The following is a 69,753-nucleotide window of genomic DNA, read 5'->3' as shown; positions in this document are numbered from 1 at the left end:
TTTTTTTTTTTTTTTTTTTTTTTTTTTTGAGATGGAGTCTCACTCTGTCACCCAGGCTGGAATACAGTCGGGCAATCCTGGCTCACTGCAACCTCTGCCTCCCGGGTTCAAGCAATCCTCCTGTCTCAGCCTCCCGAGCAGCTGGGATTACAGGTGCATGCCGCCACACTCAGCTAATTTTTTGTATTGTAGTCGAGACAGGGTTTCCACGTGTTGCTCAGGCTGGTCTTGAACTCCTGAGCTCAGACAATCCACCCACCTCAGCCTCCCAAAGTGCTAGGATTACAGGCGTGAGCCACCGCACCCAGCCTTTAGCAAATCTTTAGAGAGAACAAAAGGGAAGCTTTCCCTCTGCCCCTACATATGACAATTGAAAGCAAAAATTATATCATGAGACCTTAAAAGCACAGGCAACCAAAGCAAAAATGGACAAGTGGGATCACATCAAGCTAAAAAGTTTCTGCACAGCAAAGGAAACAGTGAAGAGAAAAGGAAACTAAGTGAAGAAACAACCCACAGAATGAGAGAAAATATTTGTGAACTACCCATCTGAAAAAGAATTAATAACCAGAATATATAAGGAGCTCAAACAACTCCACTGGAGAAAAACAATCCAATTTTAGAATGAGCTAAAGATATGAATAGACACTTCTCAAATGTATGACCAACCTCACTCTGTCACCCAGGCTGGAGTGCAGTGTTGCAATCTCAGCTCATTGCAACCTCCACCTCCCAGGTTCAAGAGATTCTCAGTCACCTGAGTAGCTGGGATTACAGGCACCCGCCACCACACCCGGCTAAGTTTTGTATTTTGAGTAGAGACAGGGTTTCCTCATGTTGGCCAGACTGGTCTCTAACTCCTGGCCTCAAGTGATCCACCTCCCTCAGACTCTCAAAATGCTGGGATTACAGACGGGAGCCGCTGCACCCAGCCTGACATGGTATTTCAAATAATGAACTTAAAATTATGTCGAATTAACAAAGATAAAATCTCGAAAATATAAGTTAAGAAAAAATGCTCAACATCACTAATCATCTGAGAAATGCAAATCAAAACTACAATGAGATATCATCTCACCCCAGTTAAAATGGCTTTTATCCAAAAGACAGGCAATAATGAATGCTGGCAAGGACATGGAGAAGGGGGAACCCTCCTACGCTGTTGGTAGAAATATAAACTAGTACAGCCAACCTGGAGAATAGCATGGAGGCTCCTCAAAAAACTGAAAGTAGAACTACCATATGATTCAGCAATCTTATTGCTGAGCAGCTATCCAAAAGACACGAAGTCAGTATATTGAAGAGATATCTGCATTCCCATGGTTATTACAGCACTACTCACAATAGCCAAGATATGGAAGCAAATTAAATGTCCACCAACAGATGAATAGATAAAGAAAATGTGGGCTGGGCATGGTGGCTCATGCCTGTAATCCCAGCACTTTGGGAGTTTAAGGAGGGAGGATCACTTGAGGTCAGGAGTTTGAGACCAGCCTGGCCAATATGGTGAAACCCCATCTCTACTAAAAATACAAAAATTAGCTGGGTGTGGTGGCATGTGCTTGTAATCCCAGCTACTTGGGAGGCTGAGGCAGGAGAATCTCTTGAACTTGGGAGGCGGAGGTTGCAGTAAACCAACATCGTGCCACGGCACTCCAACCTGGGCAACAGAGAAAATGTGGCACATATATACAATTGAATATTATTCAGCAATAAAAAATGAAATCTTAGGCCAGGCATGGTGGCCCACGCCTGTAATCCCAGCACTTTGGAAGGCCAAGATGGATGGATCACAAGGTCAGGAGTTCAAGACCAGCCTGGCCAAGAAGGTGAAACCCTGTCTCTACTAAAAATATAAAAATTAGCCGGGTGTGGTGTCAGGCACCTGTAATCCCAGCTACTTAGGAGGCTGAGGCAGGAGAATTGCTTGAACCCAGTGGGCGGAGGTTGCAGTGAGCTGAGATCATGCCACTGAGCCTGGGTGACAGAGTGAGACTCCGTCTCCAAAAAAAAACAAAGTCCATTCCCCAAGAAGACATAACAATTTTAGATGTGTATGCACCTAACAAAAGAGCTTCAAAATACACACAGCAAAAGCTGATAGAATTGAAAGAACTGGACAAGTCCACAATTATGGTTAGAGATTTCAACACTCCTTTCTTATTAACAGATAGGACAAGCCAAGATAAAATCAGCAAATATAAAGAGTTGAACTATTTCATCTACCAACTGGATTCAATTGACATTTACAGAACACTACGCCCACCCAACAAGAAGAGAATATACATTCTTCTGAAATGCACATGGTACATTCACTATGATAGATTATATCCAGGGTCATAAAACAAACCTTAATAAGTGCAATAGCCTTGAAATCATACAAAATATGTTCTCAGATCATAATAAAATTAAATTAGCAATCAATAACAAAAAGATAACTGAAAAATCCCAAACACTTGGAAACTAAACAAAATAGATTATTTTGACATAATAATCTATATGTCAAAAAGAAAGTTTCAAGGGGAATTAGAAAATACTTTGAAGTGAATGAAAAATGTAATATAAAATTTGTGGGATGCAGCTAAGGCAGTGCATAGAGGGAAATACATACTATTAAATGCTTATCTTAAAAGAAAACATCTTAAATCAATATTATAAGTTTCCACATTGAGAAGCTAGGAAAACAAAAACAATATAAACTCAAAACAATCAGAAGGAAAGAATAAAGATAAGAGTGAAACAAATAAAATTAAAAACAAAAACAATGAAGAACATCAATAAAACCAAAGCTACTTCTTTGAAAACATCCATAAAATTGATAATCCTCCAGCCAGATTAACCAAAAAAGTGGGGAAAGGGAAACATATTACCTGTATCTGGAACAAAAGAGAAGATATCACTACAGACACCACAGACATTTAAAGAATAATAAGAGAATACTACAAACACTCTACACAGATACAAATTTGATGACTTACATAAAATGAACCAATTTCTTGAAAGCTATAAAGCCAAAAAATTGAATTCATTTTAATGAATGGTTAAAATATTCTGATCATTTCTTGGGGTAATAGAATTGTTCTGCATCCTGCTTGCTACAGTGGTGACACGAATCTAGATGTGCTAAAACTCAGAACTAGGCTGGGTGCGGTGGTTCACACCTGTAATCCCAGCACTTTGGGAGGCTGAAGCAGGTGGACTGCCTGAAGTCAGGAGCTCAAGAGCAGCCTGGCCAACACGGTGAAACCTCGTCTCTACTAAAAATACAAAAATTAGCTGGACTTGGGGTCACGTGCCTGTAATCGCAGCTACTCAGGAGTCTGAGGCAGGAGGATTGCTTGAACCTGGCAAGCGGAGGTTGCAGTGAGCCGAGATCGTGCACTCCAGCCTTGGCGACAAGAGCGAAACTCCATCTCAAACAAAACAAAACTCAGAGCTATACATATCCCCTCCTTTAAAAAGTCAATTTTACTGTTAACTTTTAAAATTTATAAAATCAATTAAGAAAAGGCCAAATCAATCAAATGGACACAGGTAAACAGGATATTTTCAGAAGAAACAAACAAAAACTGTAGCAATATTCAACTGTCCTAGTAACCAGGAAATGCAATTCAAATAACAATAAGAAATTATTTCAGATGCAAACATTAACAACAGCAAGTCTTGGGAAGAGGTAGATTAACAGGACTTTCACATGCTGCTGGTAGAAGTACAACTGGTCAACCCCTTTGGAGTGGAATTTAATGAGATGAAGCTGAAAACGGGCCTGCCCTTCACCCCAGCAATGCCCCTTCTAAAACTTCTCTTAGGAGGCCAGGCATCATGGCTCATACTTGTCATCCCAGAGCTTTGGGAGGCCAAGGCAGGAGGATACGTTGAGACCAGCCTGGGCAACACAGTAAGACCCCATCTCTACAAAAAATATTAATAACAAAAATAGGCAGAAGTGGTGGTGTGTGCCTGTAGTCCCACCTACTTGGGAGCTTGAGGTAGGTGGATCGCTTGAGCCCAAAAGTTTGAGGCTGCAGTGAGCTACGATCACGACACTGCACTCAAGCCTGGGCAACAGAGCAAGACCCTGTCTCAAAAAAAAAAAAGAAATTCTCCTAGGAGCGCAAAAAAGGATGCGCTCAAGAAAGTTCACTGCAGCATTGTCTGTAATAGCAAAATATTTTTAAAAACTAGGAAATTCAAACATCGTATATTATTCATAGAATGGAATACTATATGGTAGTATTTTAAAGATATATAATATTTTATGATATGATATGATATTTTATTTTATTTATTTTTGAGACAACCTCACTCTGTCACCCAGGCTGGAGTGCAGTGTTGCAATCTCAGCTCATTGCAACCTCCACCTCCCAGGTTCAAGAGATTCTCAGCCACCTGAGTAGCTGGGATTACAGGCACCTGCCACCACACCCGGCTAAGTTTTGTATTTTGAGTAGAGACAGGGTTTCCTCATGTTGGCCAGGCTGGTCTCTAACTCCTGGCCTCAAGTGATCCACCTCCCTCAGACTCTCAAAATGCTGGGATTACAGACGGGAGCCGCTGCACCCAGCCTGACATGGTATTTCAAATAATGAACTTAAAATTATGTGGAATTAACAAAGATAAAATCTCGAAAATATAATGTTAAATGTAAAAGCTACCTGTAAAAATGACACTAGTTATACAAGTTTGAAAACATGCAAAACACTGTTACATATTGTTAGACATCTACAAATGCTTTAATAATATAAATACATGCCTGGAAAAGAGAAACCCGAATTCAATCGTTGTCTCAGGGTGCAGTACACAAGGGGATTTCCATCGTATCTGTAACTTCTTTTCTTTTTAAGAAAAATGAAGTGGCCGGGCGCGGTGGCTCACGCTTGTAATCCCAGCACTTTGGGAGGCCGAGGCGGGCGGATCACGAGGTAAGGAGATCGAGACCACGGTGAAACCCCGTCTCTACTAAAAAATACAAAAAAATTAGCCGGGCGTGGTGGCGGGCGCCTGTAGTCCCAGCTACTCGGAGAGGCTGAGGCAGGAGAATGGCGTGAACCCGGGAGGCGGAGCTTGCAGTGAGCCAAGATTGCGCCACTGCACTCCAGCCTGGGTGACAGAGCGAGACTCCGTCTCAAAAAAAAAAAAAAGAAAAAAGAAAAATGAAGTAAGCAAGGCAAAATACTGGAATTTAGTAGAGATGAATGGTGGATTCATGGACCTTCATGATGTTATTCTTTGCATTCTTCTTGGTATTTTTAACATTTCATAGTCAAAATAATTGCCTCTGTATACAAAAATATGTCATAGCGGTTAAGAGCACTAACCATGAGCTGTGGAGCTGGAAAGCCTGGGTTTTTCTCCCATTTCTACTGCTCATTATCTGTGGGCTTTAGCAAATTACCTAACTTCTCTGAGCCTGTTTGCTTTTCTGTAAAATAAGGATAGCAACAGGACTTTCCTTATATTTTTATGAAGATTATATGAGTTAAAATGCAAGATGCTTAGTATTATATAATGCTGGGCACATAGCAAATACAAGTTTCAGGAATTTTTCTTAATTAATTTTTTCTTTTCTTTTGTTTATTTATTTATTTATTTATTTATTGAGATATGGTCTCCCTCTGTCACCCAGGCTGGAGTGGAGTGACACAATCATAGCTCACTGCAGCCTGGACCTCCTGGGCTCAAGCAATCCTCCCACCTCAGCCTCTGAGTAGCTGGGACTACAGAAGCCTGCCACCACACCCAGCTAATTTTTTAATTTTTTTGCAGAAAGGAGTCTCACTGTGTTGCCCAGGCTGGTCTGGAACTTCTGGCCTCAAGCGATCCTCCCACCTCAGCCTCCCACAGTGCTGGGATTACAGGCATGAGCTACTTACTGCACCGAAACTCCACTGTCAACTCTGTGGTGGCTTCCCCAACACTGTCCCCATGTCTAATTGGGCATCCCATCCTGAGTTTTTACCTTGCTTAAGTGTGTAGCTTTCTTTCTTTTTTCTTTCTTTTCTTTTTTTTTTTTTTTGATATGGAGTCTCACTCTGTCGTCCAGGCTGGAGTGCAGTGGCGTGATCTTGGCTCACCACAACCTCCGTCCCCCGGGTTAAGCGTTTCTCCTACCTTAGCCTCCCGAGCAGCTGGGATTACAGGCACCCACCACGCCTAGCTAATTTTTTTGTATTTTTAGTAGAAACAGGGTTTCACCATGTTTGTCAGGCTGGTCTCAAACTCCTGACCTCAGGTAATCCACCCCCCCTCAGCCTCCCAAAGTGCTGGGACTACAGGTGTGAGCCGCTGCACCTGTTCCTTGACTATACTATTTTCTTATTTACCTTTGTATTCCAAATGTCTGGCAATGGTAGGAATATGACTCATTATTAACAAACAAACAAATGAACAGGTGAATATCCCTTCTTTCCCCCAACAAACCTACCTTGTGTTCTTTCTCCCCTTCCTCCCTCTTCCCAAGGGCCCAGTACTCTAATAGACTGGCTTAAGTACCTCTAGTCATGGAAGATATACTTAGCAACACTCTTCTTGTATAATAAAAGAAACACTTCTGTAGAAGTCTCTCTTGAAACAAAAGAAAGAGTCACTAAGGGTGAAATCTTAGATCCTAAGGCACACCCCCCACTCCGCAGCTATTATCTCTCTCTGCTTAGTGCAGGACCATCTCAACAAATGAGAAACACTGGAAGATAACGTGGGAACAGAGTTCTCAGGGAAAACGCCGCGAGTGTTCTCTTTCTCTTGAAAAATTGTATGTGAGACATTTTTAAAAACACAAATCATATTCTGAATGAGTAAAAGAATGTTTTTAATTTACTGGAGAAACTGGCTTGTTAAATGCTATTGTGAATTCTTTCTTAAAACCAAAGTAAGGAATTCTTTTGTTAAGTAAATATTCAAGCCCTTCCCTGCCAAAGAGCTTTTGAAATCTTTGCTGTAATGATGCTGATGTTTTCTGTGTTTATATGTCAAATGCCTGGAGCTTAATTGTTAATGGGTAAATAAGAGACGCCGCTAGGTCCTTGCCAAGAGAGGCCCAATAGCTGAGGTTGGGAGAACAATGGCTCCGCAGGACTCCCCCAGAGAGGGAAGAGGGGAGAGGACAGTTAGGGAAAGAGTGGCTCTATTCTCTTGTAGATGTGGCTCTTGGAGGAGCCAAGGAAGAGACCAACCTAGGGGTGAGAACGCAGGCGCATGTGCTGGAGTGGACCTGAGCCTGAACAAAGGTATCGGGCACAGCTCTGGCTTTGCATTTCTCCTTCTTGCCAGTAGATCAGGAAATCCTGCTGCTCTCCAGAAAACCATCAGAAGCATATGTTGCTGTTGGAATCACCACCCACCAGTGGGCAGAAGAAAGCTGGGGTCACAGGCTAATTTCCCCAGGCAGGTGGCCTGGGTTGAATTCCACGCCCGCCACTGTAGGCTAATCTGCCCCACTTTAGGCATGTTATTTAACCTCTGTCCTTGGAGTCCTATGCAGCAAAATGGGGATGAGAATGCCTACCCCATAAAGGGTTTTGTAAAAATTAATTAATATTGTAGAAAAATGCTTAGAACCATGTCTGATGCATAGTACATGCTATGTATGTTAAATATTTAACTGATAGTTAAGGCCAGGCACATGGCAAAGTAACCTTAAATCCAAAAACAGCAGACCAATTGTAAGGAAAGGGCTAACTGGAAATTTTTGTAAGTCTGTTTGCTGAAGAAGCCTTTTCCAGATTTTTTTTTTTTTTTTTTTTTTTTTTTTTTTTTGAGACAGTCTCACTCTGTCACCCAGGCTGGAGTGCAGTTGTGCGATCTTGGCTCACTGCACCTCTGCCTCCTGGGTTCAAGCGATTCTACTGCCTCAGCTTCCTGAGTAGCTGGGATTACAGGCACACACCACCACGCTGGGCTAATTTTTGTATTTTTAGTAGAAACGGGGGTTTCACCGTTGGTCAGGCTGGTCTCGAACTCCTGACCTCAGGTGATCCACCATCCTCAGCCTCCCAAAGTGCTGAGATTATAGGCGTGAGCCACCGCACCTGGCACCTTTTCCAGATTTGAAGTTGCGGGGAGAGCTGAGGATACTCACAGGGCAAGGACTTGAGGCAGAGAGACGAAGACTCGGGTCTGCTAAAGCAAGGTCATTCCCTCTGGATTCTAGTTCTTCAGGTGGATAGAATGAGGTCAAAGAGAAAGCTCTCACCCAAGTAGGAGGAAAAAAATGCTCTCAAGGATTGCCAGACTCTAAAAGTTTCACAGTTGAAAAGGGTATTTCAAGCTATAAGCAGCCAGCCAAAAGCTAGGTACAGGGTGTCTCAGTTCTTGGCATTGCTGGGCCAGCGTCTATACTTAGGGGAAATCCACATGGAAGGACCCCTTCTCCTCTCTCCAGGAAAACACTCAGCTCAGTGACAGCTGGGACCAGAGCAGGGGCCTAGCAAGCAAGTCCTTGTCTGGGTCTCTGGTGCCGGAGTCAAAGGAGGTCCTGAACCAGCCTTGGGATTCCAGCAGGGACTTTATCCCATGTTCAGGAGGGGAATCTACAGGTCTCCCTCAAAGACCCTCAGGACCCTCTGTGGGCAGCCCCTCCACCATCTCCTCGCTGCTGTTCAAATTCTCACTTTTATTTGTGTGCCACTTTTAATTTGTCAAAGCACTGTCACATCTACTAGCTCATCTGATCTGTGCCACCACATCTTCAGAGGATACAGAAAGGTGCTATTAGGACATCTGACAGCCAAGGAAGCAGAGACTCAAATGGTTAATGTCAAGCCCAGGACCACAGAGCTACTAGCAGAGACTACACCTATGCCTCTGACTTCACATCACACTCTGCCACACTCCCTCTCCTGTGTGAGGGCTCCCCCAGGACAAGAGGAAAGACAGGAGCTATTCTAGGCAAAGTAACCTTAAATCTGAAAGCAGAAGATGAATTGCAAGGAAGTGCAGCTCCAGGACGTGTTCTCCTATCTTCCCATCCTATCTTCCCATCAGACCTCAGCCAGCAGCCATGGACACAGGCCTGTCTTTCCTCTGCGCTGCTTCCCCACCCTGGTTCCCGTTCTAGGGTAGGTCCCTCCCGGACCATTATGGCTGGGACGTGCAGCATCCTTTTTCTCTGCTTCTCCAGTAACAGCTGGTTCCGCTCAACTCCCAAAGATGATTTTCAAGAACCCCAACACTTCTATCTGCCTGGGCTGCCAGAAAGAGAAAAGGCACCCTCAGAGACACTGAAGACCACCCTCCAGAAGCCGCCACCACTTTCTATCATGTGACTAGCTCTGGGTGCTCCTTGACTAGTGAAAGGGGCTGGCTCAAATGGCACAGACATTGAAGATCTTCCTGAAGAAGACAGGAAGAGATGCTCAGGTCAGGGAGGGAATGAGACCCCTGGGGAAGGGACTCCTCCCAGCTGAGGAGTTGATTAGAAGCAATCCTGGAGTCGGCAGGAGCCTTAGAGACGGCCTGAGCCAGCCTAGTCCAGGAAGCTGGCTGAGGCGCTTGGGAGCAAGAGACTAAAACCAGCCAAGTTTGGGACAGAAGGGAAGGCAAGGGTTGAGCAGTGAACAGAAAAACAAAGAACAGGCAGTTCCAAAGAGCCAAGAATGCAAATCATTTGCAGACGCCGCCGGTGAGAGCCTCCACCAAGGCTGCTGTGGGGGTGCCTGACGCCACGGGCACAGCCACTTCTACACGTCACAGTGAGCGTGAGCCCATGCATGTGAGCGTCCCTGCTGAGTCATCCCGTGTGTGTAATGATTGTGTCAGTTGTGAGTCACCAATTGTGTGTCAGTCGGGGTGGGGGGGTGTGTGTGTGCTCAGTGCACAAGCACGTGAGGGCTGCCAGTGCCCAGAGTGACAGTGGAATGTGAATGAGAGCCAGAGAACCCGAGGAGCTCAGAGCACTCCCAGGGGGAAGCTGTGTTTAAAGGGCACCACGCTTCATTCACACCGTACATCACACACCACATTTCTGAACACGTTCCAGAGAAAGCCATCTGTGCCCGCTTCCTGCTGAAACCCCCTATGGAGCAGCAGTGCTGAATTCTTCAGGCTCACGGGGTTGTTATCAGAGTCAGAGTCAGAGATGGCCACAATCTTAGAATCCTGCATTTCAAGCCCTTCGTTTTGCAGACGGAGGAACTGTGGCAGAGAAAGCTGACACAATGGTCCCAGAGTCACAGAGCTAGCTGGTAGAAAAACCAGGTGTGGACCCAGGTGTCTGTCCAGACTTCCCTGCCCAGGACTCGGTATGTCAGCACAGAGTGCGTCCTTTTTCCTTTTTTCAGCAGGGATGTGATGACATCACTTCTTTTAACTAAAATGCACCCAGATCTTCCCATGAAATGAAACCCTGATGTCGCGTCCTAAAGGCTGGATTTGATGAATTGCCCAAAAGGCAAAGTTGGGGCATCTCTGCCCAGACAGTTCTAGACTGAGAGTCATTTGACCTATTTTCTAAGAGCCTTGCCCCACCCAGGTCAGGAGGAGTCCACAGGGAGACCCATTCTTAGGTCTCTAGGTCCAAGATTGGCCAGGCACTTTGGCAGCCTTGATGCTGTGTGATTCAGAAGCTGCTTATGAGATGTTTGCGGATGTCTCACGCAGGACTCCTGACTCGTCATCCTGCCACCTTCCTGGTGGCCATTTCACAGCTCAATTCCTCCTGCCCCACAACAATGAAAAAATAAATGAAAGTAGGGGATTTATTTTAGCAGTTTTCAAATTGAGTATCTCAAAGGGTTTAATAGGTAAAGAGCCTAACCCTATTAACTAGTAAGTTGAGGTTTGGGGATTATCTATCAGTTTCAATTACCCATTCCATTCATTCTTCTCAGATGGCTCAGAGTTGACCTGAACTTCAAAGGGATCACTTCAACCACTGGATTTATTGTTCTTATTTCATATTAATTAAGTAGTTACTATATACACAGCACTGTTGAGGCCATTCAATAGGCACAGACACTGCCCTACATCCCTGGAGAGCAGAGATTTATTATCTCATTTATCAGAACTTCAAAGCCCTTTCGCTCCAATTACAGCTTGTCACTGACCATGGAGGTGGCCGAGGTGCTCAGGGCACATGAGGCAGGGAGAATGGGAGGGGCAGAGAAATCACTGCTCCAGGCTAGATCTGGAGTGAGGCTGGTCTTATATTTGGGCCCAGGTTCTACATTCATAAACTGGTGTTTTTCCCAACAGGGTACTGCTAAAAACATGCCCTGGAAAGGGAGGTAAAAGGATGCTTTCTCAGCCGAGCGCGGTGGCTCACACCTGTAATCCCAGCACTTTGGGAGGCTGAGGGGGGGTGGATGACCTGAGATCAGGAGTTCGAGACCAGCCTGACCAACATGGTGAAACCTCGTCTCTACTAAAAATACAAAAACTAGTCGGGTGTGGTGGCACGCACACCTGTAATCCCAGCTACTCAGGAGGCTGAAGGAGGAGAATCTCTTGAACCCAGGAGGCGGAAGTTGCAGTGAGCTGAGATCGCACCACTGCACTCTAGCCTGATTTTTTGAGACTCTGTCTCAAAAAAAAAAGGATGCTTTCTCGTGTGGCAGACTGACAGACAGATTAAGGGTTGATATAGTAAGTGTCTTTCATATGTGACACATGGGCCAAAAGAGTAGAATCACCAAATGTTTCCTTGAATATAAAAAAAATATATTTGCAAGGGTGGTTATGTCAGCATTATGTGTAATTGCAGAAAGCTATAAAGGACCTGAAAAATCCATTGACAGGACATCAGTTAAGTAAATCAATCATGGTACAACCATACACTGGAAGACAAGCAACTATGAAGAAGGAGTTAGATCTACCTACACTGACCCAAAAAGAGGCACGGGATTATTAGGTTTAAAAAAAGGACAAGAGACTGGGCACAGTGGCTCACTCCTATAATCCCTGCAGAGGCAGGAGGATCACTTGAGCCCAGGAGGTCGAGGCTGCAGTGAGCTATGATTGTGTCACTGCACTCCAGCCTAGCTGACAGAACCAGATGAAAGAAAGAGAGAGAAAGAAAAGAAAGAGAAAGAAAGAGAGAGAGAGGGAAAGAAGGAAGGAAGGAAGGAAGGAAGGAAGGAAGGAAGGAAGGAAAGAAGGAAGGAGAAGAGAAGGGAAAGGAAGGGAAGGGAAGGAAAGGGAAAGGAAGAAGGAAAGGAAGGAAGGAAGGAAGGAAGGAAGGAAGGAAGGAAGGAAGGAAGGAAGGAAGGAAGGAAGGAAGGAAGGAAGGAAGGAAGGAAGGAAGGAAAGAAAGAAGGAAGGAAGGAAGAAAGAAAGGAAGGAAAGAAAGGTTGGGCTCGGTGGCTCACGCCTGTAATCCCGGCACTTTGGGAGGCCGAGGCAGGCGGATCACCTGAGGTCAGGAGTCTGAGACCAGCCTGACCAACATGGAGAAACCCTGTCTCTACTAAAAATACAAAATTAGCCGAGTGTGGTGGTGCATGCCTGTAATCCCAGCTACTCGGGAGGCTGAGGCAGGAGAATCACTTGAACCTGGGAGGCGAAGGTTTTGCGGTGAGCCGAGATCATGCTACTGCACGCCAGCATGCCAGCCTGGGTGACAGAGTGGGACTCCGTCAAAAAAAAAAAAAAAAAAAGAAAGAAAGAAAAGAAAGAAAGAAAGAAAGAGAAAAGAAAGAGCAAGGAACAGAATATGATCTTATTTTGCATTTAAAAATTAAAAGAGGTATCCTATAAGTAAATATGTATGTTTATATATTTGCATATGTAAAAAAGAAAATAGGAAAATGTATACAAGTGGGAAAATGTGTAGTATATAAAAAATGTAGAGGGATACACATGAAGCTTGTTATAATGTTTACTTCAGAGGGTGGGGTTAAAATGGGTAAGAAAATTAATATTTTGTATACATGTTTTGCCTTATCCATATAAGTTACAAAAACTTATATGGATAAGTCAAAACATATTTAAGGTTTATACATACAAACTTTATACTTTATAAAGTTTATATTTATAAATATAAACTTATATTAAATATATTGATAAACTTATAAACATATCTATAACTTAAGAATAAAATGTATTACAAAAATAAAGAATAGACAAAATGGGCTTGTAGATGCTGCCTGGCCACACTCATCCTTGGCGCTTGCCCCCATGGAGGCCTCATCTACTGTGACATTTGGAGAGCTGGCAGCCATCACTCAAGAAATCAGGACACATTTGGCCTCTGCTGCAGCATCAGGGAACAAAACAAGGACTAAGGCTGTCAGTTCTCAAGAAAAATACTGATGTGCGTAAACATATGTGACATAAATTTATTCAGTGACTTTGAGATATCTTACTCTAAACAGATAAAATTAATTAAAACTGGTGCAAATTTCTGGCAACAGTATTCCAACTCCCCATTATTTATTGAAGGCATTGAAAATTGGAACACATCACAGATCCTTAAGTCATTCTCTGAATCAGGAGGAGAAAAGGGGAAGGCAGAGAGCACTCACTGTGTTTGCCAGGCACTGGGCTGGGTGTTGCACCTACATTATCCCACCTGCTGCTTGCAATAAACTTGCAAGGTAGGAGTAAAAGGAACACACACATACACAAACACACTGACACACACACTCACACACATGATCACACACATACACTCACACTCAAGCGTGCACTAGAAAATACAGAACAAAGCAAGCATTGGCAACTAATAGAAGTATAGTACTGGCTAAGCACAGTGGCTCACATCTACAATCCTGGAGCTTTAGGCTCGGAGTTCGAGACCAGCCTGGGCAACATAGCAAGATGCCATCTCTACAAAATATTTTTAAAATAAAAATCTTTTATTTTTCTTCAGATGGGGTCTTGCTCTGTCACCCAGGCTGGAGCCCAGTGGTGCGATCTCAGCTCACTGCAACCCCCACCTCCCAGGCTCAAGTGATTCTCATGCCTCAGCCTCCCAAGTAGCTGAGATTACAGGTGTGAGGCACCACGCCCAGCTAATTTTATATTTTTAGTAGAGACGGGGTTTTGCCACGTTGGCCAGGCTAGTCTCAAACTCCTGACCTCAAGTGATCTGCCCACCTTGGCCTCCCAAAGTGCTGGGATTACAGGCGTGAGCCACCACACCTAACCTAAATAAAAATCATTTTTAAAAAGAGGTATAGTGCCTCAGGGCTCAAGAAAGCAATACCCCTATTGCTGTATGGTATACAGCAGGCAAGGCTACTGATCAGACCAGGGTAGTAGTAATTCCAGGGTTCTTTGCACACTAGCCAGGAGACTGGCTAGCTCAGCACTGCCTGGGTTCGCTTTATCCTTTTTACCGCTCTAAAGCTCTGAGAGGCGGGACCTAAGCCTAAAAGGAAGTGAAATGAGGCAAGACTCTCTTCACTGCAAGTGACTGAAAACTAACTCAATCCAGCAAGGCAGCAAATTATTTGGCTCTCATGACTAAAAATGTCCATGAGTAGTTGGCTTCTGGCTCAGTGGGATCAGGGGTCAGCTAATATCAACCAAGACTCATTCTGTCCCTTGATTTCTTCTGCATTGGCTCCATTTTTCAAGCAGGCTGTTTTGAGAGAGCAGCAAAGATGGCCCCAGAAATTCCATGTTACTTGCTGCCTTGCAAGTAGCTATTCCAATGAAAAGAAAGCACCTCATTCCCAGCAGTTTCAGTAAAAGTGCAGGGATGACTGTCATGGGCCTAGCTTGGGTCACATGCCCATTTCTGAATTAACTACCATGCTGATCTGATTGCCCAGGGTGGGTCAGCCCTTCCTAAATCACATGGACTAGAAATGGGGTAGTGATCCTCCCATGAAAAAAAAAAATGGAAGGATAGTGGCAAGGGAATATAGGAGGGGATGCTGGACAAGCAGACCACAGATGACCATCACAATGTCACACAGAATCCTACCAATAAGAGGACAAGGATGGTGACTCACATCTTGAGTCTGTAATCCTCACGACTCAAGAGGCTAAGGAAAGAGAATTACTTGAGGCTAAGTGTTCGAGACCAGCCTGGGCAACATAGTGAGACTTCATCTCAATTAAAAATTAGCTGGGCATGGTGGTGGACTCCTGTAGTCCCAAGTACTTGGGAAGCTGGGGTTGGAGGGTCACTTGAGGCCAGGATGTCGAGGCTGCAGTGAGCTATGATTGCACCACTGCACTCCAGCCTGGGCAATAGGCCAAGACCAGAAAGAAAGAGAGAGAGAGAGAGAAAGAGAAAGAAGAGAGAGAAGAAGGAAAGAAGACAGAGGAAGGAAGGAAGGAAGGAAGGAAAGAAGGAAGGAAGGAAGGAAGGAAGGAAGGAAGGGAGGGAGGGAGGGAGGGAGGAAGGGAGGGAAACCCACCAACAAATTGTAAACTGTGAGAATGTGAGAAGCTGGTAGGCATTAGGGTTTTTTTTGTTTGTTTTTGTTTTTTGTTTTTTGTTTGAGACGGAGTCTCGCTCTGTCACCCAGGCTGGAGTGCATTGGCGCAATCTCAGCTCACTGCAACATTTGCCTCCCAGGTTCAAGCGATTCTCCAGCTTTGAGTAGCTGGGATTACAGGCGCATGCCACCACACCCAGCTAATTTTTGTATTTTTAGTAGAGACGGGGTTTCACCATGTTGGTCAGGCTGATCTCAAACTCCTGACCTCATGATCTGCCCGCCTTGGCCTCCCAAAGTGCTGGGATTACAGGCATGAGCCACCGCGCCCAGCCGGCATTAGTTTTTTATTTGTCATATCTTGGCCACCACAAGGCCCTTGGAAATTGTTCAACATGATAGAAGTTCAGAAGACCCTGAGAACCCTCTTTTCCCATTGCCAAGGTTAAGGATTTAGGAAGGATGCCCGAGAACCCTGTGAAAACTCTTGTCAATAAATACTAGAACCATCAGTTCCTGACACCCCACATAGGATATGGGGAGTTCCAGTTGCCTAAAGAACTGCAACAGTAGAAGCTTCTCGATGCTAAAGAGGCTGGAAATGTCGTCCCAGGAGCCAAGGACACAGGTTTCAGCTCAAGCTCTGCCTCTAACAAGCCACATGACCTTGAGAACATGCTTAAGTGTTGGGGGTGGTCAGAGCTTTCATATGTAAACTAAAGAGGCTGGACAAAGCAACATGAAATGTAAAGTTGTCTCCAGCTTCAAAACTCTGATTCTAAGTCAGAGTCACGAGTTGGAAAAAGTTTGTGGTTAAATAAACTTTTACCCATAGGTAAATGACGAAATAAATAAGTGAGAAAACAGTAGGCTAAAAACAAACAAAACAAAACAAAAACCCACACCACACCCACCAGCCAAATCTGTGACAATTTGAGCAATAAATAAATGATAATAGTAATGGATTATAACCCACTAATAAAATAACAGTCTACAAGTTCATACTGATATCCATCCATCCATTTATGCATACATGAGAAGGTCAAGGAAAAGCTCTTCTTACGGTAAAATGTTAACTAGTAAATTAACAAGGAATAATGATGTTAGAAAATCATCAGTGGATATTTAAACTGGTGGTTAAAAGTTTGATGAGGAACAGGATATTTACAAACTCTTAAGGCATCTCCCCATAAATTACTTACTAATTACAAAGAGGAAACATAATAACTTTACAGTGATGAAACCTGAAGGCTACTACCTTAACCAGTGATCAAAAGTTAATGTCCTCTGGCTGGGGGTGGTGGCTAACATCTGTAATCCCAACACTTTGGGAGGCCAAGGCTGGTGGATCACCTGAGGTCAGGAGCTCGAGACCAGCCTGGCCAACATGGCGAAACCCCGTCTCTACTAAAAATACAAAAAATTAGCCAGGCGTGGTGGCAGGAGCCTGTAATCCCAACTACTTGGGAGGCTGAGGAAGGAGAAACGCTTGAACACGGGAGATGGAGGTTGCAGTGAGCCAAGATTGCTCCATTGCACCCCAGCCTGGGCAATAAGAGTGAAACTCTATCTAAAAAAAAAAAAAAAAAAAAGTTAACGTCCCCAGTGTTGGAATAGGCCAACTTCATGTGTCTCTTTGATACAGTGTTCTGAGAAGGTCACAGCATCTCCCCAGTGTCCTGCCCAAAACCCATAACCTGAATTTAATAACAAGAAATGTTACTTAATAATTGACCTGTACTATTTTAAAATGTCAAGGTATAATTTGAACTTTTTTGCCACATGCACACAAAAAGTCAAGGTCATAAAACAGAAAGAAAGTTAAGGATTTGCCCAATTTAAAAGAAACTGAAGAGACAATAACAACTAAATGCAATGTGTGATCCTGGATTAAATCCTGAATTGAGGAAAAAAATAGTTGTCAAGGATATTACTGAGTGTAATTGATGAAACTGAATATGGATGATGACGTAAGCATGCATAGCAACCTGCCTGGAGCTACAGTGTGGGTAGTCCAGGGACACCAAGCCCCCAAGCTCCAGCTAAAGCGTTCATTCCCAAGCCTGGGGACTGTGGCATCCAGCCCTTTAAAGCTGCATGGTCCCAGGAATTCTTTCATCTTTTGCTTCCCTCTTCAAGCTTTCTGATTCGTTCACTGGCATAGTCTGCTGGGAGAGGCAGCAGGAATGTCTGGAAGATTCTCCAGAGCCCCAACAGTCTGCCACCTTCACCTCTCACATCTACTTCAGCTCCAGTTCCTTCCCTGTCCCCACAGGGAGAGTCCGTCCTAAACAAGGAGTTGGTGACCTGATGTCCCTGAGGAGCTCAGGAGGCCCTGATGCAGTGTGAGTTCAGGTCCCACTGGTATCCAGAGGGAACTTCCAACTGTGGAATCCCTTATACAGAAATACTTTCTGTAAACCACTCCTCCTTGCTTCCTCCCAGCCTGACTCAGTGCCCAACCCCAGCTCCAGCATATACCTCATCAGGAGGGAGCACTCACCCAGTTCAAAGCAGCACATCTGCCTGAGAGAAAAAAGCAAAGTCACCAACATGAGCCAAGTCACTGAGATGGAGGAAAAAATCTCTAGGCCACAGTCAGGATTCTAGTTCTCGTTTTTATTTATTTATTTTTATTTTTATTTTTATATTTTTTTGAGGCAGTTGCCCAGGCTGGAGTGCAATGGTGCAATCTTGGCTCACTGCAACCTCCGCCTCCCAGATTCAAGCAATTCTCCTGCCTCAGCCTCCTGAGTAGCTGGTACTACAGGCGTGTGCCACCACGCCCGGCTAATTTTTTGTATTTTTAGTAGAAACAAGGTTTCACCATGTTAGCCAGGCTGGTCTCGAACTCCTGACCTCAGGTGATCCGCCCGCCTTGGCCTCCCAAAGTGCTGAGATTATAGGCATGAGCCACCGCGCCCGGCCTATTTTTTATCTTTTTAAGAAATGGAAATCTGGCTACATTGCTCAGGCTTGACTTGAACTCCTGGCCTTATGTGGTCCTCCCCACTAAGCCTTCCAAGTAGCTGGGACAACAAGTGCATGCTACCACTCACAAACTAACTCATATAACAACTTACTGAGGATCAGCCCTGTTGTAGGCATCGTGCACTAAGTTTTACACACGTTTTCTTTCATCCTAATGATGCCCATGTTACAACAGAGGAACTCGAAGCCTCAGAGAGATTTAAATACTTCTCCATACCTCCCACAAGATTTTAAAATAAAATCCAAATGAATTCACAATCTAACTGTATTTTTTTTCAATGAAGAAATGTAGAATATTTGTATAACTGCAGGAACTGGAGACCTGCACAGGCCAGACTCTGTACTAGAAGATATTAAAAACACACATTTGGTTATATAAAATGTGAAATATGGTAAAAGACACCTTAAACAAAACTAAAAGACAAAAGACGGAAAGAAACATAAGAATTGTAGCCCATAACATAAGAATTGATAGCCCTAATATACAAAGATTGCCTACAAATTGATTAGAAAAAGACAATCAGAAAAAGAGGGGCCATGTACAGTGGCTCACACCTGTAATCCCAGTACTTTGGAGGCCAAGGCAGGAGGATCGCTTGAGTCTAGGAGTTCAAGACCAGCCTGGGCAACATAGTGAGACCCCCATTTCTACATAAATTGTTAAGGATTAGCCAAGTGTGGTGGCATGTACCTGTAGTTCCAGTCACTCAAGAGACTGAGGTGGGAGGATCACTTGAACCCAGGAGTTCAAGTCTGCAGTGAGTTATGATCACACCACTGCACCCCAGCCTGGGCAACAGAACAAGACCCTGTCTCTAAAAAAAAATAAATTAAGTTAAATGTAAATTTAAAATAAATTATGGTACAACTATACTATGGAATATCATGCAGTTATGAAAAATATTAACGAATGCATGCCAACATATTGACCTAGACTGTAGATTTCCACACTATATTCTTAAACTTTAAAAAAGTGCATAGGGCTGGATGCGGTGGCTCACGCCTGTAATCCCAGAACTTTGGGAGGCCAAGGCATGCAGATCACCTGAGGTCAGGAGTTCAAGACCAGCCTGAGCAACATGGTGAAACCTCATCTCTACTAAAAATACAAAAAAAAAAAAATTAACCAGGCATGGCCGGGCACGGTGTCTCACACCTGTAATCCAGCACTTTGGGAGGCTGAGGCAGGCAGATCAGAAGGTCAGGAGATTGAGATCATCCTGGCCAACATGGTGAAAACTCGTCTCTACTAAAAATACAAAAATTAGCTGGGCATGGTGGCGTGCACCTGTAGTCTCAGCTACTTGGGAGGCTGAGGCAGGAGAATCCCTTGAATTCAGTAGGCAGAGGTTGCAGTGAGCCAAGATTGCACCACAGCACTCCAGCCTGGGTGACAGAGTGAGACTCCATCTCCAAAAAATTAATTAATTAATTAATTAATTAAAATTTAAACATTTAAAAAATTAAAAAGTGCTGGGCGTGGTGGCTCATGCCTATAATCCCAGCACTCCGGGAGGCCGAGGTGGGTGGATCACGAGGTCAGGGGATTAAGACCATTCTGGCTAACGTTGCGAAACCCCGTCACTATTAAAAATACAAAAAAATTAGCTGGGCGTGGTGGTGGGCACCTGTAGTCCCAGCTACCTGGGAGGCTGAGGCAGGAGAATGGCGTGAACCCGGGAGGCAGATCTTGCAGTGAGCTGAGATCGCACCACTGCACTCCAACCTGGGCGACAGAGTGAGACTCCGTCTCAACAACAACAACAACAAAATTAAAAAGTGCATATATAGTATGATTCAATTTTGTTAAAACACGTTTAAAGAAACAAAAACCCGGCCGGGCACAATGGCTCACGCCTGTAATCCCAGCACTTTGGAGGCCGAGGTGGGCGGATCACGAGGTCAGGAGATCCAGACCATCCTGGCAAACACGGTGAAATCCCGTCTCTACTAAAAATACAAAAAAAAAAAAAAAAAATTAGCCGGGCATGGTGGCGGGCGCCTGTAGTCCCAGCTACTCAGGAGGCTGATGCAAAAGAATGGTGTGAACCCGTGGGGCGGAGCTTGCAGTGAGCCAAGATCCCGCTACTGCACTCCAGCCTGGGAGACAGCGAGACTCCATCTCAAAAAAAAAAAAAAAAAAAAAAAAAGAAAAAGAAAAAAAAGAAACAAAAACCCATATATGCATACGTATGTTTGCTTCTGTTTCCCTTATCACACATTGAGTAGTGGAAATATGCAAGCAAACTTAGTACTGGTTACTTAGTAGACATAAGAGAGGCAAAGAGTAGCAAGAATGATTGTTCAATTTATTTTTGTATCCCTATTTAATTTGTTAGAAGAGCAGGTAACTTTTGTAACTTTCACAATTTTAAAAAATCAAGGAACTTCCAGGCTGGGAGCAGTGACTCATGCCTGTAATCCCAGCACTTTGGGAGGACCAGGCGGGTGGGTCACTTGAGGTCAGGAGTTTGAGACCAGCCTGGGCAACATGACAAAACCTGGACTCTATTAAAAATACAAAAATTAACCAGATATGGTGAACTATAGTCCCAGCTACTCAGGAGGCTGAGGTGGGAGGATCACCTGAGCCCAGGAGGTAGAGGCTGCCGTGAGCCCTGATTGTACCACTGAACTCCAGCCTGGGCAACCAGAGTGAGACCCTGTCTCAAAAATAAACAAATATCTCACTGTTATACTGAAACTTACTTTATTTAACAAATAAATATAAGTAAATAAATAAATAATAAATTAACTAACTTCTTCAAATTCAAGGATCACTATATACAGTTGTTGAGGTTCAGCACCGTATAAACGATCCAGGGTGGAAGGTATGTGTAGCATTCACATCTTCACATCATACACATCAGGGAATGAAGGAATGTTGGAGACACCAGCCAAAGTTCTGAAGCTGAAGGGGAGAGTCCTCCCCTACTTAAAACCCACACCATACAATGGATCACACACGCACTCAGAAGAGCCTGCACGTACATTGCTGACACTCTCATATGCACCACTGTGCCTCTCCCAGCCACACTTCAGGTGACCCTGCACCCTTGGAGACCCAATTCCTTATCCTTCTCTGCTTTGAACCTGGTATAACCCCTTTACTTAATGGAGGAATTCGGGTTAAGGCAAAGGTACAAGCTGCCAGGGGCATATATAGCCTGGCATTGGAGGGCAGGGGTGGGCAGGGAGCATGAGCGATGAGAGTGTGGCACATGTGTGCCCTCAGCCAGGAAGACTGCAGTGCAGATGTTCCGGAAAGCTCTCTGCTGGGCACAGCCAGGATAAGGCTGCCACGCACAGTTGTTCAAGCTATGCAGTAATATACTAAATTTAACACAATTTTACCTGAGCAAGGGGCATTGTTTTCCAATTTGCACAGAGATGCCATATGGGCAGACAGAAGCCCCACTAGTAATTGACAGAGACAGAATCCAACCCCAGGCCCTGCTTCATTATCAGCTGTATGACTTTGGAGATAAAAATAGGATCATGGATGTTACAGCACTTTTTGAAAAGTCGTAAATATAAGGTATCGTTATAAACAATTCTCCAGTTCTCCAGCCAGCAGACTGGCTGGAGATGATCTAATCTGTTCCCAGTCTATAGGCGTATGAGAATACAGGCCACTGGGAGAGACTCACATCTGTGGTTTCTTCAAAAACACTGCAGCCCACCGTGATCTCTCATTCTTCCATTTCTATCACATTTAGGTCTGTACCAGGCATTTAGAAATCAGTGTGTGTTACAAGCTCAATAATCTTTCTTTGAGTGGGTAAGATTTATATGTGTGGGATGTGTGTGTGTACATATATGTGTCCTCAGTAATATCTGAAACTCCCAGAAGACAGACATTGTCCTTCTTTGCATTTCCTGTAGCCCTGTAGCACCTTACAGGTATTCATCAACTGTTTTCCCAGGTATCCTTTATGTATGTATGTATGTATGTATGTATGTATGTATTTTGAGACAGAGTCTCACTCTGTCACCCAGGCTGGAGCGCAGTGGTGCAATCTCAACTCACTGCAACCTCTAACTCCTGGGTTCAAGCAACCCTCCCACCACAGCCTCCTAAGTAGCTGGGACTACAAGCACATGCCACCACGCCCAGCTAATATTTCTATTTTTAGTAGAGATGGAGTTTCGCCATGTTGGCCAGACTGGTCTTGAACTCCTGACCTCAGGTGATCCACCTGCCTCGGCCTCCCAAAATGCTGGGATTACAGGTGTGAGCCACTGTGCCCAGCCTCCCAGGTATCTTAATTGTGTTAAGATATCACTGCCCGTTTAGTCTAGATTTAAACAAATGAAAGCTCTTCTACTAGAGATGAAATTAAATAACATATAGATGATGCCTAGACAGTACTTGGTCTATGATAGATGCTTATAAATATTTCTTTCCCTTTACTTATGATGCAGAGCAAATAACATTCATTCAACAACATTCATTCAAGGCCTTTTTTTTTTTTTTTTTTAGATGGAGCTTCGCAATTGTTGCCCAGGCTGGAGTGCAATGGCGCTATCTCGGCTCACCGCAACCTCTGCCTCCTGTGTTCAAGCGATTCTCCTGTCTCAGCTTCCCGAGTAGCTGGGATTACAGGCATGCGCCACCACGCTTGGCTAATTTTGTATTTTTAGTAGAGACGGGGTTTCTCCATGTTGGTCAGGCTGGTCTCAAACTCCTGACCTCAGGTAATTCGCCCGCCTCAGCCTCCCAAAGTGCTGGGATTACAGGCATGAGCCACCGTGCCCAGCCAAGGCCATTTGTTAAGTATCAAGCAATGTGCTGCGTATTGGGAATAAAATGGTACGTAAAAAAGTCTTTTCTCAAGTTCTGTCGGTCATCTGGCCAGAAAAAATGGCCTTGATGGTGAACTCCTATGTTATGTGAAGTTGCAAACAGGCACTTTTGGATGGAGCATAACAAAGGGATAATTGGATGTAGTCATGATTTTCTAGGGTTAGAAGGGGGTAGGAAATGGCAGTTTGGAAGGTGATGTTTGAACAGGGTCTTGAAGGATAACTAGGAGTTCACAGAGATGAAAAACAACAAGAGCATCATAACTAGAAGAAGCAGAATAAGAGAAGCCACTCTCAATTTTTAAAGTTAGTTTGAAAATAACCACCTTCTTGAACAGATCTATGACTCATGCAATGCCAGGGAAATGACCCCAAATCAAAATCAGCTGATTGGAAGAGAGACCAGCACTTCAGACTCAGGCCCTCCATCCACCATCCCACCCCTAGGTCTCTTCCAGGCCTGACACTAGCCTTTACCAACTTGTAGTTTAAAGGCGTTTGTGGCTGTTTAGTTTTGTTTTAACGGAGTCTTGCTGTCACCCAGGCTGGAGTACGGTGGTGCAATCTCAGCTCACTGCAACCTCTGCCTCCTGGGTTCAAGCGATTCTCCTGCCTCAGCCTCGCGGATAGCTGGGATTACAGGTACCTGCCACCATGCCAGGCTAATTTTTGTATTTTTAGCAGAGACGGGGTTTCACCATGTTGGGCAGGCTGATCTCGAACTCCTGACCTCAAGTGATCTACCCACCTTGGCCTCCCAAAGTGCTGGGATTACAGGCGTGAGCCACAGCACCCAGCCGTAAAGGGGTTTGTGGCTTTTTAAAGTTTGCAAGTTATTATTTTCCTTTATCTAGAAAAGAACTGTTTTTAAAGCCAAAGACTAAAAGTTACAAGCAGCCCCAGGTATTTATTTTAAAACTGAGAATTTCCCCGAGGCCTGAAATTTGGTGTCTGTGTTCCAGACCTGGGGGTAATTGTTGGGCTCCCCTCTCAGACCTGCCCTCCCACCCTGCACCATCTGTTCAGCAGGGCACAGCTTCCCAAAGGTCTGCCCAGTCCTCTCCTGGTAACCCTACCTGGGGAGAAAAGCCACTCCTATGACCCACCAGATCAAAGATAGAGCCCAAAGTGTTTACAGTATCAGCTTTCGCTCCCCAGAGGGAAGGGCTGTATCTTTCTTTATGACTACAAAACCAACGGTGGCTTTGTGAATGACCGGCCCTGTTGGCACCTCCAGACACGGGAGCCCAGCTGCTGCCCCAGCCCAGGGAGGGAGGGAGGCTGTGGACAGGGCACCCAGCCCGAGAACAAAGCTATCAGCCCCATCTCTGCAGGGTACCAGCCTCGCCCTCACACCTGCCAGGCAGGGGCCTTTTCTTTCTCAGTTAACTTCTTTGTCTGCCTGGTTCAGCACTAGGCACACTGGAGACTCTCCGGGTTTGTGGTTTATCGGCAGCCCAGTTTTGTGACAAGACCTTGAGATCTGGCCTCAGGAGATCTGGGTCATACTCTCTTCCTCCACCTATGACCAGGTGCCTGTCTGAGCCTCAGTTTCCCCATCTTTTTTTTTTTTAGACGGAGTCTCACTCTGTTGCCCAGGCTGGAGTGCAGTGGCACGATCTCGGCTCACTGCAAGCTCCGCCTCCTGGGTTCACGCCATTCTTCTGCCTCAGCCTCCTGAGTAGCTGGGACTACAGGCGCCCGCCACTATGCCCGGCTAATTTTTTGTATTTTTAGTAGAGATGGGGTTTCAACGTGTTAGCCAGGATGGTCTCCATCTCCTGACCTTGTGATCTGTCCACCTTGGCCTCCCAAAGTGCTGGGATTACAGGCGTGAGCCACCACACCCGGCCAGTTTCCCCATCTTTAAATGATGGTGATCATCATGTCTGACCTGGCTGCCTTTCAAGATTGGTCACTCATATAAAAGGGCAGCATCGTGGGGCAGCAGAGGCAGCACAGGGTGGAGGCTGAGAGCTCAGCTCGAGCTTACAATCCAGGGTGTTATTTCCTAGTTATGTGACCCCAGGCAAGTTATGTAACCTTTCTGATGCCTCAGTGTTCCTCATCTGTAAAATGGGATTATAAGAGTTCCTGCTTCACAGGGTCATTAGGAGGATTAAATGAGATCATGTTTATAAAGAGCTTAGGACAGCATCTGGCACATAATACAGCTTAGCCAGCATCTACTCTGTGGAAGGTGTGGAGGGGGGGTGGTTTACAGAGATCAAAGGCACCGAGCTCACAGCATGGTGACTGCGAAGAGAATCAAATGAAATAACAATTGCAAAGGCAAATCAGGTCATTAACCCCGCATACACACCCCACTTCAAACATCGTGTGTGTGTGTGTGTGTGTGTGTGTGTGTGTGTGTGTGTGTGTGTGTGTGTGTGTGTGTGTGTGTGTGTGTGTGTGTGTGTGTGTGTGTGTATGTCTGTGTCTCCACTGCATGTTGTGATACCTGCCTCCCTCTCCAGCCCCTCAGTCATTACCCTCCAGCCACACTGGACTCCTTTCTTGTCCTGGAACCTATCAAACTCTTTCCTGTCTCCAAGCCTCCGCAGTCCTCTCTGCTTGAACTGTGGCTCCTGCAGAGAAAGCATCAGAATCTCTGGGGAACTGATTGGAAATGCACATTCTCCAGCCCCGCCCAGAACTCCTGAATCAGAAACCCTGGGGTGGGCCAAGCAAGCCGTGCTTTCTGGGGCACAGGTGATTCTGATGTGTGCTGAAGTTTAAGAACCACTGGCCGAGAACATTCTTAGGTCTGCTCTTCGTTTGCCCGGCCCCTCCCTCGCGGAGGAATTCGTTCTTTATTCCTCTCTGAAGAGTGGCTGCTGCCAAAAAACGTTTGTGAGATGGCCTGGGTTTTCTTTGTTGATTTATCATTTAGTTTGGAAGAAATCAGAAGTCTCTTTAAGAAGCCAGTTTGAAACATCCACCCCATGGGAACAGTTCCGGATGAAGTCAGAAGATCTGGAGGCAGCGCAGTAACACACGTAGGTTTTCTGGCCATATGGACATTTCAGAGAAAACAACGCAGAGAGGCCTGGAGCAGGTGAACTGGCTTAAGTAGAGAGAAACTAAGTCATTTGGGGATATTTAGCACCTAATGTCAAGGCAGAAATGTCAAAGATGTAATTAACAGTTATATGCTAATCTCAATAGTAGCTAAGTGCAGACTTAAACATAAGCCTGTATATAACAAAATAACCTCAGGAGAACCAAAGAAAATCGAGAAAGTTGCTGCTAAAAACAGTTCTGTTAGTGATACCTAGGAAAGTTTTTTTTTTTCCTTTTAACATGTCATTGTGGTTTACAAATTAAAATTGAGGCCGGTCACAGTGGCTCACGCCTGTAATCCCAGCACTTTTGGAGGCCAAGGTGGGCGAATCACAAGGTCAGGAGTTCAAGACCAGTCTGACCAACATGGTGAAACCCCATCTCTACTAAAAACACAAAAAATTAGCTGGATGTGGTGGTGAGCGCCTGTAGTCTCAGCTACTAGGGAGGCTGAGGAAGGAGAATCGCTTGAACCTGGGAGGCAGAGGTTGCAGTGAGCCAAGATCATGCCACTGCACTCCAGCCTGGGCGACAGTGTGAGACTCCATCTCAAAACAAACAAACAAATGAAACAAATGAAAATTGAAACTTCACCCATTTACGGCTATTGGCTAAAGAATTTGTAAATGCATGGGTCATTGCAAGCATATTGCTGACATGTCTCAGTCTGCGTTACCCTGGTGGACATCACCACACTCACCTGACAGGCAGCAGCTTCCTTCCAGTAAAAGCAAAGAATCTGAAAGGAACGGAAAAGGCTCCACACAGTGCCATTTTATAGAGGGAAATGCAACAAGGTCACAGACCAGGAGGACAGCAGCCCAGGCCGGCTGGGCATGGAGGAAAGCCCAGGATGCTGCTGGGCATGAACAGACCTCCTCATACAGTGTGCCTCTGAAGAAATAATGCAATTGTGTGGGGCCAGAGGAGCCACAAATAGAACAAAGGGAGGAAAGGAAAAATCAATATGCAGTAAAGAGGAGGAAGGGAGCCCGGCGCGATATCTGAATCTTGCTGGCAAGAAAAGGAAACAGGTGGTCTAAGCAGGCAACCCTTCACCCCACATTGTAATGCCGGGGCACAGACATGTTCCATAGATCACTTGCTGAGAAGTCTTCACAAAAACACTGCAAGGCAGACACTACTATCCATCTTCCACACATTGGGGGATTGAGAGTCAGAAGGATTATACAGCTTGTTCAAATTATAAATAAAATCACTGAGATTTGAGCCCAGGGTCCCAAGCTCTTTCTAAGCCACCATAGCTGCCTGGTCTATAAGGCAACTCCCTGAATATGAGCTGCAGCGAACTTGGGGGCAGATAGGACCACTTTACCTGTGTTATGGAATTGGCTTCCCCAGGATGATCCACCTGGGAAACAGCCTCTGGGGAAACCTGACTCCTTCCCCCCGCTGCCCCCCCGCCCCGCTGCCCTGCACAAACTGATGTTATCTGTGCAAGCAGTCAGAGGGAGAGCCGCAAGTGGCCTTCACCGGGGCCTCGGGAAAGGGACACCTTTCTCAGCTCCCTGTTCCCAACTTTTCCTGGAGGATGTGTTATAGAGAAAAGGGATACTCAGAGAAGCAGGAAATGGCAACCTTGGAGCTCCCAGCACTGGAATCTGCATTCTTTCCTAGTCGGCCCCTTCAGGGGGGGAAAAGTGGGGACTCCCTTTTACTGCTCCACACCCTGAGCCCCTGGGACCCAGTAGTGCCCCCCTCCCTCCTTTCCACCCTGCAGCGTTTTTCACTGGAGAGTAAAACAGAACTCAATAAATCAAAGTGGTTTCCCCAGCAACTGTGGGAGAAGCAGGTTTACTTACGCCAGGTAAATAATGCATGAGCTCGGGCTGAGAAATACAGTGACCAAGTTCATGTTACTAACAGGTTCACTGAACCTCCAGGCTGGGCTTCTGAGCCGCAGTCTCAGGGGATAAGGTTGCAGTTCCCCGCCAGGCCCTCCTTGCCAAAGGAATCCTTTCTGTATTCAGGCTTTTTGTTTTTTGGGTATTTTTTTTCTTTTCCCTGGTCTCACTGTGCTATATCCTACTCCCTGAATCAGATTGCCTCAGCCTTCGACAGCCAAGAGACTAGGTACTCATTCTCTGAGAGGCTTCTCCTGCTTTAAAGACAGGGCATATATCGGGAGATGCTGGATTTTGCAAAGTCAGGCTGGCTCCCTTGTCTCCTTGGGTCTGCCAGAAGACAAGTTGGCTTCCAAATCCATTAGGCATACCTGACAGGTCAGCCAGTTCCCCACGTTCCCTGGCACAGATGGACTGCCAAGAAGAAATGTAAACTGAACCAAATTGTGAAAGAACAACTTGTGATAAAGACCGTGTGCTCCTCCCTCCCCACCCCCCGAGAATAACTGATACTCTCTCTCTCCCCTCTCAGATGTTTGACTCTGATTTGTACTCTGAAAGTAGTAAGTTCTTTTTTTAAAAAAAAATTTATAAATACTAAATTATAGTATAATGTAGAAAAATCTGTTTTCAAACTGCCCTCTCCCAATCTAAAACGTCCCCCACCATGTCCCCACACTAAAAAGAATCTCTCATTTTTAGATGATAGAAAAATTGGCTGGGTGTGGTGGCTCACACCTGTAATCCCAACACTTCGGGAGGCCGAGGCGGGTGAATCACCTGAGGTCAGGAGTTCGAGACCAGCCTGACCAACATGGTGAAACCCCGTCTCTACTGAAAATACAAAAATTAGCCGGGCGTGATGGTGCGTGCCTGTGGTCCCAGCTACTCAGGAGGCTGAGGCAGGAGAATTGCTTGAATCCAGGGGGTGGAGGTTGCAGTGAGCTGAGATCACATCACTGTACTCCAGCCTGGGTGACAGTTCAAGACTCTATCTAAAATATCTATAATATATATATAATATATATTTATAAATATTTATTTTATATATATATATATATAATTCCCATGGAGAAAAAAATTAAGAAGTTGCCTCAACACAGGCAATGAGATTTAGGCAACTATTGCCATTTATTCTCTCTATTCTAACATATTAATGGTATTATAAAATGGTCTGAAAGCCGACCTTGTATACAGTATCAAAGTGTTTTTTTTTTTTTAATTACAGTATCAAAGTGTTAATGAGTAACTATCTATGGAAATGCCCCGATTAAAAGCCTTCCTGTTCCTCAGGTGGAAAGGAAGTAATTCACATTGACAACAGATGCAGCCCCCTGATGCAAAATGAGGCAAGTCTTCAGGGAGTATCATAGCAACCTCATTGGTCTGTGAAAATTATAGCAGTTTCGCATTAAAACCTGAAAACTGAACAGCCAAATCTGTTGGAAAAACTACGGGGGGAAAAAAAGGCCCTGGAGCAAATGTAAATAAGACAACTAAAAAAAACCTTCAGGTACCTATTAAAGCAGCTTAGGTAAAATCATACGGATAAAGCAAGGTCTAGCTTGTGACTGAAATAAAGTACGATGTTTGGTCAGGACTACATAGTTGCTTAGGGGGTTCAGGATCATGCATTCACCACTAAACATTATGACAGGCACATAAGAAATGGCTGGGTGCGGTGGCTCACGCCTGTAATCCCAGCACTTTGGGAGGCTGAGGCAGGCGGATCACCTGAGGTCAGGAGTTTGAGGCCAGCCTGCACAACATGGAAAAACCCTGTCTCTACTAAAAATACAAAATATTAGCCGGGCATGGTGGCAGGCATCTGTAATCCCAGCTACTTGGGAGGCTGAGACAGGAGAATTGCTTGAACCTGGGAGGCGGAGTTTACAGTGAGCTGAGATCGCACCATTGCACTCCAGAAAGGGCAACAAGAGCGAAACTCCGTCTCAAAAAGAAAAAAGAGGGAAAGAAAAGAAAGAAAGGGGAGGGGAGGGCAGGGGAGAGGAAAAGAAGAAACGAAAGAAAGAAAGAAAGGGACGGTGGCTCACCTAACCAGATTTGGAAGGTAGGCGGTGGATCAAGGCAGGAGAATTACTTGAACCCAGGCAGCAGAGGTTGCAGTGAGCCAAGATCATACCACTGCACTCCAGCCTGGACAACAGAGTGAGACTCCATCTCGAAAAAAGAAGAAAAGAAAGAAAGAAAGAAAGAAAGAAAGAAAGAAAGAAAGAAAGAAAGAAAGAAAGAAAGAAAGGAAGGAAGGAAGGAAGGAAGGAAGAAAGAAAGAAAGAAAGAAAGAAAGAAAGAAAGAAAGAAAGAAAGAGGGGGAGGGGAGGGGAGGGGAGGGAAGGGAAGGGAAGGGAAAGGAAGGGAAAGGAAAAAGAAAAGAAAAGAAAAGAACATGCTCGGTAACAACCAACTGACAAAATGACTGGAGGTATAATTGGGGGACGTGCCACGCTGTCCCCACAGATCCCGCAAACAGGTATGTAATGATGACACAGCAGTAGTTAGCCCTCAAATGTGGGCTGATAAATGGATTCATGCAATATGGTAGCACAACCTGAAGAATGCTTCAGAAAATCACCACCACAAAATGTGCTGGGATTGAGTTGTAACAGTAGATCAACAAATCCTGTTCCACTGAGCAAACAGTCTGTCTGTTGGAGAATATGAATAATTACTCTGGAAGTTATCAACAGAAACACAAAAGTCTTGATAGAAAATCACAGAACTTATTATTATTTTTTTAAAATAAAACAATGCATGTCCCCAGCAGAACAGTCCTAGAGTAACTGTGGAAACTGAGAAACTCTTGTAGTAAAATCTGCTATTCCTTTGGGAGCTGGAGAGGTTTCCAGACACTCACTGCCCATCTTTCAGGTATCAGGACTTAGCACACTTTGGCATCCATTCAAAATGCAGTACAGTTAGACAATTGCCATATCAGCATGACATTCCTGTCCCAACAACAGATTATTTCCACATTGTTAGCTATTAATCCTGCAAGGACTGCTACAAGTTATACAAACACAATCACATTATACCTTAAAGTTTCACAGTATCGACAGTACTTTCAAAGCACTATTGCACTTTTATTAAACTTTTTTTTTCTGTTTCTTTTTTTTTCTTAGAGTCAGGGGTCTTGCTCTGTTGCCCAGATTGGAGTGCAGTGGCGTGATCATGTCTCGCTGCATATTTTTGTTTCTATGCTCTCATTTTACTACCCACGAGAAAATTGTGGGACTACTTGAGCTAGCATTTGACAAGAGAGAAAACTAAAGCACAGTCAGGTCTTCCAGTGCCTTAAACCCTCAGCAATTTCAGGCGTGTCTTTGTGGCCAGGGGTATCGCTGGAGCAACACTGGGACATTCATCCTCTAATGGACACATCCCTACAGGTCAAGGTATATTATCCAAATGATACCCTCCAACACATCACAGGCTTTCCCCTGTGTCACCCCAATAATTGAGAGGAAAAACTGGAAAGTATTTCGTGACCCTAAGTTGCTAGACAATTGCAAAGCTTCCATGTAAAGTGTGCCATCTTCATGCATCTGAGACCTGGGAGGCCCTCCCTGCTCCCTCCGCACCCTGCCCTGCTACGTCACCAGGGAAAGGTACATCTCGCCAGGAGGATTCTGCCCTGGCCCCTGACTCACCTGACCACAGCCCTGCACCTCTCCATGAACCATGGGAAATAATTTAAGAGTTTATTTCCCATGGTTCAAGAGTCTAGGGAGTGCCAGTCAATCAGTCCTTGGTGGGCTGCAGAACACGTGAGGTAGGGCCAGCAGCTGGCAGGGCAGAGGTCAGACAGGATTTAGGTGGGGCTCACAGACAGGCTCTGTTGCAGAGACCCCTGCCCCCACAAACACATCCCTGTCCCAGTTGAGAACCAGGAGGATACTACAAAGTCTAAGGTGGGAGGATTGCTTGCTTGAGGCCAGGAGTTTGAGACCAGCCTGGGCAACATAGCAAGACCCCATCTCTATGAAAATTAGAATATTAGCTGGGCATGGTGGCTCGCACCTCTACAGGTACTCTGCACCTCTTCCCAGCTACTCTGGGGGCCGAGGTGGGAAGATGGTTTGAGCCAAGGAGTTCGAGGCTGCAGTAAGCTATGACTGTGCTACTGCATTCCAGTTTAGGAGACAGAGCAAGACCCTGTCTCTAAAAAATTAAAAATAAAATAATAATTTAAAAAAAATAGGGAGACTTCTTTAAAGGCCAATGGGTGTGGCCTGTGGCCCAAGCCTCTAAAGCATTTTTAGGGGATCTGGGGAGGAATAGCAGCCATCCTTGATCACTGTCAGAGAGAATTGCCCACTCTGCTATACAGCCTCAGAGCTGGGCCCTTCCTCTACTGGGCAATCTTTGACCAGATTTCACGCCCTGCCAACCACCCGAGCCTGGCTCCTCTCCCAGTTTTTCCAGAATGCTCTTAAAATATCACAAGCTCCAGTTTAGCTGTACTGACCCCCTGCTCAGGCGCCTCCTCCCCAGACAGGCTCTGCCCCTGAAAGGAAAACCACACTACACTCTCAGACTAAGCCCCGACTTCCCAGAGCCCCACTGCCATGACCCTAACCCGCCCTGCAGCCTTCAGAGGAAGCCTGAAGCCTCTCCTAAGGCAGGAAGCAGAAGACAGAATGCTGGGCTCCAGGACCAGAAACTCTACTCCATCTTCCCCTTGCCCTTCCCACCCCAAACGTCAGTCTCACACCCAACCTCCACCTCCCACCCGATCCCATCTCAGGGTCTGCAGAGCACCCTCCAAAGCATCGCAGCACCGTAAAGTCTCAAGTGCACTTTCCCATACTCAGAAAAGCTCTGCAGGGCAGGTGACCATCCCTCTTTCACAGATAAGAAAACTGAGGCTCAGAGAGGTTGAGTGCAGAGGATAGAAAGGAGGTTAGTGCAGTGAGTGGCAGAGCAGGGAATGAGCCCAGGTTGCAGGTCCCCGGCTTGGCACTCTCCACTGCCCTACGGCTCCCAGTCCTTGCCAGGGGGGCCCTTCTCTTTGGCCCCCCCCATTTAGGTCTTTGGAAACCGAGGCACACATTATTCTGCTCCCTATACTTGACTTTTAGCACGGCAGTGACTATAAATGACAGCAGCCCCAGGAAGCTGGAGATTTCCTTTCATCCTGCTTGTGAATAGCCATGGCACTGGGACAGGTGCGGTGGCTCACTCCAGTAGACCCAGCACTTTGGGAGATGGAGGCGGGTGGATTGCATGAGTTCAGGAGTTCAAGACCAACCTGGGCAACATAGTGAGACCTCATTTCTACTAAAAAAAAAAAAAAAAAAAATTAGCTGGGTATTTATGATGCATGCCTGCAGTCCCAGCTACTCTGGAGGCTGAGGTGGGAGGACTGATGGAGCCCGGGAGTTTGAGGTTGCAGTGAGCCATGATCGCACCGCAGCACTCCAGCCTGGGCCACAGAGTGAGACCCTGACTCAAAAAAAAAAGCCAACAACAACAAAAAACAAGAGCTGTGGAGGCAGGGGACAGGACCAGAGCAGCCCAGAGTCAAGCCAGGTGCTCTTGAAACAGTACCAGGGGACAGTGCTGGGAGAACACAGCCCCACCCTTGACCGCACACACATCCTAGTCGGGCGCTGCGCCCGGCAGGTCGGCCTCTTATGGCACAGGCGCCTCCCTGCTCTGAGTCCTGAAGGAAGGCTTGGGCTGCGTGGCTGGGCCTCCCAGCCTTCAGAGGCCTAATGGGATGCAAATTGGAATTTGCTCCCCTAATGATGTATTATGCATGGACTTCCTATTATAGTTCGCTTGAAAACTCATCATCCATCACCCCAGCAGGGCCGAGACAGCCTTGGGCCTGTGTCAGCAGTTTCTTATCCTTTGGTGTCTAATGGCAAATTCATCTCCCTCGGCTATGGGGTCCAGGGGACTCCAGAGGTTTGGCACATGGCCTGGGTGGAGCGGGAAACCACTTTCCAGCAACTTTGAGGTTTCCTGCCCTTGCTGGAAGCGGGCAGGGCCAGAGTGGGAAGAAGGAGACTGGTCTGCACGGTGAGGACCATCTCCAGTGGGCGCTGGACGACTTGACCTCTTGCAAAGCTGCCCTGGAGCGTGCAGATTCGCTGGCGGTAGGAGGGAGAGGTGTGGGCTGGGAGGGAAGAGGGAGTGAACACTCACATCAGGGACGGTCCCAGGACCACACTGTCTTCCACCCATGGGAGTAGATACGGTCCTGAGTGTTCTCACAGAATCAGGCTGGGGCACGTTTCCTCCCTCCCACACACCCACTTGCACACACACACAAACATCCACATGCAACCCGTGTCTCTGTACTCCTGCACAAACTCACACCTCCCACACAGGTTCACATATGCCCTATCTAAACCCCCACTCACACACAGCAGACTCATCCAGAGTCACACACACCCTCACTCACATACCTACAGTGCAGACACATACCCTCCACACACACAACACACCACCCTCATGTACACTCACACACACCCATATACCCCCACACACAGCACACACAGGTTTATACACATACGTGCACACTCGCACCCACAGTCACATACATACCACACACATACACGCCCCTTCACATACTCTCACACACTCACACAGGACATACAGGCTTATACACATATATACCCACATACACACTCACACTCACACATACTGTGCACATAATACCCTCACTCACACACACTTACACTCACACTTACATATACACTCACATACACTCACTATCATTTTCACACACTCACACACATACACACACACGGTCACATACACTCACACACTATCACACACATACACACACTATCACACTCACATCCACACATATACACACTCTCACATATACTCACACACATACACAATCACACACTCACACTCACACGTATACATTGTCACATACACTCACACACAAATTCACACTAACATACACTATCACTCACACACTCTTACATACACTCACACTCACACACATGCATACTTCACACACTCACACACACTATCACTGACACATACACTCACACACTCACATACACACTATCACACACACTGTCATACACACATATTCACACTCACACTCATTCTCACACGCACATATACACTCACATGCACTCACAAAGACACGACTACACTCACACACTATCACACTCACACACACTTACACTCACACTTACATATACACTCACATACACTCACTATCATTTTCACACACTCACACACACAACACACACTATCACACACACTGTCATACACACATATTCACACTCACACTCATTCTCACACGCACATATACACTCACATGCACTCACAAAGACACGACTACACTCACACACTATCACACTCACACACACCCTCACACATACACTCACACACACAATCACATACACACACACCCACAATCTCACACGCACTCTCACACACACACATACAGTCACACACACTCACACACACTCATATAGTCACACTCACACACACTCTCACACACCAGTGTTGTCTCAGAGGCCGCCGCAGGTAGTCACACACACACACACTCTCACACACCAGTGTTGTCTCAGAGGCCGCCGCAGAGCAAGCTGCTCCTCATTCATGAGAGGCTGGGAGGAGCTCTCCAGAGTCGCTAGGATACAGACTGTGTGGGCGTTTTTGGAGCAATGATAAAGTTCCTTGTCGATGTGAAGGTGGGAGTCGTGTTCCCTTCCGCAGCATCTTCCCACCATGGAGAGGCGGCTGGGCATTCAGGACGAGCAGCCTGACAGGAAGGCTCTCGTAGGCTCTGCAGATAGGATAAACACAGGTCACAGGAGGCTTCAGCCCATGAAGACAGACTGTGGAGCGGGAATCCCATCAGCCACTGCTGACTGAGCACCTGCAGGGGCCAGGGCTGAGCCAGGGAGCCCAGGAGACCCAGACCCATTCCCAGGCGAGAACCCCAACCCAGGGTAGTTTATGACCTGCCACACAAGGGCTTGCAAACCCTAAGTGCTAGTCTGGGTGGTCAGAGGAGGACAATGTCACTGTGGGTTGGATTGATCAGGGAAGGAGGAGAAGGCAAGAGCATTCCAGGTGGAGAGATTGCCGTGAACTGAGACTTAAGGTAGGATTATGGAAGGTGTGGAGAGAAGAGCCAACCTTGAAGAATTGGGTATTAAGGGCCTAGTCCCTGGGTTGCACTGAGGTTGGGCCTGGTTTTGAACTCACTATTGTCTCATCTGAGGAAGAAGAAAGACCTCCGCCTATCCTTCAGCCATGCTTCCACGTTCACCTCTTCCAGGAAGCCACCCAAGATCTCCCCTCCTCAGAGCCCAGCACATCTATTGCCTCTAAGACTGTAATTTCTTGTGATCTCAGATTTAGACCTAGTCAACCCATAGTTAATGACTTTTTATGATAACTCCCTGATATAAATGGCAGAATCTCTGTCTACCAGGGCAAGTTATTGAAACTACTAGCAGCCTCAGGGAGGTACATGCCATATGTCAACACTGAGTATTAGAAGTGTTCAGAGGAGGAAGAGAAAACACCCAGGTAGGACCATGAGGAAAGGCCGCAGGGAGGAGGTGGTGTTCATGATGGGCTGGAAAGGACAGCCTGAATGTATCCTTCACCATTTATTGGCTTACAGCTGGTCTCCCACACTACATTTTATTGATTATGGCTTAGACCTGGTCATCCCTTATAATGTCTGGCACAGACATTACAGAAAAGTAGGAGCCCACATCCAGCCCACTCCCAGTTCTGTGAGTCTGTCATTTCCAAGGAAGGTTGGAATCCTACCCTGGGTAGCCCTGTGGCTGCTGCCTTTACTCTGTAGGTCGGAGTGAGTAACAGAGTGCAATGTAGAACCTAGGAACCAGAACTTCAGAGCTGTTGGTCTTTGTTTTGCTTTTACAGCCAGGAGCTAGAGATTATAAGTGGAAGCACAAAGTTCCAAAGATACTTCAATGAGATGAACGCAAATCACACATTTAAAAGTGTGCTTTCTAATGCCAGCACTTTGGGAAGCTGAGGCAGGTGGATCACCTGATCTCAGAAGTTCAAGGCCAGCCTGGGCAACATAGCAAGACCCCGTCTCTATTAAAAAAAATACAAAAATTAGCCAGGCACGGTGGTGTGCACCTGTAGTCCCAGCTACTTGCGGGGCTGAGGTGGGAGGACCACTTGATCCTGGGAGGTTGAGACTGCAGTGAGCCATGTTTGTGCCACTGGGTGACAGAGCAAGACCCTGTCTCAAAAAACAAAAAAGAAAATGTGCTTTGCAAAGAAATGGAATCAACTTAAGAGCTCATCAACAGATGAGTAGATAAAGAAAATGTGGTATATGTACACAATGGGATACTATTCAGCCATTAAAAAAAGAACAAAATCATGTCTTTTGCAACAACTTGGATGGAACTGAAGGCCATTATCCTAAGTGAAGTAACTCAGTAACAGATAACCAAAATACCTCATGCTCTCACTTATAAGTGGGATCTAAGCTAGGGATATGTGAAGGCATACACAGTGGTATCATGCATATTGGAGACTCAGAAGCAGGGAGGGGTCGAGGGATTGAAAAATCACCTATCGGCCGGGCGCGGTGGCTCACGCCTGTAATCCCAGCACTTTGGGAGGCCGAGGTGGGCAGATCACGAAGTCAGGAGATCGAGACCATCCTGGCTAACACGGCGAAACCCTATTTCTACTAAAAATACAAAAAATTAGCCAGGCGTGGTGGCGGGCATCTGTGGTCCCAGCTACTCGGGAGGCTGAGGCAGGAGAATGGCATGAACCCGGGAGACAGAGCTTGCAGTGAGCCAAGATCACGCCACTGCACTCCAGCCTGGGTGACAGAGCAAGACTCCATCTCAAAAAAAAAAGAAAAAGAAAAAAAAAAAAACAAAGAAAAATCACCTATCAGTCAGGTACACCGTACACTATTAAGGTGATGGGTGCACTCAAAGCTCAGACTTCACCGCTATACAATTTATCCATGTAACCTAAACCACTTATACCCCTGAAGCTAAAACAAAACAAAATTAGGCCAGGCGCGGTGGCTCATGCCTGTGATCCCAGCACTTTGGGAGGCTGAGGCAGGCTGATCAAGAGGTCAGGAGTTTGAGACCAGCCTGGCCAGGAGACCAGCCTGGCCAATATGGTGAAACCCTGTCTCTACTAAGAATACACAAATTAGCCGGGCGTGGTGGCATGCACCTGTAATCCCAGCTACTCGGGAGGCTGAGGCAGGAGAATTGCTTGAACCTGGGAGGCAGAGGTTGCAGTGAGCCGAGATCACTCCATTGCACTCCAGCCTGGGTGACAGAGTGAGACTCTGACTCAAAAAAAAAAAAAATTATGCTCTGAAATAACTTTACAGTGGAGAATCCTAACAATTACTATACCCCAGCCAGGTGACCCAGGTCCACATCAACAGTGACAAGTTATGTTGACAATATGTAGTCTTGGTATGATGGGCTGAAAATGGCCCTTGATACCTGCAGTCCTTCTCTCCAAACCCATAACTCCAGTCAAATCACGAGAAAAACATCAGACATACTCAACCAATATGCCTCAAAACTGTCAAATTCATCAAAAACAAGGAAAGCCAGAGAAACTGTCGCAGCCAAGAGGAGCCTGAGGGGACATGACAACTAAATGTAATATGGCATCCTGCACTCAGAAAGAAAGGACTAAGTAAAAACTAAGGATAGCTGAATAAAATATGGGCTTTAGTTAATAACAGTATATCCACATTTGTTCACTAATTGTAACAAATGTATCTATTCATGTAAGATGTTGATAATAGCGGAAATGGTGCAAGTAGATGGGAACTCTCCACTGTTTTTGCAATTTTTCTGTAAATCTAAATGGTTCTAAAAGAACATTTTTATTCAAAATAATTGTGCTTCTTTTTTTTTTTTTAGACGGAGTCTCACTCTGTCACCCAGGCCAGAGTGCAGTGGCACAATCTGGGCTCACTACAGCCTCTGCTTGCCAGGTTCAAGTGATTCTCCTGCCTCAGCCTCCTGAATAGCTGAGATTACAGGTGCCTGCCACCACACCCGGCTAATTTTTTGTATTTTTAGTAGAGACAGGGTTTCACCATGTTGGTCAGGCTGGTCTCAAACTCCTGACCTCAAATGATCCACCCACCTTGGCCTCCCAAAGTGCTGGGATTACAGGCGTGAGCCACAGTGCCCAGCCTATTAACTGTGCTTTTAAACAATAAGGGCATTCTGTCAATGTTAGTCATTACAAGGGTTTTTGTTTCGTTTTGTTTTTTTGGTTTTGAGACAGGGTCTCCCTCTGTTGCCCAGGCTGAAGTACAGCGGCGTGATCATAGTTCACTACAGCCTCAAAGTCCTGGGCTCAAGGGATCCTCCCACCTCAGCTTCCTGAGTAGTCAGGACTACAAGAGGGTGGCACCATGCCAAGCTAATTTAAAAAATTTTTTTTGTAGGGATGGGGTCTTGCTATGTCACCCAGGCTGGTCTTGAGCTCCTGGCCTCAAGTGATCTTCCCACCTCAACCTTCAAAAATGCTGGGATTGTTAATGTCAATAATAGACTCCCAATCCAGTGCTCATCCTGTCCCATCACATGGTTGCTGGGCATATTCTATGTGCCCATAGGGTCCTCTTGGCTGTGACAGTCTCTCTGACTTTTCTTGTTTTTGATGACCTTGGCAATTTTGAGGAGTCAGGTATTTTGCAGAACATGCATCAACTGGGCTTTGTCTGTTCTTCTCAACTTGATTTCAAGTCACTCAGAACCATGATAGGGCCCACAGAGCTGAAACCGCTGCTTTTCCCTGGGCAAGTAGGAGGGAGAAGCACCTCTGTTCCCCACGCCATGAGTCTAGGGAAACTGAGGAGCTAGGGCTCAGGGGTACAGCTGTGCTTTGGGGAAGCATGGGAGGTTTTCAGAAAACAGGCTCTGAAGGCCTGGCACGTTCTACAGTCCCAAAGTGGTGGGACTACAGGTGTGAGGCCAGGAGTTCAAGACCAGCCTGGGCAACATAGCAAGACCCTGTCTCTACAACAAATTTATTGATTTATTGATTTTTATTTGTATTTATTTATTTATTTATTTATTTTGGGATGGAGTCTCGCTCTGTCACCCAGGCTGGAGCGCAGTGGCGCGATCTCGGCTCACTGCAAGCTCCGCCTCCCGAGTTCACGCCATTCTCCTGCCTCAACCTCCCGAGTAGCTGGGACTATGGGCTCCCGCTACCACGGCTGGCTAATATTTTTGTATTTTTAGTAAAGACGGGTTTTCATCATGTTAGCCAAGATGGTCTCGATCTCCTGACCTTGTGATCTGCCCACCTCGGCCTCCCAAAGTGCTGGGATTACAGACGTGAGCCACCGCGCCTGGCATGATTTTTATTTTTGAGACAGGGTCTCACTCTGTTGCACAGGCTGGAGTGCAGTGACATGATCTTGGCTCACTGCCAACTCACCCTCCTGGGCTCAAGCCATTCTCATGCTTCTCAGCCTCTTCGGTAGCTGGGACTACAGGTACATGCCACCATGCCTGGCTAGTTTTTGTATCTTTTGGTTGAGATGGGGTTTCACCATGTTGCCCAGGCTGGTCTTGAACTCCCAGGCTCAAGCGATCCACCCACCTCAGCCTCCCAAAGTGCTGGAACTGCAGGTGACAGCCACTGCGACCCGCCTCTACAGCAAATTTAAAAATTAGCCAGGTGTGGTGGCTCGTGGTTGTGGTCCCAGATGCTCTGGAGGCTGAGGCAGAGGGATCCCTTGAGCCTGGGAGGTCGAGGCTGCAGTGAGCTATGATTGTGCCACTGCGCTCCAGCCTGGGTGATAAAGCGAGACCCCCATCTTCTAAATAAATTAATTAATTAAATAAAAAAAGGTTCTGGTCTTACTGCACCAGGGCTGGGTCCAATGTTTCAGCTTCGTGTCTTGCGGAAGATTTGGCCTCCCACTAAGATGGGTCTGAGAGGGAGAATCTTGGCTTGGGATTGGATATTCTAGAGGACTAGACTCTTCATGTCTCTCCAGAGCCAATCCGAGGGACAGCCTCCTTCCTCCACAGCCAGCTTCAGTGGGTCCATGGGGACCGATGGCACTGTGGATGCTGGTGCCTTCAAGAAGTTGCCTTGACAACCCATCCTTCCAGGTGTGGGGGAGAGAGCAAGCGCCTGCGTGAGTTCTGAAAAGGACAGGATTCTAGGATGTTGAGCTGCCTCTAAGGGTGTTGTCATCTTGATGGGTACCTTCATTATACCATCTTCTAGGCTCGACCCTCCCTTGCCAGCCCCTCCTCTTAAGACTCAGCCTGGTGAGGGGGCGGCAGCAGCTGCTGGGCACTGGCCTGTGTGGGTTGGACAGAGCTGGCAGGCAAACGCGGCACGCTAAATTCAGGGGACCATTTGAGATGTCTAGACAGGAAGTCAGGCTGAGACAAAAGCAAGGACACTCCCCTCACAGTAGAGCCCAGGCAGGCTGTCCCATTGCTTTAGGAGCCCAAAAGATCAGACCTCTGGGGTCTGAGTGCCAGCCCACAGCAGGTCTTTCTTTTTTCACTTTTTAGAGCCAGGATCTCACTGTGTCGCCCAGGCTGGAGTGCAGTGGCACAATTGTAGCTCATTGCAGCCTTGACCCCCAGGCTCAAGCAGTCCACCTGCCTCAGCCTTCCCAGCACCAGGACCACAGGTGTGTACCACCAAGCCCCGTAATTTTTAAGTTTTTTTGTAGACACAGTGTCTTATTATATTGCCGAGGCTGGTCTCGAACTCCTGGCCTCAAGCAATTCTCCTGCCTCCCAAAGCGCTGGGATTACAGGTGTCAGCCACCTCACTGGCCCCAGGGCAGGTCTTTATGGAAATAAAGGGTATGTTTTGACCCAGCCCCTGTGCAGCAGAGGTGTGCAGGGTGGGGCAGGGAACTGTGGGTGGGTGGCACTCAGGTGAAAGCTGCTCACTATGACCTTGAAGTTGAGGCTGGGAGAGTAGATCTGGCATCAGTGCTTTAGGCCCTCCTCCCAGAGCCAGCATTGGGCATGCTCTGAACACTACTTAACATCCAAGTGGGAGTTGGCAGGGAGGACAGGGCCTCAGGGGTCTAGCTCAGCTTAGCCAGCGTCCAGCACTGGGACCTTGAACAATCAGTCTGTCTCTCTGTGTCCCCATTTGTAGAATGGGGCTAATCCTATCCCTGCTCTACCTGCCTCATGGGTTATTATGAGATACAGATGAAACGCTGTGTGGGAAAGACCTGTGTGAACTGCTTGGCAGGCATGACTCTAAAGGGTGTTTACACTGTGAAGCTTTGAGGCTGTTGAGATATTCAGTTCCATTGAACTGGGAGACTCTGTTTCTTTTGGCTGTCAATGACTGAGTTGCTTAGATTGGGAAGTCTTACAGGTCATTGAGCCCAACAGGCCCATGTTGTCCTTGAGAAAAGCTACAGCATGTGATGTTGTGACCTCCCTTGTCCCAGAACAAGTCAGTATCTGAGCTGGGGAAACAGCCCAGGGCCCCCGATTCCCACACAGGGCTCCGTGGCTCATGCCACATGGCTTCCATGTCTGGCAGGGCCAATTCTCCTGGCGCTAAACACCTTCCTCTCGCCTCCCTCACCGAGAACCCAACAGCCATCATTTGCATTTTAGTGCACACTCGCTCCCTGCCAGCTTATCATATAACCAAACACCCATGCCAGATTCTAGGATCTTTAAGGAAATACAGAAGAGTGAAAGACACAACAGAAAGATGATAACCAAGTGTTCCTTGGGCACTCTGCCAGTGTGGATCGGCAGTATGCCTGGAACTCCCGGCTTCAATCTGTTCACCAACCTGTTACTCTCCCTCATCCAAGCTGCTCCTGAAAGCCCGACTCCTCTGGGAAGTCTTCCCAGATCAACTAAGCGACTGGCAGCTTCTGTGCTTGGCCCGGTCTGAACCTTGTACTTCCCTGGGTGTCATGCACCCACCTTCCACCCCTGTGGGCACATGGCCTTGTCCCCTCCTCCCAGTTGCTAGGCCCCTCCTGGCTCCCAGCTTCCCTTCCCACATCCGACAGCTCCCCAGTCTGCCCTGATTCCGGTCTGGAGCTTGACATACATTTGATGTTAATACTTTTTCATCTCCTCATGTATTCGCCTCCTGCTTTCATTTGGTGGCAAGTGTGCCCTCTCTTTGCTTCTTCACATCTGTGCGGTTCATCGGAGACATTTGTAACTCAGGGGGTCTCATTATCAAGAAGGGAGAATCTCATGCCTCTGCCCTTTGCTTGGGTCTGATGAGGAGATGGCTGGACTCTCATTTCCAGTGCTTTAAACAAATTCAAATTCCATGTCTCACCAGCTTCAGCTAGCTAACTGGATTCCTGCTTCCCAGAAGTCTCTCTATCCATGAGCAACAATTCTATCTTTGATTTTTTTCATCTAAGCTATGAAAGAGATAGACAAGTCAATTTATTTATTTATTTTTCCAGACAGAGTCTCACTCTGTCTCCCAGATAGAGTGCAGTGGTGTGATCATGGCTCACTGCAGCCTCAAACTCCTGGGCTCAAGTGATCCTCCCACCTCAGCCTTCTGAGGAGCTGAGAATACGGGCGCACACCACCATGTCTGGCTAGTTTTCAAATTTTTTGTAGAGATGGGGTCTCACTCTGTTGCCCAGGCTGGTCTTGAACTGCTGGTCTTGAACTGCTGGTCTTGAACTGCTGGTCTTGAACTCCTCAGCTCAAGCAAGCCTCCCCAACTTCAGCCTCCCAAAGTGCTGGGATTACAGGCATGAGCCACCACACCTGGCCCATTTTTCTTCCTCAGACTTTCTACTTACCTGATCTTTGGTTATCTGAGGTTAGTGTTGTTTAAAACGGGCCTGCAGAAATGCTACTGTTTGTCTAAAAAGGAGGGGAGGTAGAATACACACACACACACACACACACACACACCAAAAAAAAAGATATCTACACATAAATATGTACATGCATAGGTATGTATGTTCTTGCTGTCAAGTTTAACTTATCTTGGAATAATATAAGTCTAAATTATCTCTGTGACTATACATTATCTCTGAATGAAGCACCAACATCTGAAAATATCTGTTGCCTTTGGAGATTTTCATTATATGCCTTTAGAGCTTTTAAAACTTAAAAAATAATAAATTATTTGATGTATACAAAGCTTAATTAAAGTGAATGTTTATCTTGAGGTATAATAAGAAAGACTTCTTCCCCACTGAGCCACCAGCCTCCCATCTTAAGAAATGGAACCTGACCAATGGTGCTGAATCTTCCTGCAGCCCTCCCTGCTTCCACAGAGGGAAACACTGGCCTCAGTCCTATTTTCATGCTTTCTTGTAGTTTATCACAAATGTATATATTCCTAAGTAATATATCATTTCACTTTACTTGCTTTCAACTTTATAAAAATGGTATCACACTGTTTGTATCTTACTGTGACTTGCTAGTTGCTCTCACCATAGTACTAATATCATCCATGCTGATGCTGGTAACTCTGTCTTACTCTGTTGTCCAGGCTGGAGTGCAATGGCACGATATTGGCTCACTGCAGCCTCCACCTCCTGGGCTCAAGCAATCCTCCTGCCTCAGCCTCCCAAATAGCTGGGACTACAAGCGTGCACCATCACCCTTGGCTTTTTTTTTTTTTTTTTTTTTCTGAGACGGAGTCTTACCCTGTTGCCCAGGCTGGAGTGCAGTGGTGTGATCTCGGCTCACTGCAACTTCCACCTCCTGGGTTCAAGGGATTCTCCTGCCTCAGCCTCCTGAATAGGTGGGATTACAGGCATGTGCCACCATGCCTGGCTAATTTTTTTATTTTTATTAGAGACAGGGTTTCACCATGTTGGCCAGGATGGTCTCAAACTCCTGGCCTCAGATGATCCTCCCGCTTCCGCCTCCCAATGTGCTGAGATTACAGGCATGAGCCACCGTGCCCAGCTGGCCAGCTAATTTTTGTATTTTTAGTAGAGACGGGGTTTCATCATGTTGCTCAGACTGGTCTCCAACTGCTGAGCTCAAGTGATCTGCCTGCCTTTGCCTCCCAAAGTGGTAGGATTATAGGCGTAAGCTGCTGTACCTGGCCTGGCAACTTTTATTCATGTATTTTCATTGTTAACTAACATTCCATTGAGTGCATATACCCACTTTCTTGATCCATTTTCCTGGTGATCCACAATGAGTTCTTTCCCATCTATGTGGCTATAAACATTCATATATCTGCCTCTTGCTGCATGCCTGCAAGAGTTCTCCAGGGTTGGCTCCTGGCAGTGGAACTACTGGGCCAGCGGGTAGACAGACTCCCAGCTTTTGCCAAATGGCTTCCAATGTGGTTGTACCAATCCTCTCAAGCAGCATGAAGGTTTTTTTTTTGTTTACCATTTTCATCAATGCTTGATATGAATAGCCTTTAAATTTTTTGCCAAACCGGTGGGTGTAAAATGGTGCGATCTTAGGAGCTTCATTCACATTTTTTTGGTTACTGCTAACATTGAGCGCATCATCTTCTGTTTATTGGCCATTTGTGTTTCCTTTTCTATGACCCTTTGAATTCTGAACCATGTAACTATATTACCTGTCCAAAATATTTATTTATTAAAGTGGGCCTGCAGTAACTCATTTCTCATATACAAAGGGCCTACCACTTTACACACAAATATCATCTCTGAACAGTGTCACAATAAATAAAACTGCTAACAGTACATTGGTGAGTGTTATGAGCTGAACTGCATTCCTCAAACATTCATTTGTCTGGCTGGGTGTGGTGGCTCACGCCTGTAATCCCAGCACTTTGGGAGGCCGAGGCGGGCGGATCACAAGGTCAAGAGATCGAGACCATCCTGGCCAACATGGTGAAACCCCGTCTTTCCTAAAAATACAAAAATTAGCTGGGCATGGTGGCACATGCCTGTGGTCTCAGCTACTCGGGAAGCTGAGGCAGGAGAATTCCCTGAACCCAGGATTCAGAGGTTGCAGTGAGCCGAGATCACGCCACTGCATTCCAGCCTGGACAACAGAGCGAGGCTTCATCTCAAAAGAAAAAAAAATTTTTTTTTTTTTTTGAGACGGAGTCTCGCTCTTTCACCCAGGCCGGACTGCAGTGGCGCTATCTCAGCTCACTGCAAGCTCCGCCCCCCGGGTTCACGCCATTTTCCTGCCTCAGCCTCCCAAGTAGCTGGGACTACAGGTGCCCGCCACCGCGCCTGGCTAATTATTTTTTTTTTTTGTATTTTTAGTAGAGATGGGGTTTCACCATTTTTTCACCGTGTTAGCCAGGATGGTCTCGATCTCCTGACCTCGTGATCCACCCACCTTGGCCTCCCAAAGTGCTGGGATTACAGGCGTGAGCCACCACACCCGGCCAAAAAATTATTTGTTAAAGCCTTATCCTCCAATACCTCAGAATGTAACCATATGTGGAGACAAGGTCTTTTAAGGGGTGACTGAAGTTAAAATGAGGTCTTTAGGGTGGGCCTAATCCAATCGGACTGGTGTCCTTATAAGAAGAGGATGTTATGACACAGACCAAAGGACAACCATGTGAAGACGCAGGGAGAAGAGTCCTTCTGTAAGCCCAGAGAGAGGCTCAGAAGAGCCCACCTCATCAGCACCTTGATCTTGGACTTCCAGCCTCCAGACCCATGAGACAATAAATGTCTATTGTTTCAGCCACCCAGTCTGTGCATTCAGTACAGGGAGCAAACTATGGTGTACATAGCATCTCCACATCCTTATTTCAGCTATTCATTCATCATCAAATATTAGCAGAGCACGTCCTGGGTCTAAGGGCACTTTTCATTGTTAAATCCTCACTGCAGTCTTTTAAGGCAGGAATAACCACTCCTGTTTATAAAATGAAGAAACTGTCTGGGTGTGGTGGCTCATGTCTATAATCCCAGCACTTTGGGAGGCCAAGGTGGGAGGCTTGCTTGAGCCTAGGAGTTGGAGACCAGCCTGGGCAACACAGCCTGGACGACCCTGTCGCTACAAAAAATTTAAAAACTAGCTGGGCATGGTGGTACATGCCTGTAGTCCCAGCTACTGGGGAGGCTGAGGTGGGAGAACTGCTTCAGCCCAGGAGGCAGAGGAGGCAGTGAGCCAAGATCACACCACTGGACTCCAGCCTGGGCCACAGAAGGAGACCCTGTCTCAAAAAAATAAATAAAATAAAATGAGGAAACCAAGGCTCACAATATTTAAGTGAGTGCAAAGGAGGATAACCAGGATGACAAAGAAACTGAAATCGCCATATGAGGGGCCGGAGAAAACTCAGGCAGATGTAATCATCATGTTTACATGAAGAAAGGCTATCATGGGAGACAGCCCTTTATAGCCCTTCTTCATAGCCCTAAGGGATGGAACGATGGTGAATAGGAAGAAACCCCAGGCAGACAAATTTCACCTGAATAGGAAGAAAACCACTGTCATAGTCAGACTGGTCTAAAGACAGGGCAAGACATTTGGGGAGTAATGAATCATCCCTATAGAAGCTGGACAGCCACTTAATTCGGGGTGGCGTGTATGTGTGTGTGTGGTGAGATTCAAGCTTCAGGTGTGAGGTTGGATGACATGACATCAAAGATCCCTTCCTGTCCCAAGAGTCAATGCTGTGTCTGAGACCAGGTGACAGGTAAGCGGTGGGCCAGAATCTGGACTCTGATTCCCAAGTCTCTCCACCACACTGAGCTGCCTTTAAACAGATGAGTGGCTGGACAAATGTGCTCCAAGGATGGTAGGGTTCACTCAGCCACCTGGGGACGGGACACAGTGACAGGGAGTCTATACAGCTTTTGAAATGAGAGAATGAATTCCTCGCCTTTCCCTTTTCGGAAGTCTGGCGCATGCCTTTTTGGAAGTTTCAGGAGCAGGTAGGCAGCTGGAAGCAGTAGGGAAGGAGCTGTGTTAAGAAGCCGCCAAGCACCAGCTCCCGCATATGTCTCCTCCTTAATTAATCTTCTGCATTAGTTCCAGCTGTAAGATGACTTTTTCCCTCCATTTTACAGATGTGGAAACTGACACTCAAAGAGGCTATGGGGCCGGGGCATGGCAGCAACGTCTGTAATTCCAGCACTTGGGGAGGCCGAGGCCAGTGGATCACCTAGGTCAGGAGATCGAGACCAGCCTGGCCAACATGGTGAAACCCCATCTCTACTAACAATACAAAAATTAGCTAGACATGGTGGCGGGCACCTGTAATCCCAGCTACTCAGGAGGCTGAGGCAGGAGAATCACTTGAACCCGGGAGGTAGAGGTTGCAGTGAGAGGAGATTGTGCCACTGCACTCTAGCCTGGGCAACAGACGAGACTCTATCTCAAAAAAAAAAAGAGGCTATGGAACTGTCCAAACTTACAAAGCAAAGTCACAGCAGTGACCTTCACTAAATCACCTAACTTCAGGATGTTTTTTAAAAGAGAAACAGGGCCTCATTCTGTCACCCAGGCTGGAGTGTGGTGGCACAATCACAGCTCACTGCAGCCTCCAACTCCTGGGCTCAAGTAATCCTCCCACCTCAGCCTCCCAAGTAGCCAGGACTACAGGCATGCACCACCATGCCCACCTAATTTTTAAAAGTTTTGTAGAGATGGGGTATTGCTGTATTGTCCAAGCTGGTATTGAACTCCTGGCCTTAAGAGATCCTTCCTCAGCCTCCCAAAATGCTGGGATTATAGGTGAGCCACTGTGTCAGGACTCCATTTTCACATCTTGTTGCCCAGTGGCTATCTGAATACAAACAATTTGTTTTTATTTCTGTAAATCCAGACTGCTATCCTTCAGTAAAAAGCCCAGGATAAGCAAGTCTTCTCAGAGAGGATTTATATGCCAGGAGGGTATGGGACAGGGGCAACTTCCTTCTTATTCTCTGATTCAGACAATTGACAGGTGAAGTAGAGGCTTCCAACCCTGGATTCCGCCAGACGGCCGCCCTTGGGCTTCTCCCTAATGAAATTCTCCAGGAAGAGAACTAGTGCTTCCTTCTCCTGCGAATGCGGTCCTCTCTTCCTTCCTTCACTGAACACTTTTATTCCAGAAGACAGTAATGCTCCCTTCTAGCAGAATCTCAGCAGAGAAGGGCGACTGCACTGGCTACAGCAGAGAGGCCTGAATGGGCCCGTTTCAAGCTGAATGATCTATTCAGCCTTCATTGATCTGCAAACTGGCTGAGAGCCCTATGAGCTGGCCAGGAACGTGGCATCGGAGCAGGGAGTGCTCTGTGTTCTTCTTTGTGTGTGTGTGTGTGTGTGTGTGTGTGTGTGTGTGTGTGTGTGTGTGTTGTAGGGGAAGGGGTGTGCATGCATCCAAGGCAAAGTATAACTCCTATTTTAGTCTGAGCCCCACCCTCGTTGGTTAGGACACGTAAACATGGGGCGGGCAGTGGTTCTCCCAGACAGTAACAAGGCTGAGGGGGAGGATCAGGATCATTGTTTTTCCCTTGGAGCTGGAAGGCTAGACGTATCCACTCCCCAGTTCAGCTGGTTCTGCCAGAGAGAGGAAGCTGGGAAGGTTCCAGAACAGGAAGGAACTTCTTTACTCTATCAGCTTTTCTTTGACTTCTGGGGGCTTCAAAGGCCTTCCTCCTCCTACAGAGGTCAGAACCCAGGACCTTCCCATTGCAATCCTGTCCCAGAACTAAAGAACGGGACATCTTTAAGCTCTGGTTCCATAGGGCTGAGCTTTCCTCTCTCCTTTGAAATTTGGCTTCAAGAATTCCTTTCTCCGCAGTCCAGTTCCACCCTCTCCTGCACCCCTGACTTATCTGCCATATTATTCCCACCATCCAATCTTCACAGAACTCAGAATAGAGCACACTCCATTGTTACAGATAACCCACCGAACGGGTGGAGAGTTACAGAACAAAGACAAGAAACGTTGTTTCCCTCAGGAAGTTTAATTTAGATCAGGTAAGCACAAGGCTAAGCCACTTCAATACAAAATTTATGAGCCAGTGCCTGGCATAACGCACATGTCTTGCGGGTCAGACCTGGGGACTGCTGCTGGGGATGACTTTCATGCCTGAGTTTTAGGAATGACCTCGCAGAGGAGGCCAGCAATCTGCTGTCACGAAGAGGAGTGCCAGGCTGCCATCAGGTTTACAAGGGGAGCTGTGGTGTGCCCGGCACGGGGCGCTGTGCCCACTAAGCACAGGAGCAAATGCAGAGAGCCAGTGGCAGCTGGGTAGAAGGGAGGGACTGATGCTCTAATACCAGACACAGGGAGAGGAGATTGCACAGAGGGAGATCATCCCACTACCAGGGACCAGGTAGTGTTCGTCACATTGCACAGGTCCAGTGGCACAAAATCCCCAGAATGGGGAACACAGTGAAAATAGACACAGCCAGGCAGAGGCTGCTTACCTGCCGAGTGACCTTGGACGGCACTTCAAGCTGGTTGGGCCTCATTTTTCTCACCTAGGTGAGGAAGGAGTTGGATTTGATCAGTGATTTCCTGAATTTTGGACCAGTCCAATTAACTAAAAGTTTGGGGAACTAACTTTTCATGCTGCCAAAAAAGAATATTTTAAAAATATCACCATCACTATCAGTTTTAAAAAGAAAGCACATTTCGGTACTAAAAAAGTAGATGAGGCTGGGCGCAGTGGCTCACGCCTGTAATCCTAGCACTTTGGGAGTCTGAGGTGGGCAGATCACAAGGTCAGGAGTTCGAGATCAGCCTGACCAATATGGTGAAGCCCCGTCTATACTAAAAATACAAAAATTAGCCAGGCATGGTGGCATGTGCCTGTAATCTCAGCTACTCAAGAGGCTGAGGCAGGAGAATTGCTTGAACCCAGAAGGCAGAGGTTGCAGTGAGCAGAGATCATGCTACTACACTCCAGCCTGGGCGACAGAGTGAGACTCCATCTCAAAAAAAAAAGTAGATGAGACATCATGTTAGAATACTAAGGAGAGGCCTTTAAAGAAATTCAGCTATATGGAAAACTCCACTACATGATCGTACTTGTCTCATTTCATCAAAGACTCTTGAAAGCTTCATTATGGAGGGAAACGGATTCAAGAATTGGGGAACTAATAGATGATTCCAGAGGAGCTTCCTAGCTCCAAAGATTTCAACATTTGAATCACACCTGAGCAAATCACCTAACCACCCTTTGAACTTCTATACAATGAGGGTGGCTCAATGAGAGAATATAGATAGGGACTAGGTATTTCCCCAAGGCTGCAGCATAGTAATAACCCTCAGAGAATGGTGACTAATGTACTCTCTGCAGGTGATCCCTGACACCTGGAATGAAAGTTATCCTTCCTCTTGTTTAGCTGTTCCAATTTCTCCTGTGTCTTGAGGTGCCCAAGAAACTTCCTCTAGGGATTTCCTGTAGCTGTGAAGGTCTAAGCAGGGTGCTACAGGCAGAAAGTTGGGAGATATCCCCCACTTCTTGCACTGGAGGCAATAAATCACACTGGGGGGAACCGCACCTCACCCTTGCAGCACTCATAGGTAAAAGTCTTTCAGTGGGCCGACACGGTGGCTCATGCCTGTAATCCCAGCACTTTGGGAGGCCGAGGGTGGGGGTGGATCACTTGAGGTCAGGAGTTCCAGACCAGCCTGACCAACATGGCGATACCCTATCTCTACTAAAAATACAAAAATTAGCCAGGCATAGTGGCGTGCGCCTGTAGTCCCAGTTACACGGGAGGCTGAAGCGGGAGAATCACTTGAACCCAGGAGGCAGAGGTTGCAGTGAGCTGAAGATCTTGCCACTGCACTCCAGCCTGGGCAACAGAGTGAGACTCCGTCTCAAAACAATGTCTTTCAATGAACGTAGGTTAGATTTCACTTCTATACTCTGAGGTCCAGAGACTCTATGCTCTACACAAATGAAAGAAGCTGTGTGTGCGCAGTTTTAACAGACCCCACCCCAGGCTACAGGCTCCCAGAATTTCGCAACACATCAGCCAGGAGGGCAGGGAGGTAGGTATTTTCCCTAGAGCTGTCATTGTGGTGACAGAAACAATTGAGGGAGCAGCCCCCCACCCAGCCACAGGATCTGGGTCCAGCAGACCCAGAGAGTCTGCCCTGGCTGCATAGACCATGGTGGGACTGTCTGGCGGAACTGTTGTCTGGAGACAATGCAGCCCATGTGACAGGCCCTAATGAGTCCCTTCTGGAATCCCACAATGGCCAAGTGGCACAGGCTCCCTGAATAGGTCGCTGTTTTTCAGCAGTGGCAGGGGCTGTGTTGTGGCAACCTCCTCTCTTATTCAACCTCCGGCATCTCTCTTCTTTTCCTTACTTTCTTACCTTTGTCTTTTATCTACTTTAACTCTCCTGTTCCCTTTTGATCTCTTCCTTGTCCTCCACCTTCCTGATTTCTGTTGTTTCTTAGACACAAAATCGCCCTTCCCTCCTGCCCTGTGGTTGCCCCATTCCTGGATCACAGAGCTAATCAGTTGCTGCAGCACGTACCCCCTCTCCTTTCCGGGGGCTGCTTTTATTTATTTATTTATTTTTTGAAACAGAGTCTCACTCTGTTGCCAGGCTGGAGTGCAATGGCGCGATCTCGGCTCACCGCAACCTCCACCTCTCTGGTTCAAGTGATTCTCCTGCCTCAGCCTCCTGAGTAGCTGGGATTACAGGCACGCACCACCACACCCGGCTAATTTTTGTATTTTTATTTATTTATTTATTTATTATTTTTGAGACAGAGTGTCGCTCTGAGTCTCGCTCTGTCGCTCAGGCTGGAGTGCAGTGGCGCGATCTCAGCTCACTGCAACACTGCAACCTCCACCTCCCGGGTTCACACCATTCTCCTGCCTCAGCCTCCCAAGTAACTGGGACTACAGGCACCCGCCAGCACGCCCGGCTAAATTTTTGTATTTTTAGTAGAGACAGGGTTTCACTGTGTTAGCTAGGATGGTTTTGATCTCCTGACCTCGTGATCCACCTACCTTGGCCTCCCAAAGTGCTGGGATTACAGGCGTGAGCCAGCACGCCCAGCCCCTAATTTTTGTATTTTTAGTAGAGACAGGGTTTTGCCATGCTGGCCAGGCTGGTTTCAAACTCCTGACCTCAAGTGATCCGCCCATCTCGGCCTCCCAAAGTGCTGGAACACAGAGGAGTGAGCCACGGCGCCCGCCCTGGAGGCTGTATTTAAATCCTGCTTTCCTGCTGCTGGGAGTGTGGAAGAGTCAGCGCATCTCCGTGATTGAAAGGAAAAGCCCCTGTGATATAAGTTAGTTGTGTGTCCTGCCATGCCATGCCATGCCATGCCCCCATTTTAAAGTTCTCTAAGCACCAGCAGGATGGCTTCTTTTTCTCTGCCATTATGGAGAATTGGAAAGTTCTGATCTAGAAAGTGCGCAGTTGGGTATGTTTGCCTTCCTGCTCTTCCTTCCTCGATTGGTAGTGACAGGGGCCATGGGCAGCAGAGGCTGAACCAATCATGGGCACTGGGGGCCCCTCCCGGCCCAGGCCACACTTTAGGGCGTCTTCTGGGTGCCTTCCCTAAAGCCTGGCTGGCTGGCTTCAGCTGTTAATCAGTCTGTAAGAAGCCCCACTGCTGGGGAGGGTCCCCTCTGCCACTGCCGGCTTTCCTTCACCATCCACCCCTCAGCCTGCACTCTCCACCCTGACCTGACCTCTTCAGAACCAGAGCTGTGGAAAAATCAGCCTTGATGAATGGAGATTACGGGGCTCTGTGTGTTACAAAATGTGGTCAGGAAATGCTGAGGGTCCTCCTGAGCTCACTAGTGGATTCCCCAGAGAAGGATAATGCAATTGAAGAGGAATTGAAAGGAGCTTTCCAAAGAGAAAGAAGAAAGGCAGCAGTTTCTGTCCAGGAGGGGAGAAGTGGCAGAGGGCAGAAGCCAGGGCCAGAGCACTGCAGCCACTCCATCAATCTGCAGCTTTCCATCACTTCAGCCCTGGCAGTGACGCCAAGGGGAAGGGAAATCTGAGGCCAGAGAGCGAGAGGACAGACAGCACAAGAGATTGCCAAGGAAGTTATTGAGGAAAGGGATTTGAGAATCACGAATGTGTTTCAGGTTCCTGGATTGCTTGCCCTTCTTTCTCTTACTCAATCACATTTTCTTTGATATCTGTCCTTATGAAACCCGGGTGCAGGATGAAATGTTGAGTGAGGATGGAACAAAGGAAGACCACTGATGAGAATAAGGAAGGCAAAGGGGGCAGGACCTCCCCACACCTCTTTTTATTTTTTAAGAGACAGGGTCTTGCTGTGTCTCCCAGGCTGGAGTGCAGTGGTGTGATCATAGCTCGCTGCAGCTTTGACCTCCTGGGCTCAAGGGATCCTTTTGCCTCAGCCTCCCAAGTTGCTGGGACTACAGTCACAAACCACCATGCCCAGCTAATTTTTAAATTTTTTCTAGAGACATGGTCTCCAACTCCTGGCCTCAAGCATTCCTCCCACCTCGGCCTCCCAAAGCACTGGGATCACAGGTGTGAATCACTGTGCCTGGCCCCCGCCTCTTTAGACCCAAACTGGCATCAATCTAGGTGGCAGCTTCAGAATGGCTTTGTGGAGAGGTGAGCCTGGTACCACCCCCAAATGTCTGAGCAATAAACCAGAGGGTAGTTCAGGCCTTCTTGCCCATCAGTGACCACTTGTACCCTGCACAGCAGCTCAGGTAAAGGTGATCCACATCTAATGAGCACCTATTACCAACCCAGCTAAAAAGCCCTGAGCTTTACATTCTCATAACTCCACAAATCCACTTCACAGTTGAGAAAATTGAGGTGCAGAGAGGCTGCTAAATTTGTCAAAGTGACAAAAGAAAAAATGTGTACATTGGACAGACCGATGCTTACCCAGATTCTAGGAGAATATTGGAAAGTCAGTGAAGCAAAATGCTAAGGAGGGCTGCAGTTATTCTGTATATTTGATCAAGGATAGAGATAGTCTCATTTAGATCCTCTGAAGGGCTTTAGAATTTAAATAAAAGGCCACCTGAAGCAGAAACAGAAAGAGGAAGGTAGGAAGGGTGCATAACTGCTCCCCAGTCCCAGGACAAAGCCCCCTTAGCCAGGACCAGGGGACGGACCACATCTTTGTCTGAACAAAGTTGTGTGGGCATTTATTGTCCCAATGTGTGCTCCAACGATCCTCCACCTGTCATCAATCCTCTGTTTTTGCTGCCACCAACACATGATAATCTAATCTGGAAGTTAAAAAAAAAAAAGGAATGGAGTATCTGTAAAAACAAACATCATCAAATGTCCTGGCTCCCTTCCCAGGGCTTCAGTAAAAATGCAGGAAGGAAGAAGCCACAGAGTGGAGTCCACATCAGCAAGTCCTTCCTGAGTCTCCATTAAGTACTCAGCAGAGGACTGTGCAGCTTCAGTGTGGATTGCCAGGTGCTGTCCCGGAGGGGACCCTCCTGGTGAAGGAAAAGGCTTAAGGATGAACAGGGGACAGAGATGTGTTGAGTATTTGTATTCTTGGATTGTTCTCTTTTCTTTGCCCCCATATTCAACATTTTGACATAACAAACTTTCTTCCTGGCCAGGCACGATGGCTCATGCCTGTAGTCCCAGCACTTTGCGAGGCCGAGGCAGGTGGATCACCTGAGATCAGGAGTTTGAGACCAGCCTGGCCAACATGGTGAAACCCTGTCTCTACTAAAAATACAAAAAATTAGCCAGGTGTGGTGGCAGGCACCTGTAATCTCAGCTATTCAGGAGGCTGAGGCAGGAGAATCACTTGAACCTGGGAGGTGGAGGTTGCAGTGAGCCAAGATGGCACCACTGCACTCCAGCCTGGGCAACCGAGCGAGACTCTGTCCCCCATCCCCCAGAAAAACCAAACTTTCTTCCTGATTGTTTTAATAATGTTCACTGCACTTAAAAACTTGGTTTTGAATTATGGTATGAAGTACAGCTCTAATTTGGGCAACTAGTGACCTGTGTTCTACTCGGGAAGCTGGGAGGCAGGGACGGGGGATCTTTCATAGAAATGAGGAACACAATAGCCAAACAAAGTTTACGGTGAGAAACCTGACAGTGAAGTCAGAGATAAAACAATTTCTTTTTTTCTTTTACTTTCTTTTTCTTTTCTTTCTTTCTTTCTTTTTTTTTTTTTTTTTTTTTGACATAGGGTCTCGCTATGTTGCCCAAGCCAGTCTCCCACTCCTGGGCTCAAGTGATCCACCCCACTTGGCCTCTCAAAGTGCTGGGATTACAGGCATGAGCCACCATGCCCGATCAAAATCGTTTCTTTAATCAGAAGACTACCTACCCCTTGCTCCTCTACTAAAAATTCTGAAAGGCCGGGCAAGGTGGTTCACGCCTGTAATCCCAGCACTTTGGGAGGCTGAGGTGGGCAGATCACGAGGTCAAGAGATGGAGACCATCCTGGCCAACATGGTGAAACCCCATCTCTACTAAAAATACAAAAATTAGCTGGGCATGATGATGTGTGCCTGTAGTCCCAGCTACTGGGGAGGCTGAGGCATGAGAGTCGCTTGAACCTGGGAGGCGGAGGCTACAGTGAGCCAAGATTGCACCACTGCACTCCAGCCTGGTGACAGAGTGAGACTCTGTCTCAAAAAAAAAAAAAAAAAAAGTTCTGAAAGACAGAAGGAGGTGGAACTATAGGCGGGCAGAAGGCATGCAAAAAGATACAAATGAAAAATAAACTCGAAACACACCTAGCAGAAAGCACACTTGATTTGAAAGATTCTATCTCAGTTTTCTGTGGACCTATTCATAACACAGAAATATGGTTTCTTAAAATACAGTTTCTGCACTGGTGGGTTGAGTCTCCTCAAAAATGCCTTCCATATTTTTACCGGCCCCTGCTTTGGCATGAACTCATAATTCCTGAACACCACCTCCAAGTGGGCTGGTAGAACTGGAGCAGGAAGGGTGGTTCTGAAACCTAGGGACACCCCTAGTGACACTGAGATTTGGGCACACAGGTGTCAGATTTCAGCTCTTTTTTTTTTCTATCATCCCACTCCCACTCTCAACACACACACACACACACACACACACACACACACTTCACAAGATCCTATGAAGTAAAACAGTTTTAGAAAAATGGCACTGGTGTTGATTCAAGCAGATTACTAACAAGTTCTCTCTAAAAACATACACTCAAACTGTTACAATTCTGTTTGGTGTGGTTTAAACTTTTTTTCTAATAATTGAATTTTTAAAGAAAGAGGGGTTTTAAATTCCCTTCTGTAGACACTGTTAATCAAGAACAGCCTCTTTTCCCACATGGACTGGCTGGCCATGAAGGCTCTGGAGTCAGCCTATCTGCATTTATAGGTTTGCTTCCTTACATAATGACTTGGGGAATTATGTAGCCTCAGTTTTCGCACCTGTGAATTGGGAGCTGACAATAGCATCTGTGAGGTTGAAATGGGATAACTCCTATAAAACCATTTACCATAGTACCTGCTTATAGTAAGCATTCATTAATAGTAGCTATCATGACTTCAAAATAAAACATACCCCCAAAAAAGCTTATGTAGAGAGATAAAATCTAACACTGTGATATTTATTTATTTATTTATTTATTTATTTATTTATTTATTTATTGGGACAGGATCTTCCTCTGTTACCCAGGCTAGAGTACAGTGGCATGAACACTGCAGGCTTGACCTCCTGGGCTCCACTCATCTGCAGCCTCTCAAAGTGCTGAGATTACAGGCCACCACGCCTGGTCCACTATTTGTATTTTCTATACAGGCATACCTTGGAGATATTGTGAGTTCGATTACAGTCTACCACAATAAAGCTAATATTGCAATAAGGTGAGTCGCATGAGTGTTTTGGTTTCCCAGTGCATATAAAAGTTACGTTTGGCCGAGTGCGGTGGCTCATGCCTGTAATCCTAACACTCTGGGAGGCCTAGGCGGGTCAATCACCTGAGGTCAGGAGTTCAAGACTAGCCTGGTCAACGTGGTGAAACCCCACCTCTACTAAAAATACAAAAATTAGCCAGGCGTGGTAGCGCGTGCCTGTAGTACCAGCTACTCCGGAGGCTGAGGCAGGAGAATCGCTTGAACCCAGGAGGTAGAGGTTGCAGTGAGCCGAGATTGCACCTGCATTCCAGCCTGGGAGACAGAGCAAGACTCCATCTTAAAAAAAAAAAAAAAGTTATGTCCACACTGTACTGCAGTCCATTAAGTGTACAATAACATCATGTCTAAAAAAAGTCCATATCTTAATTTAAAAATACTTTATTGCCAAAAAATTGCTAACAATCATCAGCGCCCTCAGTAAGTTGTAATCGTTTTGCTGGCAGAGGGCCTTACCTGGATGTTGATGGCTGCTGACTGATTAGGGTGGTTGGTTGCTAAAGGTTTGGGTGACTGTGGCAATTTCTTAAAACAAGACAACAGTGAAGTTTGCCACATCAATTGACTATCCCTTTCACAAAAGACTTGTCTGTAGCATGTGATACTGTTTGACAGCATTTTATCCATGGCAGAACTTCTTTCAAAACTGGATTAGATCCTCTCAAACTCTGCTGCTGCTTTATCAATTAAGTTTATGGGATATTCTAAATCCTTTGCTGTCATTTCAATAGTGCTCACGGTATCTTCACGAAGAGTAGATTCCATCTTAAGAAACTACTCTCGGCCAGGCGCTGTGGCTCATGCCTGTAATCTCAGCACTTTGGGAGGCCAAGGAGGGCGGATCACCTGAGGTCAGGAGTTCGATACCAACCTGGCCAATATGGTGAAACCTTGTCTCTACTAAAAATACAAAAATTAGCCAGTTGTGGTGGCACACACCTCTAGTCCCAGCTACTCGTGAGGCTAAGGCAGGAGAATTGCTTGAACCCAGGGGGCAGAGGTTGCAGTGAGCCAAAATAGTGCCACTTCACTCCAGCCTGGGCAAAAGAGGGAAACTCCTACTCTGTCTCTACTAAAAATACAAAAATTAGCTGGGCATGGTGGTACACGCCTGTGATCCCAGCTACTTGGGAGGCTAAGGTATGAGAATAACTTGAACCTGGGAGGTGGCGGAAGTTGCAGAGAGCCAAGATCACATGACTGCACTCCATGGGCAACTGAATGAGACTCCATCTCAAAAAAAAAAAAAACCACTCTCTTTGCTTATCCATAAGAAGCAACAAAGCAGCTCCCCATCCGTTCACGTTCTATCATGAGCTTGTAGCAATTCAGTCACGTCTTCAGGTTCCACTTCTAATTCTAGTTCTCTTGCTATTTCCACCACATCTGCAGTTACTTCCTTCACTGCAGTCTTGAACCCCTCAAAGTTATCCATGAGGGTTGGCATAAACTTCTTCCAAACACCAATTAATGTGAATATTTTGACCTTCTCTTATGAATTGCAAATGTTCTTCATGAGATCTAGAATGGTGAATCTTTTCCAGAAGGTTTTTCAGTTGACTTTGCCCAGATCCATTAGAGGAATCACTATCTAGGACAGCTATAGCCTTATAAAATGTGTTTCCTAAACAATAAGACATGAAAGTTAAAATTACTCCTTGGTCTATGGCTGCAGAATGGATGCTGTGTTAGCAGGCATGAAAACAATATTTATCTCCTTGAACATCTCCATCAGAGCTCTTGGGTAACCAGGTACGTTGTCAATGAGCAGTAATACCTTTAAAGGAATCCTTTTTTTCTGAGCAGTAGGTCTCAGCAGCGGGCTTTATTGAGTAAACCACCAGGCACAGTGGCTCACGCCTGTAATCCCAGCACTTTGGGACGCTGAGGTGGGTGGATCACGAAGTCAGGAGATTGAGACCATCCTGGCCAACATGATGAAACCCTGTCTCCACTAAAAATACAAAAATTAGCTGGGTGTGGTGGTGCATGTCTGTAATCCCAGCTACTCAGGAGGCTGAGGCTTGAACCTGGGAGTCGGAGGTTGCAATGAATTGCACCACTGTACTCCAGCCTGGCGACAGAGCAAGACTTCTTCTCAAAAACAAAACAAAACAAAACGAAACAATTTAGTAAACCATGCTGTAAACAGATGTGCTGTCATTCAGGCTTAGTTATGCCATTTACTGAACACAAGCAGAGTAGATTTCGCATAATTTCTAACAGCAATAGGATTTTTGAAATGGTAAATGAACACTGGCTTCGACTTAAAAGTCACCAGCTGCATTACCCCCCAACAAGAGAGAGTCAGCCTGTCCTTTGAAGCTCTGAAGCCAGACATTGACTTATCTGTAGCTAGAAAAGTCCTAGATCACATCTTTTTCCAATAGAAGGCTGTTTTATTTACGTTAAAAAATCTATGATCTTAGCTAGATCTTCTGGATGACTTGCTGCAGCTTCTACATCAGCACTTGCTGCTTCACCTTGCACCTTTATGATATGGAGATGGCTTGTTTCCTTAAGTTGAAGCAGCCTCTGCTAGCTTCCAACCTTTCTTTTGCTGCTTCCTCACCACCCTCAGCCTTAAGCTTTGGCTTAAGGGAATGTTATGGCTGGTTTGATCTTCTATCCAGATCACCCAAACTTTCTCCATATCAGCAATATGCTGTTTTGCTTTTTTATCATTCATATGTTCACTGGAGTAGCACTTTTAATTTTTTTTTTTTTTTTTCTTGAGACAGAGTCTCGCTCTGTCACCCAGGCTGGAGTGCAATGGTGTGGTCTCGGCTCACTGCAACCTCAGCCTCCTGGGTTCAAGTGGTTCTCCCGCCTCAGCCTCCAGAGTAGCTGGGGCTACAGGGGCGCACCACCACACCCAGCCAATTTTTGTATTTTTAGTAGACACGGGGTTTCACTATGTTGGCCAGGCTGGACTCGAACTACTGACCTCGTGATCCATCCGCCTCGGCCTCCCAAAGTGCTGGGATTACAGATGTGAGCCACCGCACCCAGCCTCACTTTTAATTTTTTTTAAAGAACTTTTGGCTGGGTGTGGTGGCTTACGCCTGTTATCCCAGCTCTTTGGGAGGCCAAGGCAGGCAGATCACCTGAGGTCAGGAGTTCAAGACCAGCCTGGCCAACATGGCAAGACCCCATCTCTACTAAAAATACAAAAATTAGTTGGGTGTGGTGACACATGCCTGTAATCCCAGCTACTCTCAGGAGGCTGAGGTGGGAGAATCACTTGAATCTGGGAGACGGACATTGCAGTAAGCCAAGATCACGCGGCTGCACTTCAGACTGGGGACAGACCGAGACTCCGTCTCAAAAAAAAAAACCTTTTCCTCTGCATTCACAACTTGGCTAATCATTTGGCACAAGAGGCCTGGGTCTGGGCCTATCTCAGTCTTTAACATGCCTTCCTCACTAAGCTCAATCATTTCTAGCTTTGGATTTAAAGTGAGAGACATGGAATTCTTCCTTTCACTTGAACACTTAGAAACCATTGTAGGATTATTAATTGACCTAATTTCAATATTGTGGTATCTCAAGGAATAGGCAGGCCCAAGGAAAGGGAGGAGTCGGGGACAGCCAGTCGGTAGAGCAGTTGCAACACATATTTATCGATTCGGTTCACTGTTTTATATGGGTATGATTCATGGTGCCCCAAAACAATGACAATAATGAAAAGATCACTGATCACAGATCACCATGACAGATATAGTAATAATGAGAAAGTGTGAAATTTTGCAAAAATTACCAAAACGTGACCCAAAGACATGAAGTGAGCACACTCAGCTGGAAAAATGGCGCCAATGGCCTTGCTCAATGCAGGGTTGCCACAAACCTTCCATGCTTAAAAATCACACTATCTGGGAAGTACGATAAAGCAAAGCACCAGCCGGACACGGTGGCTCACACCTGTAATCCCAGCACTTTGGGAGGCCAAGGCGGGTGGATCACGAAGTCAGGAGTTTGAGACCAGCCTGGCCAATATGGCGAAATCCCGTCTCTACTAAAAATACAAAAAAAAAAAAAATTAGCCAGGCATGGTGGCACGCACCTGTAGTCCCAGCTACTCGGGAGGCTTAGGCAAAAGAATTGCTCGAATCTGGGAGGTGGAGATTGCAGAGCCAAGATCGCGCCACTGCACTCCAGCCTGGGCAACAGAGCAAGACTCTGTCTCAAAAAAAAAAAAAAAAAAAAGCAAAGCACCATCAAACAAGGTCCATCTGTATATTTCTCAGAAAATAAGTTCACATGCTTGGAAACCTACCAGAACCAGACAAACGGTGTTAGGAACAGAGCAGCAAATAATTGGCCTCTATCTAGCCTTAGCAAGAAACATCCTGGAAGAACTAAGGGGACTTAACGTCCATGCAGATTACTTTCTACATAGGCCTGAGAAATCCACCCCAGCTGACTCAGCAAAGAGATACCTACAGACCCCCCTCATCTGCTAACCAAAACCCTATATTGGCTGCAGAGCGCTGTCAGGGTATGTATGCCTGGCTTCTCCTGGGCTAGGCAAGCCTCAAAAAGGTCCCCTGAGAGCTCTCTGCACTCAGTGGCATGGAGGAAACCAGGTTTCGGTGAAGACAGGCAGTCAGAGGCATCTCCAGCCCTTCCAGAACCCAAACCATTCTTCAGTCATCTGAGATATCAGGAGATCAGCTTTCATGTTGTGCCTCTTTCTCTTTGGATGACCAAGAAGGCTTCTTTTCTTTTCTTTCCTTTCTTTTCTTTTTTTTGAGACGGAGTCTCACTCTTGTCACCCAGGCTGGAGTGCAATGGTGCGATGTCGGCTCGCTGCAACCTCCACCTCCTGGGTTTAAGTGATTCTCCTGCCTCAGCCTCCCAAGTAGCCAGGATTACAGGCATACGCCACCCCCATTTCTACTAAAAATACAAAAAGTTAGACAGGCTTGGTGGTGTGCGCATGTAATCTCAGCTACTCTCATCGCCTGAACCCGGAAGGCAGAGGTTGCGGTGAGCTGAGACAGCGCCATTGCACCCCAGATGGGGCAACAAGAGCAAAACTCCACCTCAAAAAAAATCACTATTATTATTATTATTATTATTATTATTATTATATTTTGCTGATTAGAAAACTAGTACAAGATCAGGGCCAGGGTGCCTTCGAGCACGTTGGAAGAAGGCCACTTCCTCTGGACAGAGGCAGCCGGGCAGTAGCACACAGGATTCCAGCCCAGGACACAACCTCCTCAACAACACGGACAGGCCTATAAAACAAACTCCTCTCAAAAAAGTCAAGCAATGTAAAGGTACATAAAAAATGGGCCAGGCACAGTGGCTCATACCTGTAATCCTAGAACTTTGGGAGGCCAAGGTGGGAAAATCACTGGAGCCCAGGAGTTCAAGACCAGCCTGGGCAACATAGCTAGACTCTGTCTCTACAAAAAATTAAAAATTTAAAAATTGGCCAGCCATAGTAGCATGGACCTGTAGTCCCAGCTACTTGGGAGCCTGGGGCAGAAGGATCACTTGAGCCCAGGAGTTCAAGGCTCCAGTGAGCTGTGATCACATGACTTCACTCCAGCCTAGGCAACAGAGAGAGGTGGCTCAAAAAAATAAAGCCTGGCTCAAAAAAACAAAACTAAACCGAAGTATAAGCCTCTTACAATTACATTCCCAAAGAAAACCACTATTAAAAATTTGGTTAACTATTTTGTTTTGTTCTGACAGAATAATAAAATTCAGTTAGGGGGAAATTTAACCTGAATGGGAGAACACCGTCTATTTTTAAATTCTCTTCCTCTCTGACCCTACCCAGCCCAATATCGCCAAAGGTTCTTAACAACCCAGGAGAAGTCAGCTGCAACTTTATTAGCATATCCTTGGATGGAATCCACTTCAAAGTTGAATCCTCAAGTATCTCAGTCTAACCCTGAAACTTTGATCTTTGTCCCTAGGCAGGGCAAAGCCTAAGGAACTGGGTCCTTCACTCTTGGGGGTGGAGGGGGGGTCCTCAGAAATGCAAATTTTTCACTGTTCTGCCACTGCCTCCTCTGTCACCTCTCCAGACCCCAGCCCTTGGATGAGTGGCTTTAACCGAGAGCAGGTTTACAAGTCTGTGTCAGAAAGAGGGGAGCCTTTGGAGAACCCTGAAGAAACACAGAGGACAAAAGACCAGCTCGTTTGCAGTTAGTGTTCTGAAGGGAGTCAGAATCCTAGACCAGCGACCATAGCTGGAAGGATTCACTGAGGTTTAATAGGGCCCCTTAGCTTCCCCATATGTGTTCTTGTTGTTTTTCTCTTATTTCACAGTAAAATCTATAACAAAAAGGGCTGTTTATCTTGGGGTACACCAAGGAAGAGGGAGATGAGGGTGAAAAATATATCCTTTTCTGCAGCTGGTGTTGGGGAACAGAGAATCCGGGGTGGAAGTGGGGGTAGAGATGATAAATACATAGTAAAGCCACTAAGAAGGCTGGGTGCAGTGGCTCACACCTGTAATCCCTGCACTTTGGGAGGCTGAGGCAAGTGAATGGCTTGAGCCTAGGAGTTCAAGACCATCCTGAGCAACATAAGGAGACTATCACCTCCACAAAAAAATACAAAAACCAACTGGGCATGGTGGTGTATGCCTGTAGTCCCAGCTACTTGGGAAGCTGAAGTGGGAGGATTGCTTGAGCCCAGGAGGTCGAGGCTGCAGTAAGTCAAGGTCGTGCCACTGCACTCCAGCCTGGGGGAGTGAGGAACCCTACTTAAAAAAAAAAAAAAAGCCACAAAGATATGCAGGCTCCAGAAGGTGTCTTCCATCAAAGGAAAGTTCCTGGGCTAAAAAAATAATAATAACAACAATGACTACCGTTTATTGAGCATTTACAATGTGCTGGGCGCTTTGCCAAGTGCATTACACACATTTTCTCATTTAATCCTTTCAACAGTCCTGGGAAGAACAGTTACCATTGTTATCTTCATTTCACCATTGAGCAAATGCAGTGGAGCTAACTAGCTTGCCCAGGATCACATAGCTAGCAATAAGTGGCAGAATCAGGACCCATGCTCAAAACTGTTTGACCCCAGAGACTAATTACATCCCTTCAGAGCAAAATAATTCGATGCTTCAATGACTACCAACTGTCTACCCCCTACCCCCACCCCTCAACATGAACTCTCCAGGCTTGCTTTCCTCAGCTATCCCAGATGAGTTTGTGGATTTTCACGTTGTCATCTTTCAAGATTCAGGCATCGCTTCCCCTGAGTCATCGTCCTTCCTGATCTCTCCTCTCACAGCCCCCTGCAGATGCCCCCGGGTGGCACTACGTGTCATGTTTGGTCTCCCCCACAAGACAAGTGAGGTCCCCCAGGCTGTGTGCCCTCATCTCTTTCATCTTCAGATCCACTGTGCCCGGCACAGCGCCTGACACGCAAGAAGTGCTCCCTGACACCCCCAGGCTCCGTGAATAGATGTGGCATTCAGGCCAAACAGAGCTGAGCTGCCACACAGCTCGCTCCCTTTCTCACTCCAAATTGGCAGAACAGAGTGAATGTTATTTACAAAAACACCAAGCCAAACAAGACCCTCCCTTCCCTGACATGCTGAAGCTGCTCTGGGAACAGACAGGGGTCACCAAATGGTGGCCAGATGGTGACTGACTGCTGCTCCCTAACTCCAGGGGCCTGGGGCAAAAGGCTTGGCTGCCCACCTGCTCCCAGGACCTGTGAACGATGCACTTTGTAGGGAAAAACCCAGACAGTTCCCTCCTCCCGAATCCCCTTCTGCAACCAGCTCTCGGAGTGGAGACTCTGCCAGCTCTCACCACGTTCTGGGGACTCTCAAAGCCTGGGCTGGAAGTTCTGCAACCTTGCCCCATGTCAATGGTGCTTACTTTACCTGACTTGTTCTATAACAAAGAGTTGCTAATTCTGCAGTATCGACCCAAGGAGTGATCATTCCTGGTAGGCACAGCTGAGCCCTAAAATAACAGAACCCAGACAGAGCAGGGGAGCCCTGGGGCAGAAGGAATGTGGGGAGAGGCGAAGAGGAGCTCCCTTCTGCCAGGGAAAACTCTGAGGACACAAGTAGCTGGAGGAACAGGGAAGGGATTTCCTACAGTGTTCCCAAACAAAGAGAGCTGGCCGGGCTTTGGGGAGAGCTCCGTTTCCCTTCGTTTCATTCAGCAGTGGTCTCCTCCTCCCACAGATGTGGGAGGCAACAGGCCCCCAACCGGTTATCAGGCCCTCCAGCATGAGGGCCTTTGTCTCCCCTTAGACATCTAGCTGGCAGGGCGAAGGGCCGACAAATCCTCCCTGACCCTCCCAGCTCTTTGTTATCTCAGAGGGAAGATTACATTTCTGTATGGGGAGGCAAGGTGCCAGGAGGCCTCGGGCAGGACAGAGACAGGCAGAGCTGCTGTCTGACCCCTGTTGCTCGGAGCAGCTCAGGGCTGCCCTAGGGACACTCTCCCTCCACTGGCCTGGGGCCCTTCCAGAAATGGGAAGGCTGCATTTCAGAAAGAGGGCGAGTAGAGGAGTGGGACAGAAGGGGAGGGGGGTGGGCTGGAAGGATAAAAGCAGCCAACTCTCAATTATTCAGAAACGTGTCTGCAGTGTGTGGACAGCCCATGCCTTCGCTGAGTTTCTCACCTTCTCTGTTCAGCTGCCATCAGCTCTTTCCCTGAGAAGTGGAGGAGGGAGCCCTGGCAAGTTGGCCACTTGCTTTCATTTTGGCTTCTTGATAAATCTATAGAGGATTTTTCAGCAGCAGGCCCATGTCCCTCAACACCAAACAAGCATTTAGATCATTCTCTTTCTGTTTAAATTAAGAACGCATTATTTAGCCTTTTATTTGGGGTTCAAGATACTCCTACAATGGTTCTAAATCATAAGAAAAAGGGGCTTGATTTAAAACCCCTTGTTTTGGGCCAGGCATGGTGGCTCACGCCTGTAATCCCAGCACTTTGGGAGGCCAAGGTGGGCAGATTACCTGAGGTCACGAGTTCGAGACCAGCCTGGCCAACGTGGTGAAACCCTGTCTCTATTAAAAATACAAAAATTAGCTGGGTGTGGTGGCAGGCATCTGTAATCCCAGCTACTCGGGAGGCTGACGCAGGGGAATTGCTTGAGCCCAGAAGGCGGAGGTGAGCTGAGTGAGCTGAGATCGTGCCATTGCACTCCAGCCTGGGTGAAAAGAGCAAGACTCCATCTCAGAAAAAACAAACAAACAAACAAAAAAAAACCCTTGTTTGAGAAGAATTACGGAACAAAGTAGAAAAATAGTAGCTGGGTGTTAACATTAAATGCTGGATTTTCTTCATTGCTTGTATTCCCAATCATATTCTCTCAAATTGTATTTCCTCCTCTGGTAACCCAGGTTGGTTATGCTTAGCAAGTCCATCAACAATACACTTGATCTTAGCCAAAAGGCCGAGAAGCGATCCATCAACAATAAATATACATGGAAAACCTCCTGTGTAGAATTGGTCAGACATCTAGATAAGATCCTTGCCCTAAGGCAGTTTAGAAACCAATTAGAAAGAAAGCACAGCACAGTAAGGAAAACCACTAACAAAGCTATGGTATCAACTCAGTGGATACTCAGCAAGTGAGCAGGGGGTCCAGGGACTCACAAAGATGGGATGGGCAGGGAAGGCCTCTTGGGGGTAGGGTGTGACTTTGGCCTTCTTACAAGCCTGTGATGACTAGTAATTAAAATGCAGGAGGCCTAATGGGTGGGCAGCTTATATAGGAGTATAAACCAAGCCTGACCAGGAGCTGAAGGGTTAAATGGTGGCTTGTAGGGGAAAACCCTATAAACAGTGGCTGAAGTTCATTTATTCAACAAAGATATGAGTTCTTGTTTCTCATTTTTTGTTTCGTATTATTTTGTTTTGAGACAGGGTCTTACTCTGTCGCCCAGGCTGGAGTGTAGTGGCTGGATCATAGCTCACTGCAGCCTCAAACTCCTGGGCTTAAGCCATCCTCCTTCTTCAGCCTCCACCTCCAGCTAATTTTTAAAAATATTTTGTAGAGACAAGGGCTCACTTTGTTTCCCAGGCTGGTCTTGAACTTCTGGCTTCAAGTGATCCTCCCGCTTTGGCCATCCGAAGTGCTGGGATTACAGGTGTGAGCTGTAATTTAGTTGTTTATTCATTTGTTCAACAAATACTTATTGAATATTTGCTCTTTGGCCAGTCAGGGAATTTCATGAGTGTCTACTATGTGAATAACACTGTGTTGGCCACTAGTCTGTCACCTACTGGTGGATTAGAAAAATAACGCGAGGACCATTTTATCTTATCTTTTTTTTTTTTTTTTTTGAGACAGAGTCTTGCTCTGTTGCCAGGCTGGAGTGCAGTGGCACGATCTCGGCCCACTGCAACCTCCGCCTCCTGGGTTCAAGCGATTCCCCTGCCTCAGCCTCCCCAGTAGCTGGGATTACAGGCGAGCGCCACCATGCCTGGCTAATTTTTTTGTATTTTAGTAGAGACGGGGTTTCACCTTGTTGGCAAGGATAGTCTCGATCTTCTGACCTCGTGATCCACCCGCCTCGGCCTCCCAAAGTGCTGGGATTACAGGCGTGAGCCACCGCACCCGGCCAACTCTTTTCTTAAATTAGCCAGGGAGGTGTGGGTGGGTTGGGTGAGGAGTGGGTTGGGGGATCTCATTCAGTATTCAAACTTCTACAAGTTTTGGGGTTAAGGTGGGTGATGGTGACGGAACAGGCCCTGCCACTAACTTTCATAGTGACTTCTATTTGTGTAATATTTTTGGTCCACTGAGAGCTATTATTTTATTTGATTCTTATGACCATCTTGTGAAGAAGTATCAACAGATACCCCTGTTTTGATTTTATCAGATGCATGATTTGTCCTACATCAAACTTCATAAATGATGGACAGAATGGAGGAATCCTTCAGACCTAGTGCTGCCTACTTCCCACTCCAACGGTAGCCTCAGCCTGGGCTCACATCACATGCCCCACGGAGCCTTGGAAAAAATACAGGCTCTTGGCTCCTTCCTGGGACAGCGTGATTCCTCATGTCTGAGCAGGCCCATGAATTTGTATTTTTCAGACGTTCCCTAGGACCTGTGTCCATCTGGATTAGGGAACCACTACATTATACCACTCTGCGGGAAGACTCAGGGGGAAGCATTTTAGCCACTTTCCTGTGTTCCACAGTACTGGGGGGTGTTCTGAGTGGGCTGTGATTAATTTCCAAACCAACCACACCTCTCCCCTCAACTCCCACTGCTTACTCTTTGCTTCCTAGACGTTCACTGCAAGCTGGAGACTTCTAGAAGCCAACAACATCGCTGTAGAATCTACAGGGTCCAGTTCCCGGTGGACCACAAAACCTAAATCATGTGGCTGGGGAAAGCTGAAATCCAATGGAAGGGTTTGAGGAGGGGCTGACCTTCTCATCATAAAACCAGCTTGTATTTACTAAGTGTTAACTATGCGCCAGGCCCTCGTTGACGCCTCAACTCTATATGAAAAGCACTATTATCCCCCTTTTACAGATGGGAAAACCGAGATTTAGAGCGCGAAAATCATTTCCCCAAGGCGCACAGACTCCAAAGCCCACGCTACCAGGTACAACCTCAAGGCTGCGGCGTCTCGTCACCTGCCCCCCGCCTCCCAAACTGCTGCTATGTCTAGGGCCTGACATTCCGGCGCTCTCTGGGACGTGCTCAGATGCAGGGGCGCAAACGCCAAAGGAGACCAGGCTGTAGGAAGAAAAGGGCAGAGCGCCGGACAGCTCGGCCCGCTCGGCCCGCTCCCCCTCCTTTGGGGCCGCGGCTGGGGAACTACAAGGCCCAGCAGGCAGCTGCAGGGGGCGGAGGCGGAGGAGGGACCAGCGCGGGTGGGAGTGAGAGGGCGAGCCCTCGCGCCTCGCCGGCGCACAGCGCTCGGAGCGCTCCTGCGGCCACAGGCGCGGCGTCCTCGGCGGCAGGCGGCAGCGAGCG

The 69,753-nt window shown here is 46.7% G+C and overlaps 1 protein-coding gene across 1 annotated transcript; it reads left to right on the top strand.

Moving 5' to 3' along the window:
* Window positions 1–9,059: 9,059 nt before the first annotated feature.
* Window positions 9,060–25,862, top strand: LINC03042 (long intergenic non-protein coding RNA 3042). Its single transcript, XM_032143699.2, is given in 5 exon segments — window positions 9,060–9,465; window positions 9,468–9,689; window positions 21,933–22,036; window positions 25,609–25,675; window positions 25,677–25,862. Coding segments are annotated over 5 exon segments (738 nt in total). The 5' UTR covers window positions 9,060–9,306.
* Window positions 25,863–69,753: the final 43,891 nt, after the last annotated feature.

Source organism: Hylobates moloch, unplaced genomic scaffold (assembly GCF_009828535.3).
Source record: "Hylobates moloch isolate HMO894 unplaced genomic scaffold, HMol_V3 SCAFFOLD_22, whole genome shotgun sequence".
Taxonomy (NCBI): Eukaryota; Metazoa; Chordata; class Mammalia; order Primates; family Hylobatidae; genus Hylobates; species Hylobates moloch.
This window is presented reverse-complemented; position numbering and strand designations above follow the sequence as displayed.